Below are 72,089 nucleotides of genomic sequence, written 5' to 3'. Positions count from 1 at the left end.
TAAGGAGATTTTGGATTCTCGTATCCACAGAGGAAGACTCCAGTATCTCATAAGATGGAAGAACTATGGACCCCAAGACGACACCTGGTTGGATACCTCTGATGTTCACGCACCTAGGCTTATACGAAGGTTTCACTCGAAATACCCGGAGAAACCAGTGCTATAGGCCTTCCGGAGCCGGCCTTGAGGGGGGGGGGTACTGTCAGATTCTGGTACCTCTGGTACCCTTATTTTCCATTTTCTTTCAATATGCGTCCCACCTTTCTAATTAGGTGGTACGCATACACCTTTAAGACGGATGACGTCATCGCCGAGCGCCGGCGTTCTCTCTCACGTTGTTCGTTCAACCTGCCTGTGTGTCCACATGCTTACAAGCTTGTCTGGCTGCCGGAAACCTCCAGCTATTCTCTTTTACTTGGAACAGACCGGAACCTCGCTACTGATCCCTGTATCTCGCTACTGGATCACTCCCTCACTACTGGACCCTTCTACTACTAACCTTACTAGTGATAAGTACCCCACAGGGGAATCCTCCATAACCTTACTTACACTATCTACCTCTGCACATTAAGGACTGTTACTATCTATGCATACTAATTCTATCATCTGCACTGTTACATAGATTGCTAGCTCTTGAGCCTACTACCATCTATCCTTGCACTGGGTTAGTCTATCCTGTATTTGTCATCTGCTGTCCTTACCACCTGTTACCATACTCGATTACTAACCTATCTGCATTCTACCTAATACCATCTAATACTCTCCTGAACATTTCTATCAAGTGCTTGCCATCTCTGTCACTGTTCACACCTGTCCCTTCAGCACATCATCTTCATACTATCATATACATCCTATCACTCCAGGAACATCTTATTGAGTGTGTATATCTGTATGCTGAAGCTGACAGGCCCACAGTGATGAGTCTGGAGAGTTGGATCTGGTTATTCAACACATCTCTACATGACTACTGAGTGGAGATTCTGCAGCTGCAAATCCAGCCTACTACAAAAACGCAGGAGCGTTACACCGATATGGTGCCTATAACTAAAAAAAAGGGGCAAACACCTTTACCAAGTAACCACACAACAGTTATTTGAACTTCTATAGTCAGGAAGATGAAAGTTTGATAAAAGATCAGATAGAGGAGTTCATGCTAGAAAACAATATTTTAAGCATTTTTTTTTAATGAGGAAGTAAGCAAAAACCTAGACAAGGAAGTGACTGTGGATATAGAATACTTTGCAAAAATGCTTGACACAGCCCCCCAAACATGGATATTGTTTATGTTCTGCCCACCGGACTTCTATTCAGTAATTGTGTTTATGTTACTTAAAATAACATGTTTGGTTTTCTTGATTTACATAAGCTAGTTATATGCTGAGTGCAGGCACCACCTACTGTTCTTTTTTGGTATAGCTTCAGTTGTTCTGCTGTAGTTACATATTGTAAACTCATATAATGTTTTAATAAAGTTGTTAGGAACCAGTGCATTCTGGGAGAACTCTAGAGGAAGTGAATCAGACAGCATTTTGAGAAGCTACAGCAAGGCAGCAAGACATGTTTCCTCAATCTCTCGCCATCACCCCTGAGAGAGCTGAAAAAGTGAGTTCTTGTTATCTAATCCTGTATTTTAGAGCATTATTTCTTTCATGTATGCAATTTTGTACTGATTGATGTTTATTTTATCAATTTGCAGTTTCACCTGGCTTGTTCCAATAAATTTGAGATCAAAGAAATATGGTATCTGAAGTTTATGGAGCAGCAAGGTTTAGCTCTCTGTCCTAGAGACAGAACAGGGAAATTTTTCACTGACCTCTGAGGTGAAGATAAGCTGACTTGTGAAGACTGTACAGCCCGGGGCTAAGCAGTATCCATACAGTCAGAAGCCTTAGATGACACAGGCCTTCAGCAGGTGAAGCAAGCAGCCAGGCTACACAGAGACATACTGTCACGCAGCATCGACACTACAGTGGTCTCTACACAGCAGGACAGCTTCTCCCCCCCCCCAGCCATGTCTCACAGTTGAGCATCTTCTTACAAAACACGATCGCAAGCAAGCTCATTCAAGTCATCTGTCGCAAATGCAGCAGCAACCGCCATTTAAAAGCCAAAGCAGCGAGGGCCGCATTCGCAGACCAAGAGTTGCAGATGAAAAGAGAAACAGCTCACCTTGAAGCATAAAAGGTGAGGCAGGAGCAAGAGGGAGTACGCATGGAGCAAGAGAAAGAACAACGAGTACGCCTGGAGGCTGAGCTAGCTCAGAAAGAGGCATCTCTGAAAATGCAGCAGGCTATCCTAGAAGATAACATGGAGAGGCTGGCAGTGGACAAAGACACTGCTGCCACCATTGCAGAAGCAGAAGCATTAGAAGCAGCTGTCTACGATGAGCCAAGAGTGGGTAGCAGCATACTGGGTCTAGAGGAGGACCACCAAGATTCCATGCAGCGCACTTCAGATTATTTCTACCAGCACCCTAACCCAAGCAGTACTCCACAGCAAGAAATCAAACATGAAGTCAGTGAGTCACATCAAACAAAGCAGAAGGAAACTGACCTTAAACCCCAGGGCTACAAGCAAGAAAAATCTGATCGAGATCCTGACTATCCAGCTCCAACCAAACCTTCTACTCAACAAGGTACTCAGCCTTCATACAAGCATCAAACACCTGCTTTCAATCCAAGGGAGTATGAAACAAGCTGCCAACCTTTTGCAAGTATGAACCCAGCCCGCATAAAGAAGAGACTTCCACCAGGTATGCCTATACACCCTACTCCTATCTCTGTTGATGTCTATTCAGAGGAAACGCGTCAGGAAGGAGCGCCGCATCGTCATCATCAGCTGCCGCGGACCGCACTGCAGACGGCCACGGCCTCTCTCACATCGGTCTTTGATTTTGTGACTACTGAAGATACCATCTATGTAAGTGCATCTGATTTGTTTTTTGAATAAACACTAGAGGTACTGCACTATGGTCTGGTTTTTGTCCTTGTGAGCCACATATAGAAATCTTGACCCGTGATAAGCAGAGAGACATCGCCCAGAGTGTGGAAGACCAGGATAGAGAGAGGTACCGCGATACACGTGAGATACGAGCCCCATTACAGTTCGTTCTGGTAAGAGGCTGAACCTCCCACTTGAGTGATTCATCCACTCTCCTGCATTTCTACTACACTGCTGAGCTGACACTTCGCCCTTGACCTTCTTCCTTCTGGTCAGGGGCTAGTCCCAATAAGGTGGTGGAACCTATTTGCACCTGACAAGTCCAAGAGAATCTGTTGTGTGGATCTCACTACCGACTTGTGTGAAAATAGTTGGGACTATATGCACCTTTCCCCCCTTTATTTTCAACGTTTTACACACACGATGCAGTGGTGGTTATGACTAGTGTTGAGCGAACACGGACTGTATTATTCGTGTTCGTACCGAATAATTGGATTTTTGTTACCCAAACACGAACACGGACACTTTACTGTATATTCGGGTAAAAATCCGTGTTCGGTCGTTTTATTTCCGGGTTTTGCATGCTTTGGCGCTCTTTTCATGGCGGGCTTTCAACAGCCAATCAACAATCGTTTAACTGGTGTGCCTTAAGCCATCCCAGCCATGCCTGCAAATGTCTCAGTAGCTGTGATTGGCCGTCTGAAGCATGTGACCAAGTCTTTATAAGTTCGAGGCAGCCGCAGCGGCGTCATTATGCTGCTTAGATCAGGGACAGAGCACACATCAACGTGCTGGCTGCTGATTAGGGAAAGATAGGCAGGAAAAAACCATTTGTGTCCGGATAGAATTGAGGGACAGGTCGGAGTGTTTAGGCAGGGCGAGTTGTAGGCATTTTAGGGATAGAGTCTGCTGAATTATAGGGTCAGTGTCTTCTGCAAACTACAATCGATATTGCTGTGTGGGGGGTGGGGTCTGCACTCAATCCTGATCTACGATCTCTTCTCAATCCTGTTAGGGAGAGGCTGCTGCTGAATTTTAGGGTCAGAGTGTTCTACAAACTACAATCGATATTGCTGTGTGGGGTGGGGTCTGCACTTAGTTCTCCTGATCTACGATCTCTTCTCAATCCTGTTAGGGACAGAGTCTGCTGAATTTTAGGGAAACTGTGTTCTACAAACTACAATCGATATTGCTGTGTGGTGTGGGATAGGAGATAGGCAGGTGTCAGTGATCCACATCCATTTTTCTGTGTGTGGGCTGCAGTGAACACAATCTTTTTGGGGTGCAGTGAACACAATCCTTTTGGAGTGCAGTGAACAAAATCTTTGTGGGGTGCAGTGAACAAAACCTTTGTGGGGGTACAGTGAACACAATCTTTGTGGGGTGCAGTGAAGACAATCCTTGTGGGGTGCAGTGAAGACAATCCTTGTGGGGTGCAGTGAACAAAATCTTTGGGGGGTACAGTGAACACAATCTTTGTGGGGTGCAGAGAAGACAATCCTTGTGGGGTGCAGTGAACAAAATCTTTGGGGGGGTACAGTGAACACAATCTTTGTGGGGTGCAGTGAACAAAACCTTTGCGGGGTGCAGTGAACACAATCTTTGTGGGGTGCAGTGAAGACAATCCTTGTGGGGTGCAGTGAAGACAATCCTTGTGGGGTGCAGTGAAAAAAATCTTTGGGGGGTACAGTGAACACAATCTTTGTGGGGTGCAGTGAACAAAACCTTTGTGGGGTACAGTGAACACAATCTTTGTGGGGTGCAGTGAACAAAACCTTTGTGGGGTGCAGTGAACACAATCTTTGTGGGGTGCAGTGAAGACAATCCTTTTGGAGTGCAGTGAACACAATCTTTGTGGGGTACAGTGAACACAATCTTTGTGGGGTGCAGTGAACAAAACCTTTGTGGGGTACAGTGAACACAATCTTTGTGGGGTGCAGTGAACAAAACCTTTGTGGGGTGCAGTGAACAAAACCTTTGTGGGGTGCAGTGAACACAACCTTTGTGGGGTACAGTGAACACAATCTTTGTGGGGTGCAGTGAACAAAACCTTTGTGGGGTACAGTGAACACAATCTTTGTGGGGTACAGTGAACACAATCTTTGTGGGGTGCAGTGAACAAAACCTTTGTGGGGTACAGTGAACACAATCTTTGTGGGGTGCAGTGAACACAATCTTTGTGGGGTGCAGTGAACAAAACCTTTGTGGGGTACAGTGAACACAATCTTTGTGGGGTGCAGTGAACACAATCTTTGTGGGGTGCAGTGAACAAAACCTTTGTGGGGTACAGTGAACACAATCTTTGTGGGGTACAGTGAACACAATCTTTGTGGGGTGCAGTGAACAAAACCTTTGTGGGGTACAGTGAACACAATCTTTGTGGGGTACAGTGAACACAATCTTTGTGGGGTGCAGTGAACAAAACCTTTGTGGGGTACAGTGAACACAATCTTTGTGGGGTGCAGTGAAGACAATCCTTTTGCAGTGCAGTGAACAAAATCTTTGTGGGGTACAGTGAACACAATCTTTGTGGGGTGCAGTGAACAAAATCTTTGTGGGGTACAGTGAACACAATCTTTGTGGGGTGCAGTGAAGACAATCCTTGTGGGGTGCAGTGAAGACAATCCTTGTGGGGTGCAGTGAACAAAACCTTTGTGGGGTACAGTGAACACAATCTTTGTGGGGTACAGTGAACACAATCTTTGTGGGGTGCAGTGAACAAAACCTTTGTGGGGTACAGTGAACACAATCTTTGTGGGGTGCAGTGAACAAAACCTTTATGGGGTACAGTGAAGACAATCTTTGTGGGGTGCAGTGAAGACAATCCTTTTGGAGTGCAGTGAACAAAATCTTTGTGGGGTACAGTGAACACAATCTTTGTGGGGTGCAGTGAACAAAATCTTTGTGGGGTACAGTGAACACAATCCTTGTGGGGTGCAGTGAAGACAATCCTTGTGGGGTGCAGTGAACAAAATCTTTGGGGGGGAACAGTGAACACAATCTTTGTGGGGTGCAGTGAACAAAACCTTTGTGGGGTACAGTGAACACAATCTTTGTGGGGTGCAGTGAACAAAACCTTTGTGGGGTACAGTGAACAAAACCTTTGTGGGGTGCAGTGAACAAAACCTTTGTGGGGTGCAGTGAACACAACCTTTGTGGGGTACAGTGAACACAATCTTTGTGGGGTGCAGTGAACAAAACCTTTGTGGGGTACAGTGAACACAATCTTTGTGGGGTACAGTGAACACAATCTTTGTGGGGTGCAGTGAACAAAACCTTTGTGGGGTACAGTGAACACAATCTTTGTGGGGTGCAGTGAACAAAACCTTTGTGGGGTACAGTGAGCACAATCTTTGTGGGGTGCAGTGAAGACAATCCTTTTGGAGTGCAGTGAACAAAATCTTTGTGGGGTACAGTGAACACAATCTTTGTGGGTTGCAGTGAACAAAATCTTTGTGGGGTACAGTGAACACAATCTTTGTGGGGTGCAGTGAAGACAATCCTTTTGGAGTGCAGTGAACACAATCTTTGTGGGGTACAGTGAACACAATCTTTGTGGGGTGCAGTGAACAAAACCTTTGTGGGGTACAGTGAACACAATCTTTGTGGGGTGCAGTGAACACAATCTTTGTGGGGTGCAGTGAACAAAACCTTTGTGGGGTGCAGTGAACACAACCTTTGTGGGGTACAGTGAACACAATCTTTGTGGGGTGCAGTGAACAAAACCTTTGTGGGGTACAGTGAACACAATCTTTGTGGGGTACAGTGAACACAATCTTTGTGGGGTGCAGTGAACAAAACCTTTGTGGGGTGCAGTGAACACAATCTTTGTGGGGTGCAGTGAACAAAACCTTTGTGGGGTGCAGTGAACACAACCTTTGTGGGGTGCAGTGAACACAATCTTTGTGAGGTGCAGTGAAGACAATCCTTGTGGGGTGCAGTGAAGACAATCCTTGTGGGGTGCAGTGAACAAAATCTTTGGGGGGTACAGTGAACACAATTTTGTGGGGTGCAGTGAACAAAACCTTTGTGGGGTACAGTGAACACAATCTTTGTGGGGTGCAGTGAACAAAACCTTTGTGGGGTACAGTGAACACAATCTTTGTGGGGTGCAGTGAAGACAATCCTTTTGGAGTGCAGTGAACAAAATCTTTGTGGGGTACAGTGAACACAATCTTTGTGGGGTGCAGTGAAGACAATCCTTGTGGGGTGCAGTGAAGACAATCCTTGTGGGGTGCAGTGAAGACAATCCTTGTGGGGTGCAGTGAACAAAATCTTTGGGGGGTACAGTGAACACAATCTTTGTGGGGTGCAGTGAACAAAACCTTTGTGGGGTACAGTGAACACAATCTTTGTGGGGTGCAGTGAACAAAACCTTTGTGGGGTACAGTGAACACAATCTTTGTGGGGTGCAGTGAAGACAATCCTTTTGGAGTGCAGTGAACACAATCTTTGTGGGGTGCAGTGAACAAAACCTTTGTGGGGTACAGTGAACACAATCTTTGTGGGGTACAGTGAACACAATCTTTGTGGGGTACAGTGAATACAATCTCATACTTCTGAAGCTTTGAGGGTGCTGCCTGTTCTATACTCCTCCTCCTCCTCCTCCTCATCCATCCTTTTAGGTGTACAAACAATAGTAATTGGGGCCTAGTGTGCTTCTGTACGTGTGAAAAACATACACTTTTTTTTGATCATATTTCCTATTCCGCTATTCTATAAAAACCTTTGGGGCTCAATTAAATTGCGGAATAGTCTGTGTCGGTACGTGTGAGATCCACCTTTCCAAGTTTTTGGGGTTCATCTCATACTTCTGAAGCTTTGAGGGTGCTGCCTGTTCTATACTCCTCCTCCTCCTCATCCATCCTTTTAGGTGTACAAACAATAGTAATTGGGGCCTAGTGTGCTTCTGTACTTGTGAAAAACATACATTTTTTTTTTATCATATTTCCTATTCCGCTATTCAATAAAAACCTTTGGGGCTCAATTAAATTGCGGAATAGTCTGTGTCAGTACGTGTGAGATCCACCTTTCCAAGTTTTTGGGGTTCATCTCATACTTCTGAAGCTTTGAGGGTGCTGCCTGTTCTATACTCCTCCTCCTCCTCCTCCTCATCCATCCTTTTAGGTGTACAAACAATAGTAATTGGGGCCTAGTGTGCTTCTGTACGTGTGAAAAACATACACTTTTTTTTGATCATATTTCCTATTCCGCTATTCTATAAAAACCTTTGGGGCTCAATTAAATTGCGGAATAGTCTGTGTCGGTACGTGTGAGATCCACTTTTCCAAGTTTTTGGGGTTCATCTCATACTTCTGAAGCTTTGAGGGTGCTGCCTGTTCTATACTCCTCCTCCTCCTCTTCCTCATCCATCCTTTTAGGTGTACAAACAATAGTAATTGGGGCCTAGTGTGCTTCTGTACGTGTGAAAAACATACACTTTTTTTTTATCATATTTCCTATTCCGCTATTCTATAAAAACCTTTGGGGCTCAATTAAATTGCGGAATAGTCTGTGTCGGTACGTGTGAGATCCACCTTTCCAAGTTTTTGGGGTTCATCTCATACTTCTGAAGCTTTGAGGGTGCTGCCTGTTCTATACTCCTCCTCCTCCTCCTCCTCATCCATCCTTTTAGGTGTACAAACAATAGTAATTGGGACCTAGTGTGCTTCTGTACGTGTGAAAAACATACACTTTTTTTTGATCATATTTCCTATTCCGCTATTCAATAAAAACCTTTGGGGCTCAATTAAATTGCGGAATAGTCTGTGTCGGTACGTGTGAGATCCACCTTTCCAAGTTTTTGGGGTTCATCTCATACTTCTGAAGCTTTGAGGGTGCTGCCTGTTCTATACTCCTCCTCCTCCTCTTCCTCATCCATCCTTTTAGGTGTACAAACAATAGTAATTGGGGCCTAGTGTGCTTCTGTACGTGTGAAAAACATACACTTTTTTTTGATCATATTTCCTATTCCGCTATTCTATAAAAACCTTTGGGGCTCAATTAAATTGCGGAATAGTCTGTGTCGGTACGTGTGAGATCCACCTTTCCAAGTTTTTGGGGTTCATCTCATACTTCTGAAGATTTGAGGGTGCTGCCTGTTCCATACTCCTCTTCCTCATCCTCCCTTTAGGGTAGGAAAAAATTTAATCGGGCCTAGTCTGTGTTTGTACGTGTGAGATACACAGTTTTTTATCCTATTCCGCTATTCAATACACACCCTTTTGGTGTAAAAAACATTAAATTGCGGCATAGTTTGCATATTTGACTGTGAGATACACCCGTGCGATACTGTTGTTCTTTTGTTCCGCTATTCAATAAAGACCTAGGGCAAGATCTTAAATTTCAGAAATATGAGGAGAGCGTCAAATAGGGGCCGTGGCCTGGGTCGTGGTGGTGCTGCTGCTAGAGCTCCTGTTGCAAGGAGAGGACGTGGTCGATCTGTGCCAGCTACACGCACAAGTGAAACACCTTCCTCAAGTGTGAGTAGGCGACAGAACCTGCATCAGTATTTGGTAGGGCATCATACGCCCCTAGAAGTGATGAGGCCAGAACAAGTGGAGGCGATAGTAGATTGGTTTGCTGCTGACAGTGCCTCCAGTTCCTTCACATTGTCTCCCACCCAGTCTACTGCAGAAAGGTCACAGTTGGCACCTGCAGCCGATGTCCAACCGTCTTTCACCTCACCCCCTTGCAAATCAGGCAAGCAGTCTGAGCCCCAAGCCATACAGCAGTCTCTTCTTCTTTTTGATGACTCTGTCAGCAGGGTTTCCCAGGGCCATCCACCTAGCCCTGCCCCAGAAGTGGAAGAGATTGAGTGCAGCGATGCCCAACCACTTATTTCTCAAGATGAGTACATGCAAGGATCATCGCAGCACGTCTCCGATGATGACGAAACGCAGGTGCCAACTGCTGCGGCGTTCAGCATTGTGGAGACCGACAAGGAGGGCAGGGGTGAAGACTGGGTGGAAGATGATGTGGAGGACGATGAGGTCCTCGACCCCACATGGAATGAACGTCATGCAGGTGACCTGAGTAGTTTGGAGGAAGAGGCGGTGGTCGCACAGAGCCACCAGCACAGCAGAAGAGGGAGCAGGGTGCAGAAGCGGAGCGGCCGTGCCCTGGACACTACGCCCGCTACTGCCCAACGCAGCAAGGGAACGAGCGCACCAAAGTCAGCTCAAAGGAGTTCTCTAGCGTGGAAGTTCTTTAGAAAATGTGCTGATGACAGGACACGAGTGGTTTGCACCGTGTGCAATCAGAGCTTGAAGCGAGGCATAAACCTTCTCAACCTGAGTACAACCTGCATGATCAGGCATCTAAGTGCAAAGCACGAGCTGCAGTGGAGTACACACCTTCAAAACCAAGAAACGTCTCTGGCTCATCCTGCTTCCTCTTCTGCTGCAGTCTCGGCCGCTCCAGCCACATCTGTAGTGATACCGGCACCTGCCACCCCGCAAACAGACGATCTGTCAGCAACACCACCACCTGGGTCACCAACAACCATCTCCACAATGTCCCGTGGAAGCGTTCAGATTTCCATCTCCCAAACACTTGAGAGGAAGAGGAAGTACCCCCCTACCCACCCGCGATCCCTGGCCCTGAATGCCAGCATTTCAAAATTATTGGCCTTTGAAATGCTGTCATTGCGTCTGGTGGAGACGCACAGTTTTAAAAACCTTATGTCGGTGGCTGTCCCACAGTACGTCGTGCCCAGCCGCCACTACTTTTCCAGGCAAGCCATCCCTTCCCTACACAACCAAGTGGGGGAAAAAATCAGGTGTGCACTGCGCAACGCCATCTGTGCCAAGGTCCACCTAACTACTGATACGTGGACCAGTAAGCACGGTCAGGGGCGTTATATCTCCCTAACGGCACACTGGGTAAATGCAGTGGCGGATGGGCCTGAGGCGGATAGCAATTTGGCGCATGTCCTTCCACCACCGAGGATTGCAGGGCGCTTCAGTTTGCCTCCTGTTCCTAACTCCTCCTACTCCGCTTCCTCATCCTCTACCGCCTCCTCATCCGGACAGCGTAACACCTTCACCACCAACTTCAGCACGGCCAGGGGTAAACGACAGCAGGCAGTTTTACAACTTGCCTGTTTGGGGGACAAACCACACACCGCGCAGGAGTTGTGGAGGAGCATGGAACAGCAAACAAATGAGTGGTTGCTGCCAGCGAGCCTCAAGCCCGGCCTGGTGGTGTGCGATAACGGGAGAAATCTCATAGCAGCTCTGGGCCTAGCCGATTTGACGCACATCCCTTGCCTGGCGCATGTGCTGAATTTGGTGGTGCAGAGGTTCCTTAAAAACTACCCCGATATGTCAGAGCTGCTGCAGAAAGTGCGGGCCGGCACTTTCGGCGTTCTCACCCTGCTGCTGCTCGCCTGGCAGCGCTGCAGCGTAACTTCGGCCTTCCCGCTCACCGCCTCATATGTGACGTGCCCACAAGGTGGAACTCCACCTTGCACATGCTGGAAAGACTGTGCGAGCAGCAGCAGGCCATAGTGGAGTTTCAGCTGCAGCACGCATGCGTGAGTCGCTCTGCGGAACAGCACCACTTCACCACCAATAACTGGGCCTCCATGCGAGACCTGTGTGCCTTGTTGCGCTGTTTTGAGTACTCCACCAACATGGCCAGTGGCAATGACGCCGTTCTCAGCTTAACTATCCCACTTCTATGCCTCCTTGAAAAAACAATTCGGGCGATGATGGAAGAGGATGTGGCACAGGATGAGGAGGAGGAGGAGGAGGATGAAGAGGTAACATTTCAAAGGCTTTCAGGGCAGTCATTCGCAAGGGGCTCCGAGGGTGGGTTCCTGCACACACAAACGCCAGGGACACAATTGTCCAGCAGGGGCACAGTTCTGGAGGATGAGGAGGATGAGGAGGATGAGGAGCTGGAGGAGGAGATGGAACCATGTTCACAGCAGGGTGGCACCCAGGCCAGCTCATGGCCATCACTGGTGCGTGGCTGGGGGGATACAGAGGACACGGACGATACACCTCCCACAGAGGACAGCCTTTCGTCGCCTCTGGGCAGGCTGGCACACATGAGCGATTACATGCTGCAGTGTCTCCACAACGACCGCCGAGTTGCCCACATTCTAACTTGTGCTGATTACTGGGTGGCCACGCTGCTGGATCCCCGTTACAAGGACAACGTACCGTCCTTAATTCACTCACTGGAGCGCGATCGCAAGATGCGCGAGTACAAGCGCACGCTGGTAGACGCGATGCTGCTGGCATTCCCATCTGACAGCGGGGCCACAGTGGAAGCACAAGGCAGAGGAGGAGGAGGAGGAGGTCGCCAACTCAACCAGGGCACCGCCAGCACCTCAGAAGACAGGGTTAGCATGGCCGAAATGTGGAAAAGCTTTGTCAGCACGCCACAACAAACAGCAGCACCAGTAGCTCAGATGGAACGTCTTAGCAGGAGGCAGCATTTTACCAACATGGTGGAGCAGTATGTGTGCACACGCCTACATGTAGTGAATGAGGGGTCTGCCCCCTTCAACTTCTGGGTCTCCAAATTGGGCACATGGCCTGAGCTTGCCCTTTACGCCTTGGAGGTGCTGGCGTGCCCTGCAGCCAGTGTATTATCTGAACGGGTATTTAGCACGGCTGGGGGTGTTATAACAGACAAGCGCAGCCGCCTGTCCAGAGACAATGTGGACAAGCTCACGTTCATTAAAATGAACCAGGCATGGATCCCACGGGACTTTTCCGTACCTTGTGCAGAATAGCAATGGATACCGACCTTACCCAGCCATTGTTCCATTTTTGCTCTTTCTCACTCTTTTGGGGTGTACCCTCATTTAAAATTTGTGAAAAGAAGCAGTGTTGGCTACCTCGTCCTCCTCCTCAGGGCCAGATTAACGTAGGGGCTATTGGAGCTGCAGCTCCATGCAGGCCCCTACCTTTTATATAGGCCCCGGGTTGGCCATATTCACTGTGACCGCTCTTCTGTCACTTGTAAACACAGAAGTCTGGCTTCTATGCTCGCTTCCCCAGGCAGCACCCTCAGAACCTCCCCACACAGCGCGAAGGCCGGACAAGGAGGGACAGTTGCCGATGCATGGATGTGTTTATGGGCTTCAGAGACAGCATCCCATGTTGAATTAGGCATGCATGGCTGCACCCTTCCTCCTCTGGGTGCATGCCAAGGCACGGCCCTTAAGGCCCTTCAAAATCCTCAGCACCAAGACCATGATGCTCTTAATCCGGCCCTGGTCCTCCTCCACCGCCGCTTCCACCTACACCGCCCATAGGTGTGCGCAGCCTATTGCATTAGGGTGTGCACCCCAAAGTTGAAATACACATGCATGTGTTTGCCTACATGTACATGGCCCCGATACATTACTCTCCCTGCTGGCAAAGAGAAATAGAGCAGAGCAGGTGCGAGGGAGATCTTTCCCATCTCCTCACTGGCAAACAGAGCGATAATGCTATGTGCCCTAGGTGATTAGGGTGTGCCCAGGTACACCAGGCACACCCTGTGCGCACGCCTATGACACCGCCACATCCACCACCACCTCAACCTCCCTCCTACTCCTTATGGGCCTCGTCCTTCAGAGATGAAGAACATTGTTTTATTTTTCTGTTTTTTTTTTGTTGTTTTAAGTTATTTCCCTATCCACATTTGTTTGCAGAGCACTTGCCATGCTCTTAACTACGTTTTGCTGCCATTTGCAGCACTCTAGCCCTTTCCATTGGTGTTTTAGAGCCATTTTAGTGCCTTAAAGTTCGGGTCCCCATTGACTTCAATGGGGTTCGGTGTCCGGGAAAAGTTCGGTAAAAGTCCGGGACACGGACCCGGACTTTTTTTTAAAGTTCGGCCGAACCCGTCGAACACGGACATCTAGGTGTCCGCTCAACCCTAGTTATGACCATTTAAGAGACACTTTATGTTGAGAATTACTGCACTGTACACCTTTGTGTTTCAATTTGATTTATATTTGAGTGACATTGATTTCACCACAAATTTATTTATCACGGTTTACTTATGTTCATACACACGAGTATATGAGGTCATCATATACACACTTGATTGCACATCGATCCAGGCACACAGCACAGGAATGTGGTAGATGCTTATTGTAGTATCATATCCGCTCCTGATTTGTGACACTTGTGAATTTAGCGCACCTGATTTATTTACAACATGCCTATACACCACATCATGATACACCAGCAGTCTACCCCAATGCTAATCAGGCTACTGTAGACCTTGCCAAGTTCCTTGCAAAACATGAGTTAGTTACCCAAGGACTTGTCAAATTTAGTAATCGCCCCCAGCATTACAGGGCATGGCGATCTTCTTTCCAGAGTGCCATTGAAAAGCCTAGATCAGTGATGGCAAACCTTGGCACCCCAGATGTTTCGGAGATACATTTCCCATGATGCTCAACTACACTGCAGAGTGCATGAGCATCATGGGAAATGTACTTCCAAAATATCTGGGGTACCAAGGTTTGCCATCACTGGTCTAGATCTATCCTGCAGGGAACAAATAGATCTCCTTGTAAAGTGGCTTGGCAATGATTCTGCTGAGCATACCAAAAAGGATCAGAGACATTAATATAAACCACTCTGAGATAGGCCTTACAAACATCTGAAGCAGACTGGATAGATGTTATGGCTCACCAGAGGCTATAGAGAGTACACTATATAAAAGGATAGAGGACTTTCCAAAAATACCTAGCAGAGGTTACCAAAGACTCAGAGAATTCAGCAACCTGTGTATGGAGTTACAAGTTGCTAAAGCAGAAGGAGACTTACCTGGCCTTTCTTATCTTGACTCAGCTAGAGGTATTAACTCCTTAGCACAAAATCTTCCTTATGAGTTACACGAAAGATGGATCTCTCATGGCTGTAACTACAAACGAAAACACAATGTACCTGTTCCACCCTTTAGAGAGTTTGTGGACTTTGTAGACATACAAGCAGGAATGAAAGGTGACCCCAGCTTCATTTTTCCAGTGTCTTATGTCACTTCTTCGGGCCCTAAGCAACTCAGGGCTCCAGTAGCAGTGCACAAAACTAACATGTCTTCCCACAGATCTGCAGAGTCTCAGTCAGAGGACCAAGACAGTGACCCTGCTAAGTTCTGCCCTCTGTATAAGATGCCACATCCTCTTCTGAAATGCAGAACCTTCAGGACAAAGACCTTTTACTGCTCTTCATCAACACACTTCGCCAAGGACTGTAAGGTCAGTGTTAAGTGTACAGAGTGTGACAGCACAGATCACAACACAGCTCTGCACCCAGGGTCAGCTGCAAAAACCTTCCCACCTGCTCATAATGATGAGGAGCATGGCAGGGAGGCTAAAGACTCTAGTATAGATGCAATAGCAATCACTTCATAGTGCACTGAAGTCTGCAAATGAATTACAGGTGGCACATCCTGTTCCAAAATCTGTCTAGTAAGAGTTTACCCAAAAGCAAGGCTGCACATGGACTTTCAACCCACCTCACTCTTTTCACATGGGAGGTGTTTGGGAAAGGATAATAGGCATAGCCCGCAGAATCTTTTTGCAAGTAGGAACTCCTACCCATGAATGCCTAGTGACTAGGGTTGAGGGAACCCGGACTGTACTGTTCGGGATCATACCGGACTTTTGGGTATTCGGTACCCGGACCCGAACATTTCACTATATGTTCGGGATACAGTCCATTGTTCGGTAATGTTGTTTCATGTTTTGGCGCGGTTTTAATGGCGCGGTTTCAACAGATGCAAGGCAGCCAATCAGCAAGTGTTTAACTAGTGTGCCCTTAGAAGCCATCACAGCCATGCCTACTAATGGCATTGCTGTGATTGGCCAGTGCAGCATGTGACCCAGCCTCTATATAAGCTAGAGTCACATAGCGCTGCGTGTCACTCTGCTCTAACTATACTAGGGACAGGTTCCTGATGCTGCTGAGGGAGAGATAAGATATTATTGTAGGGGCAGGCTGGAGATTGCTTTCAGGGAAAGAATAGGAAGAATCTTATTTAATCAGACAGCGATCTACATTGATTTTATTGTGTGGGGGTGCAGTGCACAATCTTTTTGCCCTGACCTGAGCCCAGTGAGGAGGAGGGAGAAAAAAAAAAACTTTTATCAGTCTGTTAGGTGGGCGGCGTGCGGCGGCCATGTAATGCAAGCTCAGTGCATATGTGCCTGCTTAATCTGGATTTAAAAAAGAAAAAAACTTTTTCCTTTATATTTTACTTTGACATACAGTGTTTAGACACTGCTTTTCTAATCTGCTCTTCAAAAAGCACAAATTTAAGGGGGAAATAATTTTTTTTCAGTTTTTAGGGAAAAAAAATATTTTTCAGTTTTTCATTCAAAAAGGTTTTTCTTTATTCAATAGCAAAATCAAACAACAACAGTATCCAACCTGTTAGGCGTGCTGCGTGTAGCGGCCATGCAATGCAAGCTCAGTGCATATGTGTCTGCTTAATCTGGATTTAAAAAAGAAAAATACTTTTTTGCTTTATATTTTACTTTGACATACAGTGTTTAGACACTGCTTTTCTAATCTGCTCTTCAAAAAGCACCAATTTAATGGGAAAATCATTTTTTTCAGTTTTTAGGGAAAAAAATTATTTTTCAGTTTTTCATTCAAATGGGTTTTTTTTATTCAATAGTGGAATAGAACAACAACAGTATCCAACCTGTTAGGCGTGCGGCGTGTAGCAGCCATGTAATGCAAGCTCAGTGAATATGTGTCTGCTTAATCTGGATTTAAAAAAGAAAAAAACTTTTTTCCTTCATATTTTACTTTGACATACAGTGTTTAGACACTGCTTTTCTAATCTGCTCTTCAAAAAGCACCAATGTAAGGGAAAAATAATTATTTTTCAGTTTTTAGGGAAAAAGAAATATTTTTCAGTTTTTCATTCAAATGTTTTTTTTTTATTCAATGGCGGAATAGAACAACAACAGTATCCAACCTGATAGGCATGCGGCGTGTAGCAGCCATGTAATGCAAGCTCAGTGCATATGTGTCTGCTTAATCTGGATTTCATATTTTACTGTGACTTACAGCGTTTAGACACTGCAGTTCTAATCTGCTTTTCAACAAGCACCAATTAAGGGGACAATTATTTTTCAGTTTTTCATTCATACTTTACTGTGACACTGTCATACAGCGTTTAGATACTGCTGTTCAAATCTGCTCTTCAAAAATCACCAATTAAAGGGAATAATGAAAAATTTTCATTCAAACGTTACAGTGAGATACACCCATTGTATTCTGCTGTTGTATTCCACTTTGCAATAAAAACCCATTTAGGGGAAAAAAATTAAATTGCAGCCTAGTCTGCATATGTTACAGTGAGATACACCCATTGGATACTGTTGTTGTATTCCGCTTATCAATAAAAACCCATTTAAGGGAAAAAAATGTAATTGCGGGCTAGTCTGCATATGTTACAGTGAGATACACCCATTGGATACTGTTGTTGTATTCCGCTTTGCAATAAAAACCCATTTAGGGGAACAAAAATTAAATTTCAGCCTAGTCTTCATATGTTACAGTGAGATACACCCATTGGATACTGTTGTTGTATTCCGCTTATCAATAAAAACCCATTTAGGGGAAAAAAAATTAATTGCAGGCTAGTCTGCATATGTTACAGTGAGATACACCCATTGGATACTGTTGTTGTATTCCGCTTTGCAATAAAAACCCATTTAGGGGAACAAAAATTAAATTTCAGCCTAGTCTTCATATGTTACAGTGAGATACACCCATTGGATACTGTTGTTCTATTCCGCTTATCAATAAAAACCGATTTAGGGGGGGGGAATTGCGGCCTAGTCTGCATATGTTACAGTGAGATACACCCATTGGATACTGTTGTTGTATTCCGCTTATTAATAAAAACCCATTTAGGGGAAAAAAATGGAATTGCGGGCTAGTCTGCATATGTTACAGTAAGATACACCCTTTGGATACTGTTGTTCTATTCCGCTTATCAATAAATAAGTCAATAAGTCAATCAATAAGTCAATCAATAAGTCTGGCCAGCATGTGCAAGGTGGAGTTCCACCTTGTGGGCACGTCACATATGAGGCGGTTAGCGGGAAGGCCGAAGTTACGCTGCAGCGCTGACAGGCGAGCAGCAGCAGGGTGAGAACGCTGAAAGTGCGCACAGACGGCCCGCACTTTCTGCAGCAGCTCTGACATATCGGGGTAGTTTTTAAGGAACCTCTGCACCACCAAATTCAGCACATGCGCCAGGCAAGGGATGTGCGTCAAACCGGCTAGGCCCAGAGCTGAGATTTCACCCGTTATCGCACACCACCAGGCCGGGCTTGAGGCTCGCTGGCAGCAACCACTCATTTGTCTGCTGTTCCATGCTCCTCCACAACTCCTGCGTGGTGTGTGGTTTTCCCCCCAAAACAGGAAAGTTTTAAAACTGCCTGCTGTCGTTTACCCCTGGCTGGTGTTGGTGGTGAAGGTGTTATGCTGACCGGATGAGGAGGCGGTAGAGGATGAGGAAGCGGAGTAGGAGGAGTTAGGAACAGGAGGCAAACTGAAGCGCCCTGCAATCCTTGGTGGTGAAAGGACATGCGCCAAATTGCTATCCTCCTCAGGCCCATCCGCCACTGCATTTACCCAGTGTGCCATTAGGGAGATATAACGCCCCTGATGGTGCTTACTGGTCCACGTATCGGTAGTTAGGTGGACCTTGCCACAGATGGCGTTGCGCAGTGCACACCTGATTTTTTCCCCCACTTGGTTGTGCAAGGGAAGGTATGGCTTGCCTGGAAAAGTAGTGGCGGCTGGGCACGACATACTGTGGGACAGCCACCGACATAAGGCTTTTAAAACTGTGCATCTCCACCAGACGGAATGACAGCATTTCAAAGGCCAAGAATTTTGAAATGCTGGCATTCAGGGCCAGGGATCGCGGGTGGGTAGGGGGGTACTTCCTCTTCCTCTGAAGTGTTTGGGAGATGGAAAGCTGAACGCTTCCATGGGACATTGTGGAGATGGTTGGTGACCCAGGTGGTGGTGTTGCTGACAGATCGTCTGTTTGCGGGGTGGCAGGTGCCGGTATCACTACAGAGGTGGATGAAGAGGCCGAGACTGCAGCAGAAGAGGAAGCAGGAGGAGCCAGAGACCTTTCTTGGTTTTGAAGGTGTCTACTCCACTGCAGCTCGTGCTTTGCCTGATGCCTGATCATGCAGGTTGTGCTCAGGTTGAGAAGGTTTATGCCTCGCTTCAGGCTCTGATTGCACCACTTGTGACCTGTCATCAGCACATTTTCTGAAGAACTTCCACGCTAGAGAACTCCTTTGAGCTGGCTTTGGTGCGCTCGGTCCCTTGCTGCATTGGGAAGTAGCAGGCGTAGTGTCTAGGGCACAGCCGCTCCGCTTCTGCACCCTGCTCCCTCTTCTGCTGTGCTGGTGGCTCTGTGCGACCACCGCCTCTTCCTCCAAACTACTCAGGTCACCTGCATGACCTTCATTCCATGTGGGGTCAAGGACCTCATCGTCCTCCACATCATCTTCCACCCAGTCTTCACCCCTGCCCCCCTTGTCGGTCTCCACAATTCTGAGTGCCGCAACAGTTGGCACCTGCGTTTCGTCATCATCGGAGACGTGCTGCGATGGTCCTTCCATGTACTCTTGAGAAATAAGTGGTTGGGCATCGCTGCACTCAATCTCTTCCACTTCTGGGGCAGGGCTAGGTGGATGGCCCTGGGAAACCCTGCTGACAGAGTCATCAAAAAGAAGAAGAGACTGCTGCATGACTTTGGGCTCAGACTGCTTGCCTGATTTGCAAGGGGGTGAGGTGAAAGACGGTTGGACATCGGCTGCAGGTGCCAACTCTGACCTTTGTGCAGTAGACTGGGTGGGAGACAATGTGAAGGAACTGGAGGCACTGTCAGCACAAACCAATCTACTTTCGCCTCTACTTGTTCTGGCCTCAACACTTGTAGAGGCGCATGATGCCCTACCAAATACTGCTGCAGGTTCTGTCGCCTACTCACACTTGAGGAAGGTGTTTCACTTGTACATGTAGCTGGCACAGATCGACCACGTCCTCTCCTAGCAACAGGAGCTCTACCAGCAGCACCACGACCCAGGCCACGGCCCCTATTTGACGGTCTCCTCATATTTCTGTAATTTATGATCTTGCCCTAGAAAGGTGTTTATTGAATAGCGGAACAAAACAACAACAGTAACGCACGGGTGTATCTCACAGTCAAATATGCAAACTATGCCGCAATTTAATTTTTTTTACCCCAAAAGGGTGTTTATTGAATAGCGGAATAGAAAAACAGTATACAAATACAACAGGTGTATCTCACAGTCAAATATGCAAAGTATGCCGCAATTTATTTTTTTTCACCCCAAAAGGGTGTATATTGAATAGCGGAATAGAAAAAAGGATATAAAACGGTGTATCTCACACGTACAAACACAGACTAGGCCCCGATTACAATTTTTTTTACCCTAAAGGGAGGATGAGGAAGAGGAGTAGGAGGAGTTCGGAACAGGAGGCAAACTGAAGCACCCTGCAATCCTCGGCGATGGAAGGAGATGCGCCAAATAAATTTAAAAGGTGTATCTCACACGTACCGATACAGACTATGCCGTAATTTAATTTTTTACACTCCAAAAGGATGTATATTGAATAACGGAATAGAAAAATTTTTAGAAAACAGTGTATCTCACATGTACAAACACAGACTAGGCCCCGATTACAATTTTTTGTACCCTAAAGGCAGGATGAGGATGAGGAAGAGGAGTAGGAGGAGTTCGGAACAGGAGGCAAACTGAAGCGCCCTGCAATCCTCGGTGGTGGAAGGAGATGCGCCAAACAAATTTAAAAAGGTGTATCTCACATGTACCGATACAGACTATGCCGTAATTTAATTTTTTATACTCCAAAAGGGTGTATATTGAATAGCGGAATAGAAACATTTTTATAAAACGGTGTATCTCACACGTACAAACACAGACTAGGCCCCGATTACAATTTATTGTACCCTAAAGGGAGGATGAGGAAGAGGAGTAGGAGGAGTTTGGAACAGGAGCAAACTGAAGCGCCCTGCAATCCTCGGCGGTGGAAGGAGATGCGCCAAACACATTTAAAAGATGTATCTCACAGGTACCGATACAGACTATGCCGTAATTAAATTTTTTACACTCCAAAAGGGTGTATATTGAATAGCGGAATAGAAAAATTTTTATAAAACGGTGTATCTCACACATACAAACACAGACTAGGCCCCGATTACAATTTTTTGTACCCTAAAGGCAGGATGAGGATGAGGAAGAGTAGTAGGAGGAGTTCGGAACAGGAGGCAAACTGAAGGGCCCAGCAATCCTCGGCGGTGGAAGGAGATGTGCCAAACAAATTTAAAAAGGTGTATCTCACACGTACCGATACAGACTATGCCGTAATTTAATTTTTTACACTCCAAAAGGGTGTATATTGAATAGCGGAATAGAAAAATTTTTAGAAAACAGTGTATCTCACACGTACAAACACAGACTAGGCCCCGATTACAATTTTTTGTACCCTAAAGGCAGGATGAGGATGAGGAAGAGGAGTAGGAGGAGTTCGGAACAGGAGGCAAACTGAAGCGCCCTGCAATCCTCGGTGGTGGAAGGAGATGCGCCAAACAAATTTAAAAAGGTGTATCTCACATGTACCGATACAGACTATGCCGTAATTTAATTTTTTATACTCCAAAAGGGTGTATATTGAATAGCGGAATAGAAACATTTTTATAAAATGGTGTATCTCACACGTACAAACACAGACTAGGCCCCGATTACAATTTATTGTACCCTAAAGGGAGGATGAGGAAGAGGAGTAGGAGGAGTTTGGAACAGGAGGCAAACTGAAGCGCCCTGCAATCCTCGGCGGTGGAAGGAGATGCGCCAAACACATTTAAAAGATGTATCTCACAGGTACCGATACAGACTATGCCGTAATTAAATTTTTTACACTCCAAAAGGGTGTATATTGAATAGCGGAATAGAAAAATTTTTATAAAACGGTGTATCTCACACATACAAACACAGACTAGGCCCCGATTACAATTTTTTGTACCCTAAAGGCAGGATGAGGATGAGGAAGAGTAGTAGGTGGAGTTCGGAACAGGAGGCAAACTGAAGGGCCCAGCAATCCTCGGCGGTGGAAGGAGATGTGCCAAACAAATTTAAAAAGTTGTATCTCACACGTACCGATACAGACTATGCCGTAATTTAATTATTTTTACCCCAAAGGGTGTAGATTGAATAGCGGAATAGAAAATATGATATAAAAAGGTGTATCTCACACGTACAGACCCAGACTAGGCCCCGATTACAATTTTTTGTACCCTAAAGGCAGGATGAGGAGTAGGAGGAGTTCGGAACAGGAGGCAAACTGAAGCACCCTGCAATCCTCGGTGGTGGAAGATGCGCCCCAAAAATTTGGAAGGTGTATCTCACACGTACCGATACAGACTATGCTGCAATTTAATTATTTTTACCCCAAAGGGTGTAGATTGAATAGCGGAATAGAAAATATGATATAAAAAGGTGTATCTCACACGTACAAACCCAGACTAGGCCCCGATTACAATTTTTTGTACCCTAAAGGCAGGATGAGGAGTAGGAGGAGTTCGGAACAGGAGGCAAATTGAAGCACCCTGCAATCCTCGGCGGTGGAAGATGTGCCCCAAAAATTTGGAAGGTGTATCTCACACGTTCCGATACAGACTATGCCGCAATTTAATTCTTTTTACCCCAAAGGGTGTAGATTGAATAGCGGAATAGAAAATATGATATAAAAAGGTGTATCTCACACGTACAGACCCAGACTAGGCTCCGATTACAATTTTTTGTACCCTAAAGGCAGGATGAGGAGTTGGAGGAGTTCGGAACAGGAGGCAAACTGAAGCACCCTGAAATCCTCGGCGGTGGAAGATGCGCCCCATAAATTTGGAAGGTGTATCTCACACGTACCGATACACACTATGCCGCAATTTAATTTTTTTTATCCCAAAAGGGTGTAGATTGAATAGCGGAATAGAAAATATGATATAAAAAGGTGTATCTCACATGTACAGACCCAGATGTAAGGTTCTGGCACTCTCAGTGCCTCCTATCACATTTATTCCGGGTGATTTCCATCTACCTAGACAGAAGAAACACATATAGGTGTGTTACCCTTTAAGGCTGAAGCTGTCATCACCCAGCGCCGGACTAGATGGCTATTTAGGGCGTCGGTTCTCACTCACATGTGTTCGTTCAAACACCAGTACCTGGATACTAATCTTGCTTGAAGCTTCCATGCTTGCAAGCTCTCCTCGCTGACGAACCTCGCTGCGCTGATCCCTGCATCCTGCTACTGGATCATCCGCATCTCCTGAGCGATCCTTCGGCTATCGCTATTAGTGCTAAGTACCCCACAGGGGAAATCTCTATAGACTTGTAGTAGGCTTACACTATTTAGCTCTGCATAGCAAGGACTGTCTTTTACATCTGCATAACTAGATTGCTAGCTCTTGAGGCTACTGCTACTATTTCCTGCACTGGGTTGATCTCTCCTGTATGCACCTGCTACTCTGTCATCTGTTATCATACATGATCGCTAACCCTTCCTGCATCCATCTGCACTGTCTCACCTCAAGTGTCTGTCACCTACCACTTCCACTCAAACCTATCCCTAAGACCTTTATCATTGTCTTACCACATGTATATAAAGTCACACTAGGAACCAGCTTAATTACTGTTTGTATTTACTTGCTGAAATAAGACCTTCCATACATGATGAGTCATTGAGGTTGGGATTGGTATCTCAGCATATCTCCTACATGACTACTGACGTGGAACTACTTCTGCAGCTGAAAATCCACACCTTATAAGAAACGCAAGGAGCGTTACAGATTGAACGAACCCAAAAAATGGATTCAGCAGAAGTAGCCACTCAGGTGACACAATTAAAACAGCAGGTATCTGCGTTAATACACGCACTTGCTGAATTGAAAAACGACAATCAGGCTCTGTCGCAGCAGGTAATTAGACTGACACAACTTACCTCTGCACAGTCTCCTGAACCCAAGATAAATCCCCCTTTGGTATTTACAGGCGATCGCAAAAAATTTCGCGAATTTAAAAACGCATGTGAGTTACTTTTTTTGCTAAAACCTCGTACCTACCTTACTGATCACATTAAGGTTTGTACTATTATTTCTTACCTATCAGGCGATCCTCGAGCCTGGGCAGATTCTCTTTTTGAAAAAAACGACCAGCTTCTCAACTCCTATGCCTTGTTCCTGGCAGAGCTCACTAGCCTATATGATGACCCCAATAGGCAGAGTACTGCCGATCTTCAGTTAAGATCCTTGAAACAAGGAAAAAGGCCTGTAGAAGACTTTGTCGCAGAATTCAAGAGATGGACCCTTGATTCAGGATGGAATGATGCATCTCTGAAAACCCAATTTAGGCTTGGCCTATCAGAAGCCGTCAAGGACAAGCTCGCCCGAGCAGAGATGCCAAAAACCCTGGATACATTGATACAACTCAGTATCACCATAGATAGAAGACTACGAGAAAGGAAGTCTGAAAAAATGGAAATGCCATTATCCAGTTCTTCTCAGAATTCAGCTATTGACCCCACTCCTAAACCCGCTCCAGGTAACCACAGACCCCGGCTACCTAAGGAAAAAAGGAGACCTAGTAGATATGGTGATCCTGCCTGGTCATGGTCCGAGCCTGCCTCAAACAGTCGACCTTGTCACTCTGACACATCCCATTTGGACCCTGATCCTACAGAGATGGATGAGGAGCCTATGGAGATTGGTGCCATACATGCTAGGTTGTCCTCACAAGAAAAAAGAGATCACAGGAGAATCTGTGGCCTTTGTTTTTATTGTGGTGAAGGGGGACATTTCATTACATTCTGCCCAACCAGACCCCATAGGCCTAAGGCTCTCCCAATGGAGGCCAGGCGAATCCGAAGGGTCTTCCCTGAAAAACAGCCTGGAAATTATCAAGGCTGTTGCCAGCCCTGTCCCCGTTCTATATCAGTGAAGGACACCCAGAAATTAACAAATATTGGAATAGATATTCCTTCAACTCCAGTGAACTTTATACCACGTTCAAAAAACCCTCCTGTACCACCTCCTGAGGATACTCCTATTTTTGCAAGCACATTTCTGGCTTCCGATGAAAATACAGAGATTCTTGCACCTGACTGCGTACGTGCTTCTAATGGCACGGTGGTATGTAGGAAGGATCTGAGGATGTTTGAAGAAGCATTGGTTGCTAGGTCTACTAGGATTACTTCGGATGGTTATGCGTCCGATTCTAGTGAGGGGTCCATGTAGCAGACACCCTAACAACAAGTGATCCGATTCTCATCGGTTACCAACCTGATCCGATTTTTATATCGGCAACAAGGGATCCGATTCTCATCGGCTACCAACCTGATACGATTTTCATATCGGCAACAAGGGATCCGATTCTCAGATCGGTTACCAACCTGATCCGATTCTCATATCGGCAACCATTTTTTTTTTTTTTTCCGATTTTCATATCGGAGACCAGTCTTATCCGATTCTCGTATCGGCAACCAGTATTATCCGATTCTCATATTGGCAACCAATTTTTTTTTTCTTCCCGATTTTCATATCGGCAACCAGTCTTATCCGATTCTCGCATCGGAGACCAGTCTCATTCCGATTCTCATATCGGCAACAAAAAAAAAACAAAAAAAAGAGAATTTTTTTTTTTCCTTCCGATTTTCGCATCGGCAACCAGTCTCATGTGATTCTTATATCAACAACCAGCCTTAGAGGCCTTCCGGAGCCGGCCTTACGGGGGGGGTAATGTAAGGTTCTGGCACTCTCAGTGCCTCCTATCACATTTATTCCGGGTGATTTCCATCTACCTAGACAGAAGAAACACATATAGGTGTGTTTCCCTTTAAGGCTGAAGCTGTCATCACCCAGCGCCGGACTAGATGGCTATTTAGGGCGTCGGTTCTCACTCACATGTGTTCGTTCAAACACCAGTACCTGGATACTAATCTTGCTTGAAGCTTCCATGCTTGCAAGCTCTCCTCGCTGACGAACCTCGCTGCGCTGATCCCTGCATCCTGCTACTGGATCATCCGCATCTCCTGAGCGATCCTTCGGCTATCGCTATTAGTGCTAAGTACCCCACAGGGGAAATCTCTATAGACTTGTAGTAGGCTTACACTATTTAGCTCTGCATAGCAAGGACTGTCTTTTACATCTGCATAACTAGATTGCTAGCTCTTGAGGCTACTGCTACTATTTCCTGCACTGGGTTGATCTCTCCTGTATGCACCTGCTACTCTGTCATCTGTTATCATACATGATCGCTAACCCTTCCTGCATCCATCTGCACTGTCTCACCTCAAGTGTCTGTCACCTACCACTTCCACTCAAACCTATCCCTAAGACCTTTATCATTGTCTTACCACATGTATATAAAGTCACACTAGGAACCAGCTTAATTACTGTGTGTATTTACTTGCTGAAATAAGACCTTCCATACATGATGAGTCATTGAGGTTGGGATTGGTATCTCAGCATATCTCCTACATGACTACTGACGTGGAACTACTTCTGCAGCTGAAAATCCACACCTTATAAGAAACGCAAGGAGCGTTACACCAGACTAGGTCCCGATTACAATTTTTTGTACCCTAAAGGCAGGATGAGGAGTAGGAGGAGTTCGGAACAGGAGGCAAACTGAAGCACTCTGCAATCCTCGGCGGTGGAAGATGCGCCCCAAAAATTTGGAAGGTGTATCTCACACGTACTGATACAGACTATGCCGAAATTAAATTTTTTTTACCCCAAAAGGGTGTAGATTGAATAGCGGAATAGAAAAAAGTATATAAAATTGGTGATTTTTCAATAGCACATGTGAACACAGCAGTGTCTTATGTTTTATGTCACGGTCAGCTCAACAGCAGGCTATGAAGGGAAAAAAAAAAAATTCCCCTTTAACTTTGTAATTTTTAAATAGCAGATTAGTACAGACTATGCCACAATTTAATTTTTTTTTAACCCAAAAGGGTGTATATTGAATAGTGTAATAGAAAAAAGTATATAAAATTGAAAATCACTCAATAGCACATGTGAACACAGCAGTGTCTTATGTCACGGTCAGCTCAGCATCAGGCTATGAAGGGAAAAAAAAAAAATTCCCCTTTAACTTTGTAATTTTTAAATAGCAGATTAGTACAGACTATGCCACAATTAAATTTTTTTTTTAACCCAAAAGGATGTATATTGAATAGTGGAATAGAAAAAAGTATATAAAATTGAAAATCACTCAATAGTACATGTGAACACAGCAGTGTCTTATGTCACGGTCAGCTCAGCTGCAGGTTATGAAGGGAAAAAAAAAAATTCCCCTTTAACTTTGTAATTTTTAAATAGCAGATTAGTACAGACTATGCCACAATTTAATTTTTTTTTTTAAACCAAAAGGGTGTATATTGAATAGTGTAATAGAAAAAAGTATATAAAATTGAAAATCACTCAATAGCACATGCGAACACAGCAGTGTCTTATGTCACGGTCAGCTCAGCATCAGGCTATGAAAGGAAAAAAAAAAATTCCCCTTTAACTTTGTAATTTTTAAATAGCAGATTAGTACAGACTATGCCACAATTTAATTTTTTTTTAACCCAAAAGGGTGTATATTGAATAGTGGAATAGAAAAAAGTATATAAAATTGAAAATCACTCAATAGCACATGTGAACACAGCAGTGTCTTATGTCACAGTCAGCTCAGCATCAAGCTATGAAGGGAAAAAAAAAAAATTCCCCTTTAACTTTGTAATTTTTAAATAGCAGATTAGTACAGACTATGCCACAATTTAATTTTTTTTAACCCAAAAGGGTGTATATTGAATAGTGGAATAGAAAAAAGTATATAAAATTAAAAATCACTCAATAGTACATTTGAACACAGCAGTGTCTTATGTCACGGTCAGCTCAGCTGCAGGTTATGAAGGGAAAAAAAAAAAATTCCCCTTTAACTTTGTAATTTTTAAATAGCAGATTAGAACAGCAATCTGTAGTAAAATATAGTTGAACGCTGCACACAACAGACTGATAAAAATATATTTTTTTCTCCCTCCTCCTCAGTGGGCTCAAGTGAGTGCAAAAAGATTGTTCACTGCACCACCCCCCACACAGCAAAATCGATGTAGATCGCTAACGGACGATTGTTCTGTCCCTGCCTAATCTCTCCAGCCTGTCCCTTAAATGCTCAAATAACTTTCCCTGCCTACACTCCGACCTGTGCCTGCATTCTTTTCGGGCACAATTTTTCACTGTCTGTCCCTAATCAGCAGCAGCCAGCACGTATGATGTGTGCTCTCTCCCTACACTACAGCAGAATGACGCACCGCGCTGTGTCTCTCGAACTTATAAAGACATGGGTCACATGCTTCAGATGGCCAATCACAGCTACTAATACATTAGTAGGCATGGCTGGGATGGCTTAAGGCACACCAGTTAAACGCTTGTTGATTGGCTGTTGAAAGCCCGCCATTAAAAGCACGCCATTACATACAAAACAGGAAATAAAATTACCGAACACGGATTTTAAACCCGAACATACAGTAAATTTTTCGGGTCCGTGTCCGTGTAGCAAAAATCCAATTATCCGGTACGAACCCGAATAATACAGTCCGTGTTCGCTCAACACTATCACCAACCCAATCTACTATCGCCTGTACTTGTTCTGACCTCAACATTTGTAGAGGTGCATTAGGCCTTGCCAAATACTGCTGCAGCTTCTGTCGCCTACTCGCAGCTGAGAAAGGTGTTTCACTTGTGCGTGTAGCTGGCACAGATCGACCACGTCCTCTCCTTGCAACAGGAGCTCCACCAGCAGCACCACGACCAAGCTCTAACATGGTGGAGCAGTATGTGTGCACACGCCTAGACGTACTGAATGAAGGGTCTGCCCCCTTCAACTTCTGGATCTCCAAGTTGGGCACATGGCCTGAGCTTGCCCTTTACACCTTGGAGGTGCTGGCCTGCCCTGCAGCCAGTGTATTATCTGAACAGGTATTTAGCACGGCTAGGGGCGTTATCACAGACAAGCGCAGCTGCCTGTCCAGAGCCAATGTGGACATGCTCACATTCATTAAAATGAACCAGGCATGGATCCCTTAGGACTTGTCAGTACCTTGTGCAGAATAGACATGTATACCGGCATTATCCAGCCATTGTTGTATTTGATCTTTCTTACTCTTTTGGGGTGTACCCTAATTTAAAAAAAATTAAATTAAAAACCAAAACCAGTGTTGGCTACCTCGTCCTCCTCCTCCACCTACACACACCACTTCCACCTAAACCGCCATATCCACCGCCACCTCAACCTCCTACTCCATATGGGCCTCGTCCTCCTCCTACATCATTCAAGATTATTATTGTTTATTTTTATGTATTTTATGTTATTTTAAGTTATTTCCCTATCAACATTTGTTTGCAGAGCACTTGCCATGCTCTTAAGAAGATTTTGCTGCCATTTGCAGCCCTCTAGCCCTTTCCATGTTTGTTTTAGAGCCATTTTAGTGCTCAAAAGTTAGGGTCACCATTGACTTCAATGGGGTTCGGGATTGGGGTCAAGTTCAGGTTAAGTCCGGGTCACGAACCCGGACTTTTTTTTCAAGTTCGGCCGGACCCGCCGAACCCAGACATCCAGGTGTTCGCTCAACTCTACTAGTGATCTTTAGGGCAGAGGTCACAGCTATCAGTAATGCCAGACCTTTGACATCGATTTCAAGTGACTCTGAGGATCCAGTGATTCTCACACTTGCCATGTTACTCACTCAAAAGACTGGCCTTGTTTGTGCTCCAGCTGGAGAGTTTTGTGAAAATGACCTTTACAAACATCAGTGGAGACAAGTACAAACCCTTGCCAATACCTTCTGGAGTTGGTGGAGGAAACAATATATCTCTGTTCTTCAACCAAGGAGAAAGTGGCACACTGAAAAACCTAATCTTAAACCTGGTGTTGTTGTGCTCATGAGAGATTGCCAGACACAAAGGAATGAGTGGCCTTTAGGTCTGGTCCCCAGAGTACTGCCAAGTGAGGAAAAGCGTGTCCATAAGGTTGAAGTCAAGATCTTCCAACAGAATGAGGCCAAAGTATTTTTAAGACCAGTGGCTGAACTTGTTCTGTTTCTTTCTGCAGAAGTGTCAGGGAACTACCAATATCCTGGCGAATCAGCGAATTCGCGCATTGGCGCGAATGCCCATGCGCGCCCAAACACGGGCAAACGCAGTTAGGAATGTGCGTGCGCCAATGCGCACGCGCGTACGCCATGCGTAATGGCGCTTGGCGCCAATCGGCCTATTTAAAGCCAGCAGCCACAACATCTAGTTGCTGGATGATCAACAGCCTCCCGTGTTCCCTGTGCCTTGTTTACCTGCTGATCTTGCCTTCTCGTTGCCGACCCGGACTGTCTGACTTTGCTTCTCCTGGCTCCTGACCCCTTGGCTTGCTCTCGGATTCCTGTTGTCTTCTCCAATACTTGACCTTGGCTTGGCTCCTGACTTCGCTCCAGTATCTCTCCCAGTCTGTTCCTGTCTGCACCTTGTAACTGCCTGGCTTGCCAAAGTGTTCCAGACCTGCTTGGGACTTCTCAACAAGTTGGGTCCTGCTTCCATCCTGGTCATCCCAACCGGCAACCCGTGCTACTTCGGGCACAGCACTCCCTGTCCCACTTCCAGGGGTACTCTGCACCTAGCCGCAAGGGGAGCACTCTCTACACTCCGGCTTCGGATCAGGTACGCGACAGTATCATCCAGCCATGTCAGAAGCCGAGAGAGGTGCCTCCCCGCTGGAAGCCCTGTGCCAGCAAGTGACTGCATTAACCCAGGCGGTGAAGAATCTTCAGGATGGGTACTTCCAACTGGAAGGCCGTTTACAGTACCTGACTGCACCATCTCTGGCAGCGACTTCAGATCCACCCGCTGCAGTCTCCACCTCCGCTCCTGCAACTTCAGGACAGTCAGCTCCAACTCCTACGATGATGGCTCCGCCTCCAGAACCAAGAGTACCTATACCTGAACGCTTCTCGGGGGATCGCCGCAAGTTTAGGTCATTCAAAAATGCCTGCCTGTTATACCTGGCCCTGCAACCCAGAACTTTTTCTTTAGAGACAGTTAAAGTGGGGTTTATTATTTCCCTGTTGTCTGATGAACCCCAGTCCTGGGCCCATCAGTTACTGGAACAGAAGGATCCTGCTGTCAGTTCCGTTGAGGTTTTCTTCGAGGCTATGGCACAGCTGTACGATGACCCACAACGTATGGCCACTGCCGAGGCTACGCTCCATAAGCTACAGCAAGGCCGACGCCCTGTAGAGGATTACACAGTGGACTTTCGTAGGTGGGCCGCAGACACAGGGTGGAATGAGGCCGCCCTCAAATACCAATATCGGTTAGGTCTGTCTGAAACCCTGAAAGATGAGTTGGCACGAGTAGAGACCCCCACCTCATTAGAGGGGCTCATTCAACTCGCCATCCAATTGGACAGACGTTTGCGGGAACGCAGGTCTGAACGAGCTCAGTCTTATCAGCCTACTTGGATGTTACCCAAGGTGCCACCATCTCCTGCTCCTCTACCCACTGCTACCAACCCAATGTCTCCTGAAGAGCCTATGCAGATCGGAGTGGTCCGCACAGCCTTAACCCCTGCTGAAAGGCTTCGTCGCAGGCAATTGAACTTATGTCTTTACTGTGGGGAAGATGGACACTTTCTCCGTGACTGCCCAGTGAGACCAAGTAAGCCCGCTGCTTTCAACCATCTGCATCTCCAAATTCCGGGACCCTCTCCCGCTCACCTAGTCCTTCTTGTTTCATTACAGGTAGCAGAAGGAGAGATCAAGCTGCCAGCAATCATTGATTCCGGAGCCTGCAGCTGTTTCCTGGATATCTCTGTGGCAAGAAACCTTCACATTCCACTCCAGACCAAGCGCCATAAACTGGAAATCCACCTTGCAGACGGCACCACCCCCAGGTCCGGGCCAGTCATTCAGGAAACCTTACCCGTACTTGCCACTACTGGCCCTGGCCATAAGGAACTTCTTCACTTTGACGTCCTTCCTTCACCTATGTTTCCTGTAATTCTGGGAATTCCGTGGCTACGGGCCCATAACCCGTTGATAGACTGGTCCAAAGGAGAAGTATCCTTCAAATCAGTGTACTGCCTCCAACATTGTATGACTCCTGAGATACCTCCTCCTGCCAGCTGTCTTGCCATTCAGCCTGTTTCCAATGCCAGCCAAGACGTTCCTTCCGCCTATCATAGTTTTCTGGACGTATTTGATAAGAAGAAGGCGGACTCTCTACCACCTCACCGTCCCTATGATTGCCCAATAGAATTGTTGCCTGGTGCTGAGATCCCTTTTGGCCGTATTTTTCCACTTTCAGAGACAGAACTTGAAGCCCTACGGCAATACATTGATGAAAACCTCAGCAAGGGCTTCATTCGTCCTTCTTCCTCTCCGGCCGGAGCCGGAATCTTCTTCGTGGAGAAAAAAGACCACACTCTCAGGCCATGTGTGGACTACAGGGACTTGAATAAAATAACTATAAAAAACCGGTACCCACTCCCTCTCGTTCCTGAGCTCTTCCAGAGGTTTCGTTCTGCTCAAGTCTTTACTAAATTAGACTTACGAGGTGCCTATAATTTGGTGCGGATCCGCGAGGGCGATGAATGGAAGACTGCCTTTCGAACCCGTTTCGGGCATTTCGAATACTTGGTTATGCCCTTCGGGCTGTGTAATGCCCCCGCCACTTTCCAGCACCTTGTAAACGATATTTTCCGAGAATTCCTGGACAATTTCCTCATCGTTTATTTAGACGACATCCTTCTTTTTTCTACTACCCTGGAGTTGCACAGAATACATGTACAAAAAGTATTGGCCACTCTCAGAAAACACGGGCTTTATGCTAAAGCAGAAAAATGTGAATTCGAGAAGTCATCCATACAATTTCTGGGCCTGATTATCTCCACTGATGGAATAGCAATGGACCCTCAGAAAGTGTCTGCCATCCTGGAGTGGCCTGCCCCCTCTGACAAAAAGGGCATCCAAAGGTTTGTGGGTTTCGCAAACTTTTACCGAAGGTTTATTAAGGACTTTTCCCGCATCATTGCCCCCATTACGCAAATGACTCGGCAAAACACTCAGTTCCAATGGTCCCCAGAGGCCCAAAGTGCATTTGACAAGCTCAAGGCTGTATTCACCAGTGCTCCTGTGCTACAACACCCAGACCCAGCCTTACCTTACGTCCTTGAAGTGGATGCTTCAGAAGTGGCCACGGGAGCAGTTCTATCGCAACGCCAGGGACCCAAGGCATTGCTTCACCCAGTAGCGTTTTTTTCTAGAAAACTCAGTCAGCCCGAGAAGAACTACGATGTAGGGGACCGAGAACTATTGGCCATCAAGGCCGCATTAGAAGAATGGCGATATTTGCTGGAGGGCGCAGCCCACCCAATAATGATATTCACGGACCACAAGAACCTCGAATATCTCAGATCAGCCAAACGCCTAAGACCTCGGCAGGCCAGATGGGCACTATTCTTTTCGAGGTTTAACTTCCATCTCACATACCGGCCAGGCTCTAAGAATGGGAAGGCAGATGCCCTCTCGCGGATGTTCCCTGAAACCCCTGTGGATGTCACCCCCAGTACAATTCTGTCCTCTCAAAACTTTCTTTTACTCCAGCCTGATCTTAGGACCACCCTTGAACTGGCCTCTGCCCGCTGTACTGCTCCTGAGACTGCTACTCTCAAAAAACAGGGAAAATTTTTCTTGCATGAAGACAAGTTCTTTGTACCCCAGGAAGCCAGACTCACGGTCCTTAAAGCTCTTCATGACCATCAACTTGCTGGTCACTTTGGGGTCCGAAAGACCTTAGAACTAATTCAGCGATCCTATTGGTGGCCAAACCTAAGAAAGGACTGTAAGGACTATGTGAGTTCCTGTACCACCTGCCTTCGGAGTAAAGGCAGTCACGTCCAAGCTTGGGGTCTGTTGAAACCACTTCCGGTCCCAAGACAACCATGGGAGATGTTGTCCATGGATTTTATAGTGGACCTACCTTCCTCAGAGGGATTCTCCACAATTATGGTGATAGTAGACCGCTTGTCCAAAATGGCCCATTTTATTCCCATGGTTGGCACTCCTTCGGCCGTGGACACGGCACATACCTTTGTCAAGGAAATAGTGAGGCTACATGGTCTACCCGGCAGCATTGTATCCGACCGTGGAGTACAATTTACTTCCAGATTTTGGAGGTCTCTCTGTAAAGCCTTGAATATTGAAGTTTGCTTATCTTCAGCATATCACCCCCAAAGTAATGGTCAAACGGAAAGAACCAACCAAACCCTTGAGCAATATCTCCGCTGCTTTTCCACATTCTCGCAAGACAACTGGGTATCCTTACTCCCGTGTGCGGAGTTTGCCTACAATAACACAATTCATGCTTCCACCCACCAGTCTCCATTTTTTGCAAACTATGGGTTTCACCCATCCTTTTTACCTAACCCTGTGTCTAAGACTACAGTACCTGCTGTTCAAGATAGGGTAGCCTTCCTGCAAGAAAATTTTCTGCTATTACAGAAGACCATGCAAAAGGCACAAGAAGCCTATAAGGAATGCTACGACAAGAGAAGAAGGGATAGCCCGGCCTTGAAGGTGGGAGACAAAGTGTGGCTGTCCACTCTTAATCTTAAGTTGGCCTGCCCATCCAAGAAGCTGGGTCCAAGATTCATTGGTCCCTTCCCGATCAAGAAGATGGTCAATCCTGTGGCCTTTGAATTATGCCTTCCAGATACTTACAAGATTCACCCAGTCTTCCACGTGTCTTTGCTTAAACCGGCCAACCCTGGTCCTTTTCCTGGAAGAGATAGCTTGCCTCCACCTCCAGTTGTAGTAGATGGAGAAACGGAATATGAAGTGGAATCCATCCTGGACTGCCGTAGACGAGGAAGGCAAGTCCAGTATTTAATCAAATGGAAGGGCTATTCTCTGGAGGAAAGTTCTTGGGAACCTGCTGGAAATATACACGCTCCCAGACTGTTACGTGACTTTTTCAAAAGATTCCCTGAAAAACAGGCTCTGTTAGGCATCCGGAGGCTGCCCCTCAGGGGGGGGCACTGTCAGGGAACTACCAATATCCTGGCGAATCAGCGAATTCGCGCATTGGCGCGAATGCGCATGCGCGCCCAAACACGGGCAAACGCAGTTAGGAATGTGCGTGCGCCAATGCGCACGCGCGTACGCCATGCGTAATGGCGCTTGGCGCCAATCGGCCTATTTAAAGCCAGCAGCCACAACATCTAGTTGCTGGATGATCAACAGCCTCCCGTGTTCCCTGTGCCTTGTTTACCTGCTGATCTTGCCTTCTCGTTGCCGACCCGGACTGTCTGACTTTGCTTCTCCTGGCTCCTGACCCCTTGGCTTGCTCTCGGATTCCTGTTGTCTTCTCCAATACTTGACCTTGGCTTGGCTCCTGACTTCGCTCCAGTATCTCTCCCAGTCTGTTCCTGTCTGCACCTTGTAACTGCCTGGCTTGCCAAAGTGTTCCAGACCTGCTTGGGACTTCTCAACAAGTTGGGTCCTGCTTCCATCCTGGTCATCCCAACCGGCAACCCGTGCTACTTCGGGCACAGCACTCCCTGTCCCACTTCCAGGGGTACTCTGCACCTAGCCGCAAGGGGAGCACTCTCTACACTCCGGCTTCGGATCAGGTAAGCGACAAGAAGACTCTGTTAGTGATGTCACATGACGTCAGATGGGGGGTGTGCTGCCCCCGGACTTCTATTCAGTATTTGTGTTTATGTTACTTAAAATAACATGTTGGGTTTTCTTGATTTACATAAGCTAGTTATATGCAGAGTGCAAGCGCCACCTACTGTTCTTTTTTGGTATAGCTTCAGTTGTTCTGATGTAGTTACATATTGTAAACTCATAGAATGTGTTAATAAAGTTGTTAGGAACCAGTGCATTCTGGGAGACTTCAAGAGGAAGTGAATCAGCCACCATTTTGAGAAGCTACAGCAAGGCAGCAAAGCATGTTTCCTCAATCTCTCACTATCACCCCTGAGGGAGCTTAAAAAGTGAGTTCTTGTTAACCCATCCTGTATTTTAGATCATTGTTTCTTTCTCTTATGCAATTTTTGTACTGATTGATTATTTTTTATTTTTTTTTATCAGTTTGTAGTTTCACCTGGCTTGTTCCAATAAATTTGAGATCAAAGAAATATGGTATCTGAAGTTTATGGTGCAGGAAGGTTTCGCTCTCTGTCCTAGAGACAGAACAGTGTAAGTTGAAGTCTATAAAAACAGTTTGTACATGGAGAGAAAACTGGCTAACACACCATATTCAGAGAGTAGCAATCAGTGACTCATACTCTGAACGATCTAAGGGTATTAGTTTAAATAAGGTTTACCTTATTTAGAAAGTATATAGAGTTGTGGATTAATAGTACTATTTCTGTTTTTGCATGTGAAACCAAGCTATTAGTGAAAGAGTGCCCTTAGAGGATGTCTTAAGCTTACAAGTTGACCTTTATACACATTTTATTGTGGCAAAATTATGTATAATATCGATAAATGTAAAAATATTCACTTATCATATGCATGTTTCATACATTCTAGGAGTACAACATCGGACTCAATGGTTGAGAAGGATCTGGGTGTTCTGATAGATCATAAACCTAACCACAGCACGCAGTGCCAAGCTGCAGTTTCTAAATCAAGCAAAATAAGTTTGTGTGTTTAAAGAGTAATAGACTATAGAGAGAAAGGGAAAGACATGATCTTGCCCATAAGCATTAGTTAGACCTCATCTGGAAAATGTAGTTCAGTTTTGGGAACCAGTACACAAAAGGGATATTGGGAAACTGCAGAAAGTGCAGAGAAGGGCAACTAAACTGGTAAGAGGCATGGAGGACCGCTGCTATAAGCAAAGATTAGGTGAACAAAATGTATTCTTTCTTGAGAAGATGTGATTAAGGGGGGATATGATCACAATGTATAAAAAATAAGTGCTTCATATAGTGAACTTGGTGTAGTGTTATTTAATTTAGGGTAATTATAAAGGGATACGGGGGCACTCTTTATATCTGGAGGAAAAGACATTCTGGAGGAAAAGACATTTAACATCCACATAAGGAAAGGCTTCTTCACATTAAGAGCTGTGAAAATGTAGAATAGACTTTCAAAAGAAAAAAAATGGATATTAGCATCTTTCAGTGCATTCCTATGGGAAATAAATTTAGAAGAGACAAAGCCAAACCTGGATGGCTAAACCGTAATGTTAAAAAACGTATTAGGGGAAAAAAAATGGCCTTCAAGAAATATAAATCAGAGGGCACAGTATCGGCTTTCGAGCAATACAAGGAGGCAAATAAGAAAAGTAAATACGAAATCAAAATGGCTAAAATCAACTTTGAGAGACAAATAGCGGAGGATAGTAAAAAGAACCCAAAGAAATTCTTTAAATATATCAACAGCAAAAAAACTAGGGCAGAGCATATTGCACAAATAATTAACGATGATGAGAGGATGGTTACAGAGGACACCGAAAAAGCAACCGTGCTGAGCGGTTTTTGCTCGTCAGTCTTTACACAGGAAAAGGAGGGGTACACTGACCACGACTATATGGTTAGTAGTAATACACAGGACTTGCTGCTATGGCTAACAGAGGGTGAAATCAGGGAAAGGCTAGATAAAATTAACACAAATAAATCACCAGGCCCGGATGGCGTACATCCGAGAGTACTCAAAGAACTTAGTAAGAGTATATCTGGACCACTGTTCCTGATCTTTGCTGACAGTATTATGACAGAAAATGTACCAGGGGATTGGAGGAAAGCTAAAGTGGTACCGATATTCAAAAAAGGGCAGAGGCATGTCTCGGGAAATTATAGGCCTGTCAGTTTGACATCGATAGTATGTAAACTTCTGGAGGGGATGATAAGGGACTATATTGTAGAGTTTGCCAAAGACAACAACATCATCAGCAGTAATCAGCACGGGTTTACAAATGGGCGTTCTTGTCAAACCAATCTCTTAACATTCTACGAGGAGGTGAGCTAGATAGGGGGAGACCAGTGGATGTGGTGTACCTGGATTTCGCCAAGGCGTTTGATACAGTTCCCCACAAGCGCTTAATTTATAAAATAAGGTCTGCAGGCAACGACCGCAAGGTTTGCTCTTGGATACGGAACTGGCTAAAAGGGTGTGTCCAAAGGGTGGTAATAAACAGCGCATACTCAGACTGGTCTGAGGTGATAAGTGGGGTCCCCCAAGGCTCAGTCCTGGGACCAACCTTGTTCAATTTATTAATAAACAGCATTGAGGACGGGATCAATAGTTCTATATCAGTTTTTGCAGATGACACAAAATAGGGCAGGGCAATAACTGCACAGCATGAAGCAGATATCCTACAGAATGACCTGGACAAAATAACAGAGTAAGCAACGAGATGGCAAATGAGGTTTAATGTGGAGAAGTGTAAGGTTTTGCACTTGGGGACTAAAAACATAAAAGCACAATACACTTTGGGGGGGGGGGGCTTTGAGGGAATCAAAAATGGAGAAAGATCTGGGAGTCTTAGTAGAGGATAGACTAGGCAATAGCATGCAATGTCAAGCGGCAGCTGCCAAAGCCGGCAGAATATTAGCATGCGTAAAGAAAGGGATGTATTCCAGAGATAAAACTATAATCCTTTCACTTTATAAAACTCTGGTCCGGCCACATCTGGAGTATTCTGTCCAGTTCTGGTCAGCAGTCCTCAGGAGGGATGTGTTGGAGCTGGAGAGAGTCCAGAGAAGGGCAGCTAAACTAATTAGGGAATTGGAGGACCTTAATTATGAGGAGCGTCTGCAATCGCTTGATTTATTCTCCCTGGAGAAGAGACGCCTGAGAGGGGACATGATAGCAATTTATAAATATCTCAATGGTGATCTCAGCATAGAAAAAAAGCTATTCAGTCGAAAGGATTGCATGAGGACTCGAGGGCATACACTGCGATTAGAGGAGAAGCGTTTTAACCTCAGGCAATGTGGGGGGTTCTTTACTGTTAGGGCTACAAGATGGTGGAAATCTCTACCACAAGAGGTGGTTTCTGCGGGAAGTATGGTAGCTTTCAAAAGATTCTTAGATGTACATCTCAAGGAGAAGAACATTCAGAGGTATGAGAGATGATTACGGCCACACACACCTACACAGGTTGACTGGATGGACTATTGTCTTTATTCAACCTCACCTACTATGAAACTATGTAACTATGTAATAACACCAGGGATTGTTGATCCAGGGAGTATCCAATGCCTTCTGGGGGGGAAGGACAAAATTTATTTTCCCCCAATGAAGCAAATATAGAGGTTTTTTTTCCTCTGGATCAACAGTGAGAAAAGGATTCTGTATATTGAGGTTTTCAATTTATTTCTAAATTTATTTCTGAACTAGATGAACTTCCACCCTTTTTTCAACCGGACTAACTATGTAACTATTTGTAACAATATATTATTATGCCTAATGTGTAAAAACATTATGTAGGTAGAACATCAAGTTGTTTGTGTGAGGCATAAGTAAAAAAAAAAAAATGTAGAAAAACACTTTGTTGAATGACAGGGGCCCAAGACTCCTTTAGGCTTCATTCACACCTGAGCGTATTGTTTTCAGGCGTTTTTTTGGTGGTGTTTGGAGGCAGACGTCGACATCTAACAAAAACGCTTGTAATCTGCCCCAAAAAAAAGCTCATGTACTTTTTTGAGCTTCGGGTGTTTTGCTTCAGGCGACAAAACGCTCATATGTGAACAGGGGCCATTGAAATGAATAGGATTTTGCTTGTTCAACGTTTTGAGACTTTAGAGATGAGGGATTTACGAGGTGAAAAATGCTCAGGTGTGAACAGGGCCTTAGGGTGCAAACTATAGTGAGAGAAGACTATCCCATCAGAGGAAGAGACCGCTTTTCTCTTTTGACCATATGAGAAGTATTTTGTATTTCTAACTGGGCACTCATTTCCAAAGGGGCATGAGAAATAAATGGGATGTGATTTAAAATTTTGAATAAGAAATAGTACTCTTCACGCTCCCTCCACTTAATTTTTTCCCTAACCCAATCAGGGGTGTTTTATGCAAGTAGTGGTGAGCCTGTGTGCAGGATCATAGGTTGGGCACTCTTGAGCAAAAAACGGATGGCTAAAAGGGAAGCAGAGATCAGTAGTAAGTAATGCAGGGTTCAGAGATCAGTAAGAATTGATGCAGAGTTCAGAGATCAGTAGGTGGTGACACATAGTTCAGAGATCAGTAGGAAGTGATGCAAAGTTCAGAGACAGTATTGATGGGGCCAGCAGCTGTGGGGTTTGGCTCCCCTTCCAGCAGGCGGTGGTTAACTTTCATGTGCGCCCCCCACTCCCTTGGGGCTCGTGTGCACCCCACACATTGCACCCATGGATGATGCACCATTTAACCCAGCCCTTTCCCTCCTCCCCCCCCCTACATTTTTCCCTAGCCCAACTCGTTCCCTTCAATTCCCCTCCCCACCCCTTTCTTTTTTCTTATAAGTCAGGAAGCAATTCAGTTTTATGCTACTGCTAATAAGATTTACCCTTCAATAAAATTCCCACCCTGCCTATACAAATGTTTTATACAAATGACTATGTTGTAAAAACCTAATGTAACCAAACCAGTGTTACTTTCTAATAGCTTGATGTTCTACTTTTTTCTGTTGTGCTTACTTTGATATGTATCACACTGTATTTCATAATACCAGTTGCATGGCTAATTATTCCTGTCTGCTAAGTGTTGTCAACTACTCATCAGTGGGGTTTTTCCTGTGATATATTGCTGCTTCATTTTCCAGAGGCTTATTAGTACTGCCCACATGCAGTGCATTCGTTGCATCATGCTTTTGAAGCAAAAAAAAAAAACATGTATAGTGAACTGTAGGAACACAATTTAAAAGCAAAAGTTTTACTTTTTGAGACAAAAATGTATTTCACTTTAGCAGTTATATGAGATCAAATAAATGTCAGCTATAAACAAACTTGTGGTTATGAAAAAATGTGATTACAGTGTTACAAAGCGGTATGATAACAAGCTTTAAAGCAGACCTCAGCCAAGAATTTTATATTCATTACAGTTCACAGTATCTATTAACCACTTCTTGACCGGAAGGTTTTATCCCCTTAATGACCAGGCCATTTTTTGTAATTTGGCACTGTGTGAATTTAACTGGTAAATAATTGTGCAGTCATGCGATGCTGTACCCAAACAAAATGTATGTCCTTTTTTTCCCACAAATAGAGATTTTATTTGATGGTATTTGATCACCTCTGCGGTTTTTATTTTTTGTGATATAAATGAAAAAAGACTGAAAATTTTGAGAAAAAATTAAATTTTCTACTATTTCTTATAAAAAATAACCAATAAACTAAAATTTTGTCATACATTTAGGCCAAAATGTATTTAGCTACATGTCTTTGATAAAAAAAAATCTCAATAAGCATATATTTATTGGTTTGCACAAAAGGAATAGCGTCTACATAGTTAGTCAGGTTGAAAAAAGACACAAGTCGATCTGGCTCAACCAATAAAAAACAAAAAACAGTAAAGAAAACCCAACCATACAATCCCATAAATACAATCCTATACCCGCAGTTGATCCATTGGAAGGCGGAAAAACCCCAGCAAAGCATGATCCAATTTGCTACAGCAGGGGAAAAAAATTCCTTCCTGATCCCCAAGAGGCAATGATTGGTTTTCGGGGGCCTGTACGTGGCTAGACTGCCAAAATGTCTTACTCTTGGTATGCCCATACTCAGGAGAAGCAGCAGAATGTAATTTGGGGTGTAATTTCACATATAGCTATAGCATGTTTGAGCAATATATAATTTAAGTGACAACTTTGTGTAAAAAAAAAAAAAATTGTATTTTTCCCGAAACATGTGGCAAAATATAAAATATTCCATGAACTCAACATGCCTCTCAGCACATAGCTTAGAGTGTCTACTTTCCAAAATGGGGTTATTTGGGGGGGGGGGGGGCGGGGGTTGTGCTATCTTGACATTTTAGGGCCCCCGAAACTGTGATAGGTAGTGAGGAAGTAAAATAAGCAAGTTACGCCGTTAGAAAACCTGAAGGTGGTGAATGGTTTTCGGGGGGTCCCGTACACTGCTAGGCTCCCAAAAAGTCTAACACATGTGGTATCCCTGTACTAAGGAGAAGCAGCATAATGTATTTTGGAAATAGAAAAAACCTATGCGCTTGACCATATACCGGATGTTATAGATAAAAATGAGTGGTAGATATAGAGTAATAAATAGGGAATAAAAGAAATTAGCAGCCAATTCTGTATAGTGTCACCACATACATAAAATAGATAAAAGGCTAAAAGTCAATAAAATTGGCGCTCAATTCATCCCCAATAAAACTAGATAAGAGAACTCACTTAAAATATACACATCAATATAAATGTGTGACATCAAAATAAATAATAGTGATGTGATAAAGTGCATAAGTGCCAAAAGTGCATAAAAGTGCATAAACAAGTGAAAAAAACTCCAATGGATAGTAGCAAAGAGCTATAACCGATGATAACAAATAAATGTCACTGTAAAGAAAAAAGTGACAGTGAATTGAAGTGATAAGTGATGTAAACTGATCAGAGCCACCAACAAGGTATGATCAGAAATGAAAAATAAAAATAACAGATAATACACAGTAAAAAACAATAAATATCTGTGTAATAAATAAACTGTGACTGTATGAAATAATTATAGCAAAAGGAGCAAATAAATAAACCCAAATACTCAAAAAAGTGAGGGTAAAAGCACATAAAGTAAATAATGTATGAGCAAATGATCATAAATGATTCATAAGTTCATAAATAGTGGAAAATCCATAAAGTCGCTGATGTGCAAAAATTGCCGAAAGGGCGGGAAACTGTGAACAATCACAAGGTGCGGGAAACTGCTTCTCAGGTGATGGTGAACATATATCCTAAATGAGTAAAATGGACGCTCACCTCCAAAACACTCTTTAAGAGTGTTTGTACCAATAGGTAGCAGGGTCTCCAATAGGGTGGTGAATGGTCCTGTGGTGGTCCCTTTAAGGTAGGCTGTAAAGATCCTTATGGGTAACCAGCATCAGACATCAAGGGAGAGGGTATCCTAAGTGGGTTTCAGGCTCAAACACCAAATAAAGGGAAGGATTTCATAGTGTAGTAAGTTTAAAATCAAGCAATTTATTTATAATAAAACATACGGTGGTCAACTCACATTTTTCTTCATAAAAAAACAGCATGTAATCAGTAGCGTGGCAAGCGGTATGGCGCTTCAATACAGAGGCTTCCGGTTTCGGCCGCTGACCGGAAATGACGTCAGACGGCTTCTCCCAACGCGTTGCGTCACAGCGCAGCATGACTTTATCAAGGGATTTTTATATAATGTATTTTGGGGTGTCATTCCACATATACCCATGGCATGTGTGAGCAATATATCATTTAGTGACAACTTTGTGTAAAAAAAAAAAGAAAAAGAAATTTAATTTTCCTGAAACTTGTGGCAAAACATAAAATATTCCATGGACTCAACATGCCTCTCAGAAAATAGCTTGGGTTGTCTACTTTCCAAAAAGGGGTCATTTGGGGGGTGTTTGAACTGTCCTGTTATTTTATGCCCAATATTAGAAGCTTATGCCGCACATCACTCACTCTTCTAACCACTTGAAAACCAAGCATTTTCTGACACTTTTTGTTAACATGAAATATTATTGTTTATGTTTTTTTTTTTACTAGAAAATTACTTTGAACCCCAAAACATTATATATATATTTTTTTAAAGCAGAGGCCCTACAGAACAAAATGGTGGGTGTTGCAATTTTTATTGTCACACAGTATTTTGCCTCTGAAGCAGCCAGCCTGTGTCCGGCGAAACCGGTCAGGCGTATACACTATCCACCCCTCCCGCCAGCCCCTTTTGGTGATGGAACCATGGGCTATGGACATTTGGGAGATGTATTCACCTGCATGACAACTGATGGCTTAAATGCTTCTATGAACTTACTGGATGGATGAGTATATTCTCACTTACCTAATTTATCAAGCTTAGCCATCCAATTGTGTGACCTGAGGGTCCTTTCTTTGATTGTTTGGAAGATACTCAATGGATTAATATGCCTGAATGTGTGAGGGAGGATTTTTGTTCACATAGCTCACTTTGATACTATATATCAGATGTTTTCTGGTTTAAACTGTGCCATTGCTCTTTGTTGAAGGGTATGCCTCTTCTAGACCACATACAGATCCTTCTCCTACAACAGATGTGATATATTCATCAACTAAGAACTAATCAAGGTCACCATCCTCATCTTTCTACAACAAGTTATTAATGCACAAGGAGACTTGTCATTATATTTATCGAATAGCCAATCAGTTTGTCCTTTATCAACATTGAGTTCCTCCCCTCTCCCCAGTATGGGTATACCATCACAAATTCATTGAACATTCTACCATTTTTTCATTTTCCATATACCTATGCACATGGGCCCATTGGAATATATGAAGTGCTAGGGGTGGTTGAGTGTATGTTTTTAGGTGTGTGTGATGTGAGTTTTGGTACCATTTTAATGATTTGCATTTTTGCACAGACTCTTTGTCCTGTGATTTTTTGAACCATTAATAAATTAATTTTTTGCAGCCAAGTGAGTATTGGTTATATTCATACAAAATATTTGTTGTGTTGGGTGGTTGAGTATAAATCATGTTTTTATCTCAGTGTTTTTAGCAGTCAACAGCATACTTCCATCCTTTCTAAACTACTTTTCTCACAAATTCATGTGATATTAGGGGTATACCTTAAAGTGCCTATCTTTAGCTTTTTCCCACAGTATTTGCACAGAGATTTTCCAAATGCAATTTTTTGGAAAGAAAAACACTTTTTTTAAATTTAATGCACAAATAAACTATATATAGCCCAATTGTTTGGTAAGATATAAAATATGATCTTATGCCGAGTAAATAGATACCAAAAATGACATGCTTTAAAATTGCGCATGCCCGTGCAGCGGCAACAAACTACGCACATATTTAAAAGCCTTTAAAGCCTTTCCACCACCTAAGAATTACAGAGGAGGTCTACTGCAGGATCTACTGCCCTCAATCTGATGTTCATGGTGATACCTCACATGCATGCTTCAATTGCTGTTTACATATGACACCAGACCGATGCTTGCATTCTCCTTTGTGCGCAAACATGGGGGGGGGGGGGCAGGGGTGCTTGAATTTTTTTTTTTCTTTTTAATATTATTATTTTCCTTTTTAATTTTATTTTGACACCTTCCCTTTCATTTATTTATTTTTTTAATCATTGTTATTGTTATCACAGGAAATTTAAATATCCCTCTAATAGCAATAAGTAGTGACAGGTACAGTTTTTTCCAAATAGACTAGATCTCTCCTCTGCCCTTAAAGCATCTGACCACACCAAGATTGGTGTGCTAAGATGCTTTCCCAATTTCCCAATGGCGCTGTTTATACCTGGAGAAACCGAAATCATGAAATGCTTGAAGCTTCCGGTATCTTAAGCAAAAGAGATGATTGGAGCCATTCTGGTCTCCAATCAGCTCTATGGTCAGCTGAAAGAACCACTGGCTGCAGTCTACACGGTGGGACAGGAGAGCCAGAGAAAACCGTGGAAGGTTTCGGGAGGGGAAAGTCCCCTCCCACTGCTTGTACCAGCAGTCTAGCAGCTAATTATCTGCTAGGATTGCTTTTACATGAAAGTCAACTGCTGGCTGTAAAAAATGAATACTGGAAAGTGTGTGGTATGCCCACCATTAGACCTCCCAGCATCCACTCACTTCTAATAATGGGCATACATGGAATGTTCTTTTTTTTCGTTCAGCCAACGGGCTGAATGTAAAAAAGAACATAGCAGATTCCTCCATTTTCATCAATCGATGTGGATGAAGAAATCTCTGCCAAGAAAAGTGTTAAAAAATATATGGCGAAGCATAGACGAGATCCGCCCTCTGTGTCCATCCCATCCACTATGTTTCGCCATATATGCTCTTTTTTTAATCTGTGGTGGGGAAATCACCTCCGACATCGCTGCAATCATTGATTTATGTATATGCTGAGAGAAAATGCTGTTGCTGTCAGAACAAACACATCAGTGCTGCAGCTGATGGGTGTACCTGTAAAGCAAACAATGGTTAAAATTAAAACACAGTAACAATAAAACATTACAATATAATAGTATACAGTGCAGTAAAACAGAAGAATGGTGGTATCTGCAAAGAAAACTATGGTTAACAATGAAAAACACAGCAACAATAAAACATTACATTATTATAGCATACAGTACAGTAGAATGGTGGTTTCTGCAAAGAAAACTATGGTTAACAATGAAAAACAGTAACAATAAAACCTTACAGTAGGGGGCTTGGCTGGCCAGCGGAGCTGATGGTCGCACTGTCCTAGAGCTCCCGTTCCTCCCGAGCTGAATAACTGCTACAAACCGACCTCAGGGTCTTTCTCTTACCAGCGGACCTGGCGCAACAACCTCCATCCCGGGGTGACTTGCCCCGATGCAGAAAATCTCTCTCAAAATTGCAAAAAGGGAAAAACTTTTATCCCGCTCGGAGGCCAAGATGGTGCAGGCGACGGTGCTCAGCACAGCACGGTGGGAGAACATAACCAGCCAGATTGCATGCTTCTCCTACCTCTCTATGAGGGCAACCCGGGTGAGTACTCTCCCGCTCTCTCCCCCCAACTCGGAGCCCTGTTAAATCTAGGCCACGGATGGATGATCAGTCCCATGCACTGACCGCTTCACCTGCTCTCACTCTTCCTCTACCTACACCCACCATGCAGTCTAGCAAATAATCCTGCCCTGCCACAAACCAGCCTGTTTCAGAGTTAACCATGAAGAACATGCTGCTCTGCCTAAAGGAAATCCCTGCATGTAGATCTCTCAGCAGCAATAGGGATGATCGAACTTTTGAAAAGTTCGGTTCGACCAGAACACCCGAACTTCCCGAAAGTTCGGCCCGGATTTCAGAACCCCATTGAAATCAATGGGACCCGAACTTCAGTAATCAAAAAACACCCTAAAAAGTGCCTAGGGTTCTGGGTCATGCCCCAGGGACTATTAATCACACAAAAAAAGTTCTTAAAAATTGTCATTTTTGATAGAGAGCCAATTATTGAAAAAATTATTGAAAAAAAAAATGAGATTTCTTTGGATTTAGTGTCTTGGGGTGTAAAAAGTGTACCTGTGAAGTATCAGCTCTGTAGCATGTCTAGAACCAGAAAAAAAAGATTGTTTGTAAAAGAATTGCAGTAGAGCAGGATAGTGGCTCTGCTATTTTCACACCCGGCTGTTTTTGTTGCAGGCGTTTATTGGGCTTTTTTGTGGACGTCTTTGGAGGCATGCATGACATCTGAACTTCTGTGTAGGGGTATATATACACACACACACATGTATGTATATATACACATACACATATATAGGTGTGAAAGTAGCAGAACCCTATGGCTGCGCTAATGAAATAATTTGCAGGAATAGGGCTATGCTCCTATCACACCTATATGTGTGTATGTGTATAAATACATATAAGTGTGTGTGTATATATACCCCTATACAGAAGTTCAGATGTTATGCCTGCCTCCAAAGACGCCCAAAAAATGCCCAAAAAAAAACACCTGCAACAACACATCTGGGCGTTTTTGTTGCAGGCATTTTTTTGGGCGTCTTTGGAGGCAGGCATAACATCTGAACTTCTGTATAGGGGTATATATACACACACACTTATATGTATTTATACACATACACACATATAGGTGTGATAGGAGCATAGCCCTATGCCTGCAAATTATTTCATTAGCGCAGGCATAGGGTTCTGCTACTTTCACACCTATATATGTGTATGTGTATATATACATATATGTGTGTGTGTGTATATATACCCCTACACAGAAGTTCAGATGTTATGCCTGCCTCCAAAGATGCCCAAAAAATGCCCAAAAAAACGCCTGCAAGAAAAACGCCCAGGTGTGTTGTTGCAGGCGTTTTTTTTGGGCATTTTTTGGGTGTCTTTGGAGGCAGGCATAACATCTGAACTTCTGTATAGGGGTATATATACACACACACATGTATGTATATATATACACATACACAAATATAGGTGTGAAAGTAGCAGAACCCTATGCCTGCGCTAATTAAATAATTTGCAGGCATAGGGCTTCGCTCCTATCACACCTATATGTGTGTATGTGTATATATAGATACATACATGTGTGTGTGTATATATATACCCCTACACAGAAGTTCATATGTCATGCCTGCCTCCAAAGACGTCCACAAAAAAGCCCAATAAACACCTGCAACAAAAACGGCCAGGTGTAAAAGTAGCGAAGCCACTATCCTGCTCTACTGAAATTCTAATACAAACAATCTTTTTTCTATGGCGGTCACCCTGAAATGAAAGGGTTTGGTCACCCTGCCATAGCAGTCAGTCAGTTAACCCTACACTACACTACAGTCACCCTAAGACTTAACACTTTCCCTACAGAAACTATAGAAACATAGAAACATAGAATGTGTCGGCAGATAAGAACCATTTGGCCCATCTAGTCTGCCCAATATATCTGAATCCTATGAATAGTCCCTGGCCCTATCTTATATGAAGGATAGCCTTATGCCTATCCCATGCATGCTTAAACTCCTTCACTGTATTTGCAGCTACCACTTCTGCAGGAAGGTTATTCCATGCATCCACTACTCTCTCAGTAAAGTAATACTTCCTCATATTACTTTTAAACCTTTGCCCCTCTAATTTAAAACTGTGTCCTCTTGTGGTAGTTTTTCTTCTTTTAAATATGCTCTCCTCCTTTACCGAGTTGATTCCCTTTATGTATTTAAAAGTTTCTATCATATCCTCTCTGTCTCTTCTTTCTTCCAATCTATACATGTTAAGGTCCTTTAACCTTTCCTGGTAAGTTTTTTCCTGCAATCCATGTACTAGTTTAGTAGCTCTTCTCTGAACTCTCTCTAGAGTATCTATATCCTTCTGGAGATATGGCCTCCAGTACTGGGCACAATACTCCAAGTGAGGTCTCACCAGTGTTCTGTACAGCGGCATAAGCACTTCTCTCTTTCTACTGCTTATACCTCTCCCTATACATCCAAGCATTCTGCTGGCATTTCGTGCTGCTCTATTACATTGTCTTCCCACCTTTAAGTCTTCTGAAATAATTACTCCTAAATCCCTTTCCTCAGATACTGAGGTCAGGACTGTGTCAAATATTCTATATTCTGCCCTTGGGTTTTTACGCCCCAGGTGCATTATCTTGCACTTATCCACATTAAATTTCAGTTGCCAGAGTTCTGACCATTCTTCTAGTTTTCCTAAATCCTTTTCCATTTGGCGTTTCCCTCCAGGAACATCAAGCCTGTTACATATCTTTGTGTCATCAGCAAAAAGACAAACCTTACCATCGAGACCTTTTGCAATATCACTTATGAAGATATTAAACAAAATTGGTCCCAGTACAGATCCCTGAGGTACCCCACTGGTAACATAACCTTGTTCTGAATGTTCTCCATTGACTACAACCCTCTGTTGTCTGTCACTCAGCCAGCTATATTTTTGAATCTAACTATAGTAGAAAATAGTACCCTAACTACACTAGATATCCCTTTCCTCACACTAATAATTGCTAAATGACACTTTTGAAGCAGGAGTAACAGAACTGCTTCCACTCTCTTCCACATCCCTGTATTATAATGCTAGAGATTTGGCGGGGCTATGTTATATACTGGGGGGCGTATTCACTACTGATTGGCCTCTGGACCCCCTAGTCACTCCAATCACATTCCTAGCATCCTCCTGCCCCCTTAATTGGCTTTTACTGATGGTTCTGGTCTAATCACTTGCTTTTAAAGCCCAGTTCCTGTCCCATTGCATTTTGGTCAGTTCTGGTTGCCGAATTCCGAACTTTTTCAGCAAAAAGTTCAGAATTCGGCCGAATTTCGAACAGTCAATGTTCGGGTCGAACCGATGGTTGACCCAAACTGTTCGATCATCCCTAAGCAGCAATAGCCCCACTCACCCAAGCAGTGCAAGAACATGAAAAAAGATTAACTCATATGGAAACAAAGAGGAGTAAATTATGCACTGCCTATAATGATATAGGGGATGCTCACACCCGACATGACTCTGAGATGCAGAAATTACAACAGACTTAGAGGACCGTTCCAGGAGGAAGAATTTTAAGTCCCGTGGAATCCTGAATCCGTTACAAATGATGCTCTAGTTCCATACATCCAAACACTAATCCGTCTATGTGAAGCAACTTACTCATCTCACCATGATGGCTAAATTCACCTCTCTCAACGTGCGGGGCCTTAACACCCCACAAAAAAAGTTCTCACTTAATAAGGAAACCTGCTCGCTTAAAATGGATGTTCTCTTTATCCAAGAAACACACTTTGCTGTTTCCAAAACTCTTAAATTCTGCCTGGAACCATTTCCCAATGTTTACATGGCCTCGACGCTAAGAAAACAAATGCAGTACTAACAGCTATCCACGAATCAGTCCAATTTACCAAACGCTAAGAAATTGTTGACCCTCATGGACCATATCAACCAAGACAGATAAACCCTCGCCATTGTGTATGGCCCGAACACCAAACAAATCCGCTTCTGCAGGAAACTCTTTACTCAAATCAATACATGCAAAACCGGCCGTCTGATAACAGAAGGCGACTTCAATACCATTGACAACGCCGAATTTGACACATCATAAAAAACTCACTCACAAGACCCTCAACACCATTCTGCACTCAAGAGACCTGTATGACATTTGGAGATGTCCACATGGATCTGAAAGAAACTACTCTTACTTCTTCCCTCTACACCTTTCCTACTCCAGGTTTTACTTTTTCTTGACAGACAAGTGGACTCTCATTGATCAGCACAATAATATGGACTGACCATGCTTCCGTGAGTATAGAAATAGGTACCCATACAAAAATTTCTCCCTTTCAAGATCATGGAGACTGGACCCTTCCCTCTTATCATACCCTACACACACAAAATAATAGAAGAAGCACACTCACTTTTCTTTGAAACAAATACCACCGCTGGTATCTCCATCAGTACTTTATGGGCAATGTATAAAGCCTTTATGCAGGGCACCCTCAATAAAATGCAAGCTTGTAGCAATAGGCAGAGGGCACGACAAATTGAGGTGGTACTAGAATCGATTAAAACCAAAGAGGAAAAAAACAAACACTCTCCCACCCCATTCCTCTCCTCCTCTCTACTTAACAACAGAAATACATTCCAATCTTTATTACCATTTGAATATGCTACTCACCTAAAATGATCTAAAGCAAAAGTCTATTAAACAACAGTGCATTGAAACAAAAATTACCCAGGTACACCATCCATTTACCAAATAATTTATAAGCAACCTGGTTGACATTGCCAATGCCTTTAGCGACTATTATCCCTTTACAATCCTAAAGACGATACACGAACTCCCCAGCCTACCTCTGAATCAATACAGAACTTCCTTCATTCCTTACAACTCCCCACATTATCTCCATCTCAACTTAAAACTCTATCTCTCCCATTCTCACCAACAGAAATAGAAAAGATTATTAAACCCTCCCTTCAAACAAAGCCCCAGGAGGTGATGGTTTAATTAATGAATACTAAACAATTTGCTCCTATCCTATCCCCCATCTAACTGACCTCTTCAACCATGTCATGACCTCTGGCTCCATACCTAAAGAAATGTTACAATCCGTGATAACAACAGACCCAGAACATGTGCAGAACTATAGGCCTATATCCCTTATAAACACCGATATGAAATGTTATGCCAAAATTCATCCCCAAAGGTTAATGCTAGTCCTCCCATCCCTGATCCATTCCAATCAGGTAGGTTTTATCCCAGGCCACCAGGCTCCTGATGCCACCAGAAGGCTACTCTCCCTCATACATGACCTGGAAGCAAAAAAAAAATGCCTTCTCTGCTTCTGTCTCTGGACGCAAAATTTGGTAGTACTAATTGGCTCCTGAAAGCCATTTTCTCACTCTACTCCACTCCCTCGGCTATGACCCTATCAGATGGTAAACTGTCAAAACCTTTCGACATCACCACACCAAGGATGCCCACTTTCCCCTATCATTTTTACACTTATCATAGAACCACTGGCCACAAAAATTAGAGAAGACCACTCAATTTCAGGCCTACTTTTCGCACATACTGAACATAAAATCAGTCTATACGCTGATGATATTATAATAATGCTATCTAACCCAATCCAGCCTCTTCCCACCATACAATCTCTTCTAACTCAATATGCTGAGGTCTCCTACTACAAACGAAATTAAACTAAATTGCTTACTCAACCTTCATACATCTCCTCCTACACAACAGAACCTCGCTAAGACTTTCCCCTTCTTGTGGGCTGACCGTTCAATTCCTTACCTAGGAATCAACCTAACCTCCACCACCACTCAACTTTTTGACTCGAATTTCAAACCCCTCTTGCATTCTCTGACCAAAGAACTATTGTCCTTTAGAACGATGGGGCTATCCAAATTAGGCCCTATTGCAGTACTCAAGATGTTCATTCTACCCAAACTGCTCTATTTATTTACAACCCTCCCCATCCCTCTGCCATCCAAATTTTTGCAAGACACCCAAAAAATACTCAATCGATAGGTATGGGAATCTAACAGACCCAGATGCGCAAATCACTTATTAATACGCCCCCTACATGATGGAGGTGCAAGCCTTCTGCAAATTCGCTCCTGATACCAGGCCTACCTTCTAGACAAGCTTTACTTACATAGTTACATAGTTACATAGTAGGTGAGGTTGAATAAAGACAATAGTCCATCCAGTTCAACCTGTGTAGGTGTGTGTGACTGTAATCATCTAACATAGCCCTCAATCTCCTGATCCTTGAGATGTAAGTCTAAGAGTCTTTTGAAAGTCACCATACTACCCGCAGAAACCACCTCTTGTGGTAGACAATTCCACAATCTTGTAGCCCTAACAGTAAAGAACCCCCCACGTTGCCTGAGGTTAAAACGCTTCTCCTCTAATCGCATTGTATGTCCTCGAGTCCTCATGCAATTCCTTCGAATGAACAGCTTTTCTTCTAAGCTGAGATCCCCATTAAGATATTTATAAATTGCTATCATGTCCCCTCTCAGACGTCTTTTCTCCAGGGAAAATAAATCGAGCGATTGCAGCCGCTCTTCATAGGTAAGGTCCTCCAACCCCCTAATCCGTTTAGTTGCCCTTCTCTGGACTTTCTCCAGCTCCAACACATCCCTCCTGAGGACTGGCGACCAGAACTGGACAGAATACTCCAGATGCGGTCGGACCAGAGTTTTATAAAGTGGAAGGATTATAGTCTTATCTCTGGAATACATCCCTTTCTTTATGCATGCTAATATTCTGTTGGCTTTGGAAGCTGCCGCTTGGCATTGCATGCTGTTGCCTAATCTATCATCAACTAAGACTCCCAGATCTTTCTCCATTTTTGATTCCCCCAAGGGTTCCCCTCCTAACGTGTATTGTGTTTTTATGTTTTTGGTCCCCAAGTGCAAAACCTTACACTTCTCCACATTAAACCTCATTTGCCATGTCGTTGCCCACTCCGTAATTTTGTCCAGGTCATTCTGTAGGATATCTGCTTCATGCTGTGCAGTTATTGCCCTGGCCAATTTTGTGTCATCTGCAAAAACTGATAACGAACTACTGATCCCTTCCTCAATGCTGTTTATGAATAAATTGAACAAGGTTGGTCCCAGGACTGAGCCCTGGGGCACCCCGCTTACTACCTCAGACCAGTCTGAGTATGCGCTGTTTATTACTACCCTTTGGACACGGCCTTTTAGCCAATTCCGTATCCAAGAGCAAACCCTGCAGTCGATACCTGCAGACCTTATTTTATAAATTAAGCGCTTGTGGGGAACTGTATCAAACGCCTTAGCGAAATCCAAGTACACCACATCCACTGGTCTCCCCCTATCTAGCTCACAGCTCACTTCCTCGTAGAATGCTAAGAGATTGGTTTGACAAGATCGCCCATTTGTAAACCCGTGCTGGTTACTACTGATGATGTTGTTGTCTTTAGCATACTCTACGATATAGTCCCTTATCATCCCCTCCAAAAGTTTACATATTATTGATGTCAGACTGACAGGCCTATAATTTCCCGGGATATGTCTCTGGCCCTTTATGAATATCGGAATCACGTTAGCCTTCCTCCAATCCCCTGGTACATCTCCTGTCCTAATACTGTCAGCAAAGATCAGGAACAGTGGTCTAGATATAACCATACTGAGTTCCTTGAGCACTCTCGGATGTACGCCATCCGGGCCTGGTGATTTGTTTGTGTTAAGTTTATCCAGTCTTTCCCTGATTTCCCCCTCTGTTAGCCATAGTGGCAAGTCCTGTGTATTACTACTAACCATACAGTCATGGTCAGTGTACCCTTCCTTTTCCTGCGTAAAGACTGATGAGAAAAAAGAATTCAGCACGGTTGCTTTTTCAGTGTCCTCTGTAACCATCCTCCCATCATCGCTAATTATGTGTGCAATATGCTCTGCCCTAGTTTTTTTGCTGTTGATATATTTAAAGAATTTCTTTGGGTTTTTTTTACTATCCTCCGCTATTTGTCTCTCAAAGTTGATTTTAGCCATCTTGATTTCGTGTTTACACTTCTTATTTTCCTCCTTGTATTGCTGGAAGGCCGATACGGTGCCCTCTGATTTATATTTCTTGAAGGCCAATTTTTTTCCCCTAATAAGTTTTTTAACGCTACGGTTTAGCCAGCCAGGTTTGGCTTTGTCTCTTCTAAATTTATTCCCCATAGGAATGCACTGCAAGATGCCTTTGCTTAATATTGTTCTAAAGCATTCCCATTTTTCCTCTGTGGTCAGTGATCCCAGGGTTTGGTCCCAGTTTACCCTTTCCATCAATGAGTACAATTTTGGAAAGTCTGCCCTTCTGAAGTTTAGGGTTCTTATGTTCCCCACTTGCCTTTTTATATTGTTATTTATACTAAATGTGATCATCCTGTGATCGCTAGAGCCCAGGTTGTCCTGGACTCCTACCTCCGAGATTATGTCTGGGTCATTAGTGATCAATAGATCCAGGATAGCATTCTCTCTAGTAGGGGAATCCACCAACTGCGACATGTAGTTATCCTGTAAGGTTTCCGTGAATAGCCGGGCCTTATGCGAGTGTGCAGTCCCCTCTTCCCAGTCAATGTCGGTATAATTGAAGTCCCCCAATATGATGACTGATCCTAGTTTTGCCGCTTTACCTATTAGTGCTAAAAATTCCAGCTCTACCTCCTCCCCTTGGTTAGGTGGCCTATAGCAAACCCCCACAACTACTTTTCCCTTATCTTCTTCCCTATCGAGTTCAACCCACACAGATTCTAAATCCATGCTCATCCCATCCGTAATGTCACTCCTTTCTAGCACCTTTATATTGTTCTTGACATAGAGACATACCCCTCCCCCTCTTTTACCAACCCTGTCCTTCCGGTACACCGAATACCCTTGGATAGTGGCATCCCCCTAAAGATAAAATCTGGACCACGATGGAACCTTAGCTTTTCAAACCTCTTACCCTCTCCCCTCTTACTTCTTAGTTCTCTCAATGTCAATCCCTCCAATATCAGACACCCATGTGTTAAAGCATCCCTTGAAGCCTGGTCAACTCTACTTTACTACAGCACCCCAAAACATTCCACTATCTACTGATATCTTACATGGTCTGACCAAATTTTTGAATTTAACCCTTCGGAAAAGCAAAGGGATACAACTCATAGGAGACCTCTATATCGACGATGATTTAGCACCCTTCCCCTGATTACTTCATGTACCTAAGAATCCAACATTGCCTACAACACCACAAAATACCATCTGAGTCATCAAACACCCTACCAATTCTTCGAGACTAATACATACCCTGGTAAAGGAATATCCCACTTTTACTCCCACTGTGTTCATACCACACTCCTGCCTAAAACCTTTTCCCTCTCCAAATGGGACAAAATCTTAGAACAATCTACCCCTGAACCATATTGGCAAAATGCCTTTAAGTTATCTTTCAAAGTGTCCTAATCATTAGGAGACATACCTGAAAATTCTTCACCATTGGTATCCAATCCCCCTTAAACTCTCTAAGATTTACCCCACTCACTCATCATTTTATTGGAGATCCTGTGATGAAACAGGTTCCCTTTTTCATATAATGTGGTCATGCAAATCAGTTAAATCCCTTTGGAACAGAATTTTTCACAATTCCCTCCCGACTCCAGAACAGTCATTATACACCTACTATATGCAACGAAAATAAACATTAAAAGACTTTAGAAATCTAACTTCATTCATTCACAAATATAATCTTGGATCTCAACTACCAACGTGAGATGGAAAGACATTTCACTCTGAGATCCATGTCCTTTCCCAAGTTTGCTAAAATATGGGCTGTGTGGTTTCAAAATCCCAATTGTACAGTTACAGTTACAGTATGATAACCTAAAACTCAGCAAAAGATATTTGACACCCGGTACTTGATCCTTTACCCACGCATTACATGTGTTAAACATAATTACGTGTTGTGTTGTACCATATTCTAATACTCTACTAGTTTGTGGTAGAGACAGAAATAGCCCCCGATTAAGAGAACAGGTTGGGCAGAACAGGAGGGACAAAAATAGCAGGTCTCATGCCTATATCTGCGTTTTCTACAGACACAACATATTCCTTGGTGTGCTCTTTGGGTAGGGGTACAAGGGAGGACATCCAGAAAATGCCTCTCATGCAGCCGGCTCACTGCATCTGGATTGGGAGTTTGGGCCACAGCACCTTCTGGATACAGAAGGGCTGCGATGATCTCTTCCTGGAATTTTAGGAAGGATTCACTTCTTCCTGACGCTTTGTATAGCACATAAGCATTCATGCAGAGCCAATTGGAATAAGTATACAGACACTTTTTTGTACCAGTGTCTGGCCTTATGGGCAAATAAGTACAGCGCCATCATCTGGTGGTTGAAGTCCACCCCTCCCATGTTAAGGTTGTATTCGTGGACACAGTGGAGCTTCTCAACAACACCAGTCGCCGTTGCAATTTGGACTGTCATATCTGCGTGAACGGAGGACAGAGAAAAAACATTCGGTGTGTCCCTCCACTTCACTGCAAGCAATGTATTACACTTTAAGCAGGCTCTCTCCCCCCTTCTAAGTGGGGGAATCTACAAGCCATTGGGGGAAGCCCCGGGGATTTGGTCACACAGTGCCAATTCCAAAATCAAAAAGGTGATTAAAAAGTGGCACGCTTGTGTAATAATTGTCCACGTATACAGTATCTCACAAAAGTGAGTATTCCTCTCACATTTTTGTAAGCATTTTATTATATCTTTTCATGTTACAACACTGAAGAAATTACAATTTGCTAAAATATAAAGTAGTGAGAGTACAGCTTGTATAACAGTGTAAATTTGCTGTCCCCTCAAAATAACTCAACACACAGCCATTAATGTCTAAACTGCTGGCAACAAAAGTGAGTACACCCCTAAGTTAAAATGTCCTAATTGGGCCCAAAGTGTCAATATTTTGTGTGGCCATCATTATTTTCTCACACTGCCTTAACCCTTTTGGGCATGGAGTTCACCGGAACTTCACAGGTTTCCACTGGAGTCCTCTACCACTCCTCCATGACGACATCACGGATCTGGCGGATGTTAGAGACCTTTTGCTCCTCCACCTTCCATTTGAAAAAGCCCCACAGATGCTCAATAGGGTTGAAGTCTGGAGACATGCTTGGTCAGTTCATCACCTTTACCCTCAGATTCTTTAGCAAGGTAGTGGTCCTCTTGGAGGTGTGTTTGGGGTCATTATCTTGTTGGAATCATTATCATTATCATGCGGCCCAGTCTCCGAAGGGGGGGGATAATGCTCTGCTTCAGTATGTCACAGTACATGTTGGTATTCATGGTTCCCTCAATGAACTGTAGCTTCCCACTGCCGGCAGCACTCATGCAGGCCCAGACAATGACACCACCACCACCATGCTTGACTGTAGGCAAGACACACTTGTCTTTGTACTCCTCACCTGGCTGCTGCCACACACGCTTGATACCATCTAAACCAAATAAATTTATCTTGGTCTCATCAGACCACAGGACATGTTTTCAGTAATCCATGTCCTTAGTCTTCTTGTCTTCAGCAAACTGTTTGCAGGCTTTCTTGTGCATCATCTTTAGAAGAGGCTTCCTTCTGGAACCAATTTGATGCAGTGTGCGACCTATGGTCTGAGCACTGACAGGCTGACCCCCCACCCCTTCAACCTCTGCAGCAATGCTGGCAGCACTCATACGTCTATTTCCCAAAGACAACCTCTGGATATGATGCTGAGCATGTGCACTCAACTTCTTTGGTCGACCATGGGGAGGCCTGTTCTCAGTGGAACCTGTCCTGTTAAACTGCTGTAAGCTCTTGGCCACTGTGCAGCAGCTCAGTTTCAGGGTCTTGGCAATCTTCTTATAGCCTAGGCCATCTTTATATAGAGCAACGATCCTCAGAGAGTTCTTTGCAATGAGATGCCATTTTGAACTTCCAGTGACTGGTATGAGAGACACCTGAGATGCTGAATATCCTGTGGGATACTCATCTGTTTGCAGGACACAGCTCGGACAGCAATGTGTGCTTGCTGACACATAGCTGGACCTTTCATGTGGCTGAGATAGAGTCTCTAATCCAATCTGCTTGTACCCCCATATGCTGGCTTTGCTTTGGGGTCTCAGATCTTGTTGAGGAGACTGTTTTGCGGTGGGAACTCTGGGGCCACCTTCCTTTGTTCACCTTCTCTTCGCTGCTGCCAATTATCCGGTCCTCTGCTTTTAAAATCTTGATTGTTAGATTTTTCATTGGCTTTGATAATTTGATTACAAGACATCTGATACCCCTGAAGAAGGAATATCATTCCGTAAGGCATTGGTTTTCGCCTTGTATTGCATATACTCACTTGTGAGCCACTGTATCTCATATCAAGCCATGCATGTTTTAAAATTTGCTTTTTTGCCAGATCTGTACATCTACAATCAATTTAATACCAATTTCTTTATGTCATTTTGCCATCACACCATTATGTTTTTTGATATTTTAATGAATATTTAATAAAAAATAACAATTTTTAATACTTCACGTTACATCTATTTGACTTGTACCTGTAGGTTGTTATAGTCCCTCCCTGTGGGGAACTTATTTTCTTCCTTTCTTAAATTTGGAAACAGGAATACGTTTCCATGCAAATCCTTTGGCAAGGGTCAAATTTGGATTTGCAGCAATGAATTGATTGGCATATACATTGCTTTGGTCTGCAATAGATCTGTACAGATCTTCCGTGGAAAACAGCTCATAAAAACCAAGGGGAGTAAAATTGGCTGTTTCCACCTGAATTCTGGGTTGGCCAGTGAAAGGGGTAAGTACGGGCGCTGCAGAAGTGGCGGGCTCCCAATCAGGTTTTGCAAGTGCATCAGGAAGGACACTATGGGCTCTATGGGCCTGTCTTCGAATTCTTGGTGGCTGTGGGATACTACTTGTATACTTGCTCAGTTTGTTTCTTATGCTTTTACCTTGTACTGTGCTGAAATCTTAATAAACTCACTGTTTGTAAAAAAAAAAAAGTAACGCAATGCCGAATCGCAAAAAATGGCCTGGTCATTAAGGGGGCAAATCCTTCCGGTCCAGAAGTTTTGTCTAAACTGCTGGCAACAAAAGTGAGTACACCCCTAAGTGAAAATGTCCAAATTAGGCCCAATTAGCCATTTTCTCTCCCCGATGTCATATGACTGGTTAGTGTTACAGGGTCTCAGGTGTGAATGAGGAGCAGGTGTGTTAAATTTGGTGTTATCACCCTCACTTTTTCATACTGGTCACTGGAAGTTCAACATAGCACCTCATGGCAAAGAACTCTCTGGGGATCCAAAAAAAAAGAATAGTTGCTCTACATAAAGATGGCCTATAAAAAGATTGCCAAGACCCTGAAACTGAGCTGCAGCACAATAGCCAAGACCATACAGTGGTTTAACAGGACAGGTTCCACTCAGAACAGGCCTCGCCATAGTCAACCTTAGAAGTTGAAGTGTCTTTTGGAAATAGACGTATAAGTGCTTCCAGCATTGCTGCAGAGGTTGAAGGAGTAGAGGGCCAGCCTGTCAGTGCACAGACCATACGCCGCACACTGCATCAAATTGGTCTGCATGGCTGTCATCCCAGAAGGAAGCCTCTTCTAAAGATGATGCACAACAAAGCCTGCAAACAGTTTGCTGCAGACAAGCAGACTAAGGACATGTGCTGTGGTCTGATGAGACCAAGATAAACTTATTTGGTTCAGATGGTGTCAAGCGTGTGTGGCAGCAACCAGGTGAAGAGTACAAAGCCAAGTGTGTCTTGCCTACAGTCAAGCATGGTGGTGGGATTATAATGGTCTGGGGCTGCATGAGTGCTGCCGGCACTGGGGAGCTACAGTTCATTGAGGGAACCATGAATGCCAACATGTATGTGACATACCGAAGCAGAGCATGATCCCCTCCCTTCAGAGACTGGGCCGCAGGGCAGTATTCCAACATGATAACGACCCCAAACACACCTCCAAGATGACCATTGCCTTGCTAAAGAAGCTGAGGGTAAAGGTGATGGACTGGCCAAGCATGTCTCCAGACCTACAACCTATTGAGCATCTGTTGGGCATCCTCAAATGGAAGATGGAGGAGCTCAAGGTCTCTAACATCTACCAGCTCTGTGATGTCATCACAGAGGAGTGGAAGAGGACTCCAGCGGCAACCTGTGAAGCTCTGGTGAACTCCATGCCCAAGAGGGTTACATCAGTGCTGGAAAACAAGGGTGGCCACACAAAATATTGACACTTTGGGCCTAATTTGGACATTTTAACTTCAGGGTGTACTCAATTTTTTTGCCTGCGGTTTGAAAAAGTCCAAATTGGGCCCAATTAGTCATTTTCCCACCCCAATGTCATGTGACTCATTAGTGTGACAAAGTCTCAGGTGGAAATGGAAAGCTGGTATGTTAAATTTGCTTTTATTGCTCTATCTCTCTCATACTGGTCACTGGAAGTTCACCATGAAACCCCATGGCTAAGAACTCTCTAAAATCAGAAAAAAAGAATTGTTGCTCCACATAAAGATGGCCTAGGCTATAAGAAGATTGCCAAGACCCTGAAACTGAGCTGCAGCACCATGGCCAAGACCATACAGTGGTTTAACAGGACAGGTTCCACTCAGAACAGGCCTCGCCATGGTCAACCAAAGAAGTTGAGTGCACGTGCTTAGGGTCAGATCCAAAGACTGTCTTTGGGAAAAAAATGTATGAGTGCTACCAGCATTGATGCAGAGCTTGAAGAGGTGGGGGGCCCACACAGACCATACGTCCCACACTGCATAAAATTGGTCTGCATGGCTGTCATCCCAGAAGGAAGCCTCTTCTAAAGATGATGCACAAGAAAGCCCGCAAACAGTTTGCTGAAGACAAGCAGACTAAGGACATGGATTACTTGAACCATGTCCTGTGGTCTGATGAGACCAAGATAAATTTATTTGGTTCAGATGGTGTCAAGTGTGTGTGGCGGCAACCAGGTGAGGAGTACAAAGACAAGTGTGTCTTGTCTATAGTCAAGCATGGTGGTGAGAGTGTCATGGTCTGGGGCTGCATGAGAGCTGCCGGTACTGGGGAGCTACAGTTCATTGAGGGAACCATGAATGTCAACATGTACTGTGACATACTGAAGCAGAGTATTATCCCCTCTCTTCAGAGACTGGGCCGCAGGGCAGTATTCCAACATGATAACGACCCCCAAACACACCTCCAAGACGACCAGTGGCTTTCTAAAGAAGCTGAGGGGTGGGGGTGGAGCTTGCCGATGATGAAGATGGCCGCGGCATAGAGAAGCTCATTGAGTGCTTACACTCTGGGACGGCACTATAGTGACAGGAGGCATCTTCTCCAGCCACCGCAGTACCCATCGACTGAACAGGTGCCCAGGAACAAGATGGGCAAAAGAAAAACTTCCTCCAGGCCGTAGAAACTCACAGAATTCTTTCCATCGGCTGGAGGCTCCCCGCTCCAAAATGGCACCGACGGCCTTCCCTCTCCTATGCGAGACACAGTAGGGGAGAGGGATGGAGGGCACCACAGTTTCCAGGGTAACCATATGCACCCCACAAACTCTCCTCGCAATGGCTCTGCACGTTCCAGCCTGCAGAAGGTCAAAAAGAAACATCTTCCTTAACTGAATTTATCAGATGAGCAAATTTATAAGAAATGCTGTTAAATAAGGATGACACCAGGAAATTAGTGGAAACGTTGGAAGAATTTCCTTTTCAGGGCCAACCTATAAATGACACTACCATGAAGGACATGCTGCTGTCCCTTAAAGTCTCCCAAAATAGGGAAATGATCTCATTTATGGCATGTATTAAGGCAGATGTTTCTGATCTGAGGGACTGCGTGGATCACATGGAGCGCAAAATGGGTGAGTTTGCTAGTATGCACAACGAATTAGTGGATGCCCACAATGAGCAGGAGGAAAACATAGATGCACTTAAAGCTAAAATGGTGAAATAATGTGAAATTTAGAGGGGTATCAGAAACAGTCCTTCCCTCAGATCTTTGCCACATTATGTAACAAATGATATCCACTCTTCTTCCAGAGACCCCAGACAGAGAAGTGCCCACAGGCTTCCTAAACCTACCCATTTACCCGATAATGTGCTTATCGGGTAAATGGGGTAATCAGGTAATGTGATGTTATTGCCAGGATCCACTTTACCACGTGAAAGATGATCTTATGCAATTCGCAAGATGCAATTCCCCTCTGCCAGATCCTTATGTCCGTCTACAATTGTATACGGATCTATCCCAGTATACTATTTAGGCGAGGAAAAAATTGCATTCTGTAGCGCAACTCCTACATAATCATCAAATTGTGTATAAGTGGGGATTACCAGTGAAACGAATTATCACATAGTTACATAGTTACATAGTTCGGGAGGCTGAAAAAAGACACCAGTCCATCCAGTTCAACCTATGATGTGCGTGTGTGTTTTTGTCACAAAAGACAGGAAATCATTCACTGTATCTTCAGTGGAGGATGGCATTAAACTAACGAAGAAATGGGGCCTATTACCATCATCAGCTATCCCTGGGCGTCCCCCTAGCCTTATGGAAACCGAGTGGCAAACCTCTCCAAGGTGATCCATTTCTCAGATGCCTTGATTATATAATTCAAGATTTGTCTTCAGATAGACTGCCCTTGGAGGGTGTTCCGGTCCCTTAAATGTACGAGCCCCCTACTGTAGAAACCAGCCTTGGCCGCTCATTGAGCCATTGCTCATTCATTTTTACGGTTGCTAATTTTTTCTTTTTCCCCTTTTGTTGCCTTGTATTTGTTCCCTTTTCCCAGTTCCACCAGGTTGTCCTCAGAATCTTCCAGCCACTTTTCTGATTACCTGTTGGATGCTGCCTTTAACTACGGATCATAAAGCATTTCCATTCTGGCCAGAAGACCAACTGATGATATGCTGCCGCTTACCCAATACTGATGAGCTACACTCATCTTTTCCTTACCGTACACGATGACTCTTAAAATAATTTAATTGAATGTAAAGACAAACACCTCATTCCATCTTTGAATGTAACCCAGTGGTTAAACCTAGGGTTCCGAGAATTAACTGAGATCCCGGAGAATTTTTGGGTAAACTCTTTCTCAAAGATTCAAATTCATTATTTCCATACCAAAATTCCGACTAAATCTGTGACACTGGACCCTATCATACGGAACTACTGAAGTACTAAAAAACTGCCAAAAGGAGGAATTTCATGGTTCTATAATTCACTCCAATACCAAGACTTGAAACAAAAATCCTCAGTCTTTCTTCGTTCGGAGACAGAACTAAATGAATCTTTCTCTATTCAAAATTGGAAGTTTGCGATTAGACAAAACGTTTGCGCCACTAGATGCACGGATCATTGGGAGAATTTCCTAAAGATACTGCATAGGGGTTATTTTACGCCATATAAACTGTCAAAAATATATCCTTACTACTCACCCCTTTGCTGGCGGCACTGTCAGAACATCAGCAATCTTATTCATATTCTGTGGGAGTGCCCTAATGTACGCACCTTCTGGAGGGCGGTTTTTACAATAATATCCCAACTCACGGGTGTCCTGACCAAGCCCACACCAGGCTTGGCACTACTAAAACTTCACATCTCTAAATTTCCACACCAATTTAGAACTGTTGCGTCACATGTATTGATAGCCTCTAGAATGGTAATCACTAAAAAATGGAAGACCAAATATGCACCTGAGATATCAGAGGTTGTACATAAGATGAACCTTCATTGCCTATGTGAAAGAGCAGTAGCTTGCAATCACAACTCTTTGCGTTCCTTTCATGGAAAATTGTCTATCTGGATCCATAAGTTCCTAAATGACAAGGGGCTCTAGGAGCTCCTGCTAACCATCAAATGCTACTTTGTATCCCAGATAGTCGCATGGCTGACAGATTCGGAAGTATAAAACCCCTTCAGCTTACAACCCCCTATCCCTCCCCTGTCTACCCTTGTTTTTGTCTCTCTTTTAGTTGTTTGGTTACATTAAGGGTTAATATCTTGTAGGCAATAATATTGATCACACATATTAACAGTTAATGACAGATAATGTAGATGAATGCATAGAATATAATTATTGTATCATTGTGTACATTGGATTACTGTGTTATCTGAATACCTGTTAAGCGGTGTCTGTCAATCATTTACAGTAGAAAAAAGTGGTCTGGCGCGCTAAAAAAATGGTGAATCACTTATGCTTAATACTTAAACCACAAATATAACAATAGGTGACACTGATGATTAAGCCAACAACACAAATATAACGAATAAGTGATAATGGCGATTCCCACAATCAACTGAGAAATTATCAATGTGAAATTCCCCAATAGGGGTGTGATTTTGAGCCCAAATAATGGTGTCCACAGTCCAATGTCTGATTGTCGGCCTCAGATTCTGAAAAAAAAATTAACACTTGTGACTCCAAGTGATAAGTTGAAATCCAATGGTGAATATTCAAACAAAACGTGATTGCTGATATATAGTGAATCCCACCACCTTCAGGATTAGCTTCTTACCAGCAGGTAGGAATATAAGGACAAAACAGCCACCCAAGTGTGATGACTCCCTGTGCTGTGGAGGGTATAGCACACTTGTTCACACCCCGTGGAAGAGATAAAACACACTAGCCCCTTACCAGATGACTGCCTACAAGGAATCTCTCCTTCAACATGGAGTGCTATGGCTCCATGTTGGAGGAGAGATTCCTTGTCCATAGCACTGAGAGAGTAAAGGCAGCTAAGTGAGTCTAGGACATCAGACATCAATGGCTGTGTATTGAGTGACAGCAAATTTACTCTGTTATACAAGCTGTACACTCACTACTAGTGTTGAGCGAACACGGACTGTATTATTCGTGTTCGTACCGAATAATTGGATTTTTTGTACCCGAACACGGACACGGACACTTTACTGTATGTTCGGGTAAAAATCCGTGTTCGGTCGTTTTATTTCCGGGTTTTGCATGCTTTGGCGCTCTTTTCATGGCGGGCTTTCAACAGCCAATCAACAATCGTTTAACTGGTGTGCCTTAAGCCATCCCAGCCATGCCTGCAAATGTCTCAGTAGCTGTGATTGGCCGTCTGAAGCATGTGACCAAGTCTTTATAAGTTCGAGGCAGCCGCAGCGGCGTCATTATGCTGCTTAGATTCAGGGACAGAGCACACATCAACGTGCTGGCTGCTGATTAGGGAAAGATAGGCAGGAAAAAACCATTTGTGTCCGGATAGAATTGAGGGACAGGTCGGAGTGTTTAGGCAGGGCGAGTTGTAGGCATTTTAGGGATAGAGTCTGCTGAATTATATAGGGTCAGTGTCTTCTACAAACTACAATCGATATTGCTGTGTGGGGGGTGGGGTCTGCACTCAATCCTGATCTACGATCTCTTCTCAATCCTGTTAGGGACAGAGTCTGCTGAATTTTAGGGAAACTGTGTTCTACAAACTACAATCGATATTGCTGTGTGGTGTGGGATTGGAGATAGGCAGGTGTCAGTGATCCACATCCATTTTTCTGTGTGTGAGCTGCAGTGAACACAATCTTTTTGGGCTGCAGTGAACACAATCTTTTTGGGCTGCAGTGAACACAATCTTTTTGGGCTGCAGTGAACACAATCTTTTTGGGCTGCAGTGAACACAATCTTTTTGGGCTGCAGTGAACACAATCTTTTTGGGGTGCAGTGAACAAAATCTTTTTGGGGTGCAGTGAACACAATCCTTTTTGGTGTGCAGTGAACACAATCTTTGTGGGGTGCAGTGAACAAAATCCTTTGTGGGGTGCAGTGAACACAATCTTTTTGGGGTGCAGTGAACAAAATCCTTTTTGGGGTGCAGTGAACAACATCCTTTTTGGGGTGCAGTGAACACAATCTTTTTGGGGTGCAGTGAACAAAATCCTTTGTGGGGTGCAGTGAACACAATCTTTTTGGGGTGCAGTGAACACAATCTTTTTGGGGTGGAGTGAACAACATCCTTTTTGGGGTGCAGTGAACAAAATCATTTTTGGGGTGCAGTGAACAAAATCATTTTTGGGGTGCAGTGAACACAATCTTTTTGGGGTGCAGTGAACACAATCTTTGTGGGGTGCAGTGAACACAATCTTTTTGGGGTGGAGTGAACAACATCCTTTTTGGGGTGCAGTGAACAACATCCTTTTTGGGGTGCAGTGAACACAATCTTTTTGGGGTGCAGTGAACACAATCTTTGTGGGGTACAGTGAACAGAATCTTTGTGGGGTGCAGTGAACACAATCTTTGGGGGGTACAGTGAACACAATCTTTGTGAGGTGCAGTGAACACAATCTTTGTGGGGTGCAGTGAACACAATCATTGTGGGGTGCAGTGAACTCAATCTTTGTGGGGTACAGTGAACACAATCTCATACTGAAGGTTTGAGGGTGCTGCCTGTTCCATACTCCCCCTACTCCTCATCTAGCCTTTTAGGGGTACAAACAATAGTAATTGGGGCCTAGTGTGGTTGTGTACGTGTGATATACATACACTTTTTTGGGATCATATTTTCTATTCCGCTATTTAATCAAAAACCTTTGGGGATCAGTTAAATTGGGGGATAGTCTGTGTTGGTACGTGTGAGAGAGATCCACCTTTCCAAGTTGTTGGGGTTCATCTCATACTTCTGAAGGTTTGAGGGTGCTGCCTGTTCCATACTCCCCCTACTCCTAGCCTTTTAGGGGTACAAACAATAGTAATTGGGGCCTAGTGTGGTTGTGTACGTGTGATATACATACACTTTTTTGGGATCATATTTTCTATTCCGCTATTTAATCAAAAACCTTTGGGGATCAGTTAAATTGGGGGATAGTCTGTGTTGGTACGTGTGAGAGAGATCCACCTTTCCAAGTTGTTGGGGTTCATCTCATACTTCTGAAGGTTTGAGGGTGCTGCCTGTTCCATACCCCCCCTACTCCTAGCCTTTTAGGGGTACAAACAATAGTAATTGGGGCCTAGTGTGGTTGTGTACGTGTGATATACATACACTTTTTTGGGATCATATTTTCTATTCCGCTATTTAATCAAAAACCTTTGGGGATCAGTTAAATTGGGGGATAGTCTGTGTTGGTACGTGTGAGAGAGATCCACCTTTCCAAGTTGTTGGGGTTCATCTCATACTTCTGAAGGTTTGAGGGTGCTGCCTGTTCCATACCCCCCCTACTCCTAGCCTTTTAGGGGTACAAACAATAGTAATTGGGGCCTAGTGTGGTTGTGTACGTGTGATATACATACACTTTTTTGGGATCATATTTTCTATTCCGCTATTTAATCAAAAACCTTTGGGGATCAGTTAAATTGGGGGATAGTCTGTGTTGGTACGTGTGAGAGAGATCCACCTTTCCAAGTTGTTGGGGTTCATCTCATACTTCTGAAGGTTTGAGGGTGCTGCCTGTTCCATACTCCCCCTACTCCTAGCCTTTTAGGGGTACAAACAATAGTAATTGGGGCCTAGTGTGGTTGTGTACGTGTGATATACATACACTTTTTTGGGATCATATTTTCTATTCCGCTATTTAATCAAAAACCTTTGGGGATCAGTTAAATTGGGGGATAGTCTGTGTTGGTACGTGTGAGAGAGATCCACCTTTCCAAGTTGTTGGGGTTCATCTCATACTTCTGAAGGTTTGAGGGTGCTGCCTGTTCCATACTCCCCCTACTCCTAGCCTTTTAGGGGTACAAACAATAGTAATTGGGGCCTAGTGTGGTTGTGTACGTGTGATATACATACACTTTTTTGGGATCATATTTTCTATTCCGCTATTTAATCAAAAACCTTTGGGGATCAGTTAAATTGGGGGATAGTCTGTGTTGGTACGTGTGAGAGAGATCCACCTTTCCAAGTTGTTGAGGTTCATCTCATACTTCTGAAGGTTTGAGGGTGCTGCCTGTTCCATACTCCCCCTACTCCTAGCCTTTTAGGGGTACAAACAATAGTAATTGGGGCCTAGTGTGGTTGTGTACGTGTGATATACATACACTTTTTTGGGATCATATTTTCTATTCCGCTATTTAATCAAAAACCTTTGGGGATCAGTTAAATTGGGGGATAGTCTGTGTTGGTACGTGTGAGAGAGATCCACCTTTCCAAGTTGTTGGGGTTCATCTCATACTTCTGAAGGTTTGAGGGTGCTGCCTGTTCCATACTCCCCCTACTCCTAGCCTTTTAGGGGTACAAACAATAGTAATTGGGGCCTAGTGTGGTTGTGTACGTGTGATATACATACACTTTTTTGGGATCATATTTTCTATTCCGCTATTTAATCAAAAACCTTTGGGGATCAGTTAAATTGGGGGATAGTCTGTGTTGGTACGTGTGAGAGAGATCCACCTTTCCAAGTTGTTGGGGTTCATCTCATACTTCTGAAGGTTTGAGGGTGCTGCCTGTTCCATACTCCCCCTACTCCTAGCCTTTTAGGGGTACAAACAATAGTAATTGGGGCCTAGTGTGGTTGTGTACGTGTGATATACATACACTTTTTTGGGATCATATTTTCTATTCCGCTATTTAATCAAAAACCTTTGGGGATCAGTTAAATTGGGGGATGGTCTGTGTTGGTACGTGTGAGAGAGATCCACCTTTCCAAGTTGTTGGGGTTCATCTCATACTTCTGAAGGTTTGAGGGTGCTGCCTGTTCCATACTCCCCCTACTCCTAGCCTTTTAGGGGTACAAACAATAGTAATTGGGGCCTAGTGTGGTTGTGTACGTGTGATATACATACACTTTTTTGGGATCATATTTTCTATTCCGCTATTTAATCAAAAACCTTTGGGGATCAGTTAAATTGGGGGATAGTCTGTGTTGGTACGTGTGAGAGAGATCCACCTTTCCAAGTTGTTGGGGTTCATCTCATACTTCTGAAGGTTTGAGGGTGCTGCCTGTTCCATACTCCCCCTACTCCTAGCCTTTTAGGGGTACAAACAATAGTAATTGGGGCCTAGTGTGGTTGTGTACGTGTGATATACATACACTTTTTTGGGATCATATTTTCTATTCCGCTATTTAATCAAAAACCTTTGGGGATCAGTTAAATTGGGGGATAGTCTGTGTTGGTACGTGTGAGAGAGATCCACCTTTCCAAGTTGTTGGGGTTCATCTCATACTTCTGAAGGTTTGAGGGTGCTGCCTGTTCCATACTCCCCCTACTCCTAGCCTTTTAGGGGTACAAACAATAGTAATTGGGGCCTAGTGTGGTTGTGTACGTGTGATATACATACACTTTTTTGGGATCATATTTTCTATTCCGCTATTTAATCAAAAACCTTTGGGGATCAGTTAAATTGGGGGATAGTCTGTGTTGGTACGTGTGAGAGAGATCCACCTTTCCAAGTTGTTGGGGTTCATCTCATACTTCTGAAGGTTTGAGGGTGCTGCCTGTTCCATACCCCCCCTACTCCTAGCCTTTTAGGGGTACAAACAATAGTAATTGGGGCCTAGTGTGGTTGTGTACGTGTGATATACATACACTTTTTTGGGATCATATTTTCTATTCCGCTATTTAATCAAAAACCTTTGGGGATCAGTTAAATTGGGGGATAGTCTGTGTTGGTACGTGTGAGAGAGATCCACCTTTCCAAGTTGTTGGGGTTCATCTCATACTTCTGAAGGTTTGAGGGTGCTGCCTGTTCCATACCCCCCCTACTCCTAGCCTTTTAGGGGTACAAACAATAGTAATTGGGGCCTAGTGTGGTTGTGTACGTGTGATATACATACACTTTTTTGGGATCATATTTTCTATTCCGCTATTTAATCAAAAACCTTTGGGGATCAGTTAAATTGGGGGATAGTCTGTGTTGGTACGTGTGAGAGAGATCCACCTTTCCAAGTTGTTGGGGTTCATCTCATACTTCTGAAGGTTTGAGGGTGCTGCCTGTTCCATACTCCCCCTACTCCTAGCCTTTTAGGGGTACAAACAATAGTAATTGGGGCCTAGTGTGGTTGTGTACGTGTGATATACATACACTTTTTTGGGATCATATTTTCTATTCCGCTATTTAATCAAAAACCTTTGGGGATCAGTTAAATTGGGGGATAGTCTGTGTTGGTACGTGTGAGAGAGATCCACCTTTCCAAGTTGTTGAGGTTCATCTCATACTTCTGAAGGTTTGAGGGTGCTGCCTGTTCCATACTCCCCCTACTCCTAGCCTTTTAGGGGTACAAACAATAGTAATTGGGGCCTAGTGTGGTTGTGTACGTGTGATATACATACACTTTTTTGGGATCATATTTTCTATTCCGCTATTTAATCAAAAACCTTTGGGGATCAGTTAAATTGGGGGATAGTCTGTGTTGGTACGTGTGAGAGAGATCCACCTTTCCAAGTTGTTGGGGTTCATCTCATACTTCTGAAGGTTTGAGGGTGCTGCCTGTTCCATACTCCCCCTACTCCTAGCCTTTTAGGGGTACAAACAATAGTAATTGGGGCCTAGTGTGGTTGTGTACGTGTGATATACATACACTTTTTTGGGATCATATTTTCTATTCCGCTATTTAATCAAAAACCTTTGGGGATCAGTTAAATTGGGGGATAGTCTGTGTCGGTACGTGTGAGAGAGATCCACCTTTCCAAGTTGTTGGGGTTCATCTCATACTTCTGAAGGTTTGAGGGTGCTGCCTGTTCCATACCCCCCCTACTCCTAGCCTTTTAGGGGTACAAACAATAGTAATTGGGGCCTAGTGTGGTTGTGTACGTGTGATATACATACACTTTTTTGGGATCATATTTTCTATTCCGCTATTTAATCAAAAACCTTTGGGGATCAGTTAAATTGGGGGATAGTCTGTGTTGGTACGTGTGAGAGAGATCCACCTTTCCAAGTTGTTGGGGTTCATCTCATACTTCTGAAGGTTTGAGGGTGCTGCCTGTTCCATACTCCCCCTACTCCTAGCCTTTTAGGGGTACAAACAATAGTAATTGGGGCCTAGTGTGGTTGTGTACGTGTGATATACATACACTTTTTTGGGATCATATTTTCTATTCCGCTATTTAATCAAAAACCTTTGGGGATCAGTTAAATTGGGGGATAGTCTGTGTCGGTACGTGTGAGAGAGATCCACCTTTCCAAGTTGTTGGGGTTCATCTCATACTTCTGAAGGTTTGAGGGTGCTGCCTGTTCCATACCCCCCCTACTCCTAGCCTTTTAGGGGTACAAACAATAGTAATTGGGGCCTAGTGTGGTTGTGTACGTGTGATATACATACACTTTTTTGGGATCATATTTTCTATTCCGCTATTTAATCAAAAACCTTTGGGGATCAGTTAAATTGGGGGATAGTCTGTGTTGGTACGTGTGAGAGAGATCCACCTTTCCAAGTTGTTGAGGTTCATCTCATACTTCTGAAGGTTTGAGGGTGCTGCCTGTTCCATACTCCC

Source organism: Pelophylax lessonae, assembly GCF_965119305.1.
Source record: "Pelophylax lessonae genome assembly, chromosome: 3".
Classification (NCBI taxonomy): domain Eukaryota; kingdom Metazoa; phylum Chordata; class Amphibia; order Anura; family Ranidae; genus Pelophylax; species Pelophylax lessonae.
Note: the sequence above shows the minus strand (reverse complement) of the source record.